The sequence below is a fragment of the Oryzias latipes genome, chromosome 14 (assembly GCF_002234675.1).
Source record: "Oryzias latipes chromosome 14, ASM223467v1".
In the NCBI taxonomy this organism is placed as follows: Eukaryota; Metazoa; Chordata; class Actinopteri; order Beloniformes; family Adrianichthyidae; genus Oryzias; species Oryzias latipes.
In genome coordinates, this window is record NC_019872.2 from 3,006,976 (window position 1) to 3,074,633 (window position 67,658).

Below are 67,658 nucleotides of genomic sequence, written 5' to 3' on the forward strand. Positions count from 1 at the left end.
TTTCTGATGTGGGTTTTCGTTTCGCCGCGTCTGCTCTCCTTTTGCGGCGATCAGCAGGCGGCTGACGGCGCACAGCGCGTTCATTTCGCAACTGTCGCGTGCATCTGCAGGGGGTGTGCTTCCGCGGTGTCCGTGGCCCCCGATCAGGAACAGTCCGGGTCTTCTCGTCTGCCGTGGTCAGCCGAATTTCTACGGTGAGCGGCAAGCGGTTATTTTCCCGTGTTGCTTTTTCTAAAGCTTCGCCCTTGCTTCCTGTTTACTTCGGTGACGTCACGCCCCTAGGGTCCCTGGGAATTGTAGTTTTGTCTCATGGTCCTTTATAATGCACTTCTGATTCTTATTCTGCTGCGGTTCTGCGTCGTTCGGTTGTTGTTTCAGGGGTTGTGGGGTATTTTTTGTGGTTGTGAAGCCTGGTAGTCCTCGTTTGGGCATGTTTCTCATGCTGGCTGAATTTGTTGTAGCTTTTAGCATTTTTTCTGTTGCTGTTTTGTTCGTTGGGAGCTGAGTGTAAATCTTGATTATCTTTAATTTGATGCTGGCTTTATTATTATGGCGGTTCTTCTGTTTATTTTCTTCGTTGTTGTAGCTGCTGGTTAGTCAGAATGTGAATTAGTCTCTCTTGGACCCGTCTCTGCTCTGTGGACATTTTTCCTATGATTGGTCTCTCTTATACAGCGTCTATGGCTCATTTTATTCACTCGGCGATCCTCGTTCGTTGCCCCTGCACGTTCTGCATCTGGTTCTGCTCCGCCTGTTTTTCCCTTCTCTGTGTACCCCAGTGGGTCCTGCCCTGTTCTCAGGGACTTGCGTTGGCTGCATTGGTGAGTGTGTCAGTCTCATCGCGGCCTTGTTTTCTCGGCTGGACAGTTAATTTGTTATTCTCTCTGGTTTAGTTTGGAGTTTTGTGGGGGCTATGTGATGGATTCTTCCGGGGCATCGTTTTCAAAGCCGCCACTGAGGGTGGCCCCTAGGAAGTGTTCAGGTTGATGTGACTTGATCTGGACCTGTTAGCGCCTCGCAGTTCATCTTTCTGGGCATCAGTGGCCTAGTTCCCCATGCGCCTTCAGGATTAGTATATATTTTCTTCAGCTGCCTATGCTGTCTCCACGATTTTCCTCCGAACGCGATATAAGGCTGAGGATGACTGATTATCACTGATGGTCTCACTGTTCTGCCTCTATGCCTCTCAGTGGTGTCCCTTGGCATTCAGTTGGCGCTCGACGTGTTTGTCGGTTTACCTTTCAGCTGTCGTGGCAGTCTTAGTAATATCAACTTTATTATCAGAAGCCCTGCAATGGATATTTATAGGCGATGGGTCCCTTTCATTTTGCGAGTTATTGATGATTTCTCGGTGGCCAAATTTCCTCTGTATCCCTGGTCTTTTGAATCTTTGTGGAAACATTTATCTGGGTTTCCACGTTGTCTATACTGTATGGTCCTCCACCAATCCGGATTTATTTTTCTTCTATGGATCCGGATGGTTCAATGATGCTTGCCGCTCCCTATTATGTCATCTCTAGCTTTGTGCAGTGTATTGTTTATTCATTCTTTGTGTCACGGTGCCTCTGTCAGCTACCTTCCCCCTCCCCTCTCTGCCCTGATCGCGACCAGCTGGTTCCACTCACCTCATCAACCTGCAGCATTCTTAAGGAGCCCTCGGATCATCATTCGACGCCAGTTCGTTGTTCCTCTACGGTGCTTAGTCTGGTCGACTCATGTTCTTGCTCTTGTCTGCCTTCGCCTCGCTAATTGCTTCTGTGCTGCTCACCCACAGGAAAAAACCTCCACGGGTGCTCCTCTGGTCGCAGTCTGCTGTTCATGCTCCTCGTCTGTTCCTGGGATCCAGCTTCATCCAAGCTCACTGGTTTCTGCCTCAATACCCTCCAGCCTGCCGCGCCCATGCATCAAGATCCTTCTTACCTCAAGTCTGCTCATTCACTGGCTGTGAATTAAATCCCTCATACTTACCAGACGATTCTTTGAGTTTTCTTCCGGGTTTTCAGCATTTGGGTCTGCTAAGTCTCACGAGATCATGACAGAACGAACTGGCCAAACACCCGACCCAGCTGACCCGGAAGGACTCCGCCACGCCATATCCCAGCAAGGAAACCTCCTAAGCCGCCAAGCCGACGCGCTCACCCAGATGTCTTCAGCGCAACAAGACCTGTTTCGCCGCCTTGACGGTATCACACAAACACTCATGGAATTAACTGGACAAACTGCTAACCCCACTGTTTCTGCTCAATTCACCGCTTCCGGCAACAGTCTGACTACTTCCGGCGCAATACCGGAAAACTTCCGCCTACAGCCTGAACCTTTTGACGGAGATGTTAAAGCCTGCGGGGGATTTCTGCTCCAATGTCAGCTCATTTTTCAACAAGCACCCAGGTACTACCAAACTAACCACAGTAAAATTTCATTAATCGTTAACTCTCTCCGGAACAAAGCATTACAGTGGGCCCAAGCTTTTCTAGCGTCTGATCCCATTACTCATCTCCCGTTTGACCGCTTCATTGGTGAATTTCGCCTAGTGTTTGACCAGCCGCACAAACAGGAAGAAGCCATCCGACGGTTGTTGAGTCTCAAACAACGCGACCGTTCGGTGAGTGACCACGTAATAGACTTTCGTATTTTGGCGGTCGAGGCTGGCTGGCTTGATCCCGCTCTCAAGGGAATATTCTATCAATCATTAAATGAAAATATCAAGGATCATCTATGTTCACAACCGGAAGCTAACTCGTTTGAAGAACTCGTCTCCGCAGCGCTCCGCTCGGACGTCCGGCTACGTGAACGTCAATCTGAGCGTTACCGTAAGCAAACTACCAACACTTCTCGTAACGCCTCAATGAATGTTTTTTCCCAAACTAGTCATGAATCTGTTGGACCCACCACGGAGGAACCCATGCAAGTGGGTCATTCTAAACTCACAGCAGAGGAGAGACAGAAACGAAGGAATGAGGGGTTATGTTTTTATTGTGGTAACTCCGGACACTTAGTTTCTCAGTGTGACCTTCGTTTAAACTCCAGAGCCCCCCGTTAGATGACAGGCCACGGGGGAATAATTCCAAAGAAAAAACATTTTTGTACGTTCCTGTCAAAATCTCCCATCAGACCCGCGTGTATGAATACAAAGCCCTCATCGATTCAGGGGCTGAACATAGTCTCATCGATCAGCAACTTATTACTGAGCTAATGTTACCCACCGAGCCTCTCGATTCTCCTATCAATGCCGCCGGCTTGGGTGGTCAACAGCTTTCTAGGATCACTAAACGTACTAAATCTATTCTCATTCTCACCTCTGGAAATCATAGGGAATATCATAGATTCTTCGTTACCCAGTGCCCCCAGACCCCCATTATTCTGGGGTTCTCCTGGCTTCAAACTCACAATCCACATATTGACTGGACCACTCCTCGTATTTCCAACTGGAGTACCTTTTGTATGGCTAATTGCCTCCATTCTGCCATTCCACCTACCAATACCTCGGTGTCTGATTCTAACTCCAGCATAGACCTGTCTAAAGTACCTTCGTGCTACCATGACCTTAGTTCGGTGTTTTGTAAAGCCAAGGCCAGTGCTTTGCCGCCCCATAGACCCTATGACTGCGCTATCGAACTACTTAACGGCGCGCCACTTCCCAAGGGGAGATTATTTAATCTCTCAGGCCCTGAAAAAAGTTCCATGGAAAATTACATTCAAGAAGTCCTCTCATTAGGTCACATCCGCCCGTCGTCCTCTCCAGTTGGCGCAGGGTTTTTTTTTGTTGAAAAAAAGGACAAAACACTTCGACCCTGTATTGATTATCGTGAGTTAAACCACATTACGATAAAAGACAAATATTCGCTCCCTCTTATCGACTCTGTTTTTGATTCTGTTCAAGAAGCACGCATTTTCACCAAGTTGGATTTGCGTAACGCCTACCATCTGGTTCGTATCCGTGAAGGCGACGAATGGAAAACAGCATTCAATACTCCCTGGGGGCACTATGAATATCTAGTCATGCCGTTCGGCCTCACTAACGCTCCTGCTGTATTTCAAAGGCTTGTTAATGATGTGCTCCGTGACTTCCTTAACAGATTTGTGTTCGTCTATTTAGATGACATTCTCATTTATTCTCCTAATCTGTCTCAACATGAACATCATGTCCGTCTCGTCCTGGAAAGGTTGTTAGAAAACCAATTATTTGTTAAAACTGAAAAGTGTGAGTTTCATGTTTCCACCGTTCCTTTTTTGGGTTACATCATTGAGCCCGGCAACATCAGACCTGACCCAGCCAAGATTGAAGCTGTTACCAACTGGCAGGTTCCAGAGACACGCAAAAAATTACAACAATTTCTGGGCTTCGCCAATTTTTATAGGCGATTTATTCGCAATTTCAGCAGCGTAGCGGCACCCCTGACTCAACTCACCTCTGTCAATAGACCTTACGTTTGGACACCAGCTGCTGACATGGCCTTCTCCAAACTTAAAAAACTCTTTGTCACCGCTACCATACTTATTCAACCAGATGTCAAGAAACAATTTATCGTCAAGGTTGACGCCTCTGATTGTGGTGTTGGAGCTGTCCTTTCCCAACGTGAAGATGGTTCCGGAAAACTAAAACCATGCGCCTTCTATTCACGCAAACTCAACCCCGCGGAAAAGAACTATGATGTTGGTAACCGCGAATTATTAGCCATCAAACTTGCGCTGGAGGAATGGTGCCACTGGCTGGAGGGGGCAGAACAACCGTTCATTGTTTGGACAGACCACAAAAATCTCACCTATCTACGCTCTGCCAAACGGTTGAACTCTCGCCAGGCTCGTTGGTGTCTGTTTTTTGATCGCTTTAATTTTCAAATCACTTACCGCCCAGGGAGCCGCAACGCCAAACCTGATGCTCTCTCAAGAATGTTTAACACCGCTGAAACCACCTCCGAGTCGACCATTATGCCCACCTCCTGCTTTGTTGGCAGTCTTACCTGGGACATAGAATCCAAGGTCCAGCAGGCCCAAGGTGAGGTTCAAGATCATGCACCATGTCCACCTGGAACTTTATTTGTACCTGACTCCCTTAGGTCCGACGTAATCACCTGGGGGCATACTTCCCGGATTGCCTGTCACGGAGGAGTCCATAGAACCATTAACCTCATCAAAAGACGTTTTTTCTGGCCCACCTTGGAGAGGGACGTTCGAGAATATGTTGCAGCCTGTTCCACCTGTGCTCGCTCTAAAACTTCCAATTCTCCGCCCTCTGGACATCTATTGCCACTGCCTACGCCCAGTCGTCCCTGGTCCCACATTGCCTTGGACTTTGTGACTGGACTGCCTCCTTCCCAGGGTAACACAGTTATACTCACCATAATCGACCGTTTTTCCAAGGCAGCCCACTTCATCCCCCTTTCTCAGCTCCCCTCTGCCACAGAAACGGCTGAGATCCTGGTTAATCAGGTGTTCCGTTATCATGGGATTCCCTGCGACATTGTGTCTGACCGTGGACCACAGTTTATTTACCAAGTTTGGAAAACCTTTTGCTCCACCCTCGGAGCCACAGTCAGTCTCTCTTCAGGGTATCATCCTCAGTCGAACGGACAGGCGGAAAGGGCTAATCAGGAGTTGGAGGCAGCACTCAGGTGTCTGGCAGCACAGAATAACTCCGACTGGTCCAAATTCCTGGTGTGGGTAGAGTATGCCCACAACACTCACCACTCCACGGCCACGGGAATGTCTCCTTTTGAGGCCTCGTTAGGGTACTCACCACCTCTGTTTCCTTCTCAGGAGCTCGATCTGGCAGTGCCCTCGGTTCAACTCCATCTCCAACGGTGCCAAGAGGTTTGGCACCAAGCCAGGGCGGCTCTCCTCCGCACCAAGGAGAGCAACTGTCAGATCGCTAATCGTCACAGGGTGGTGGGGCCCGACTATCAACCCGGCCAAAAGGTTTGGCTTTCATCCAGGAACATTCCCATCCAGGCATCTTCCCGTAAGTTAGCTCCTCGTTTTATTGGCCCTTACGTCATTGACCGTGTTATCAATCCCTCCTGTGTCCGCCTGCGGCTGCCTGCTGCTCTCAAGGTTCATCCATCCTTTCACATTTCACAAATTAAGCCTGTTAATGAGAGCCCCTTGTGCCCGCCGTCCGCTTCCCCACCACCCGCCCGGGTCATTGACGGCGCGCCTGCCTTTACCGTCAGTCGGATTTTGGACGTCCGGCGCCGCGGTCGTGGATTGCAGTTCTTGTGGACTGGGAGGGTTATGGTCCAGAGGAACGTTCCTGGATCTCCCGCTCCCTCATCTTGGACCATACCCTCATCGATGATTTCTTCCGTGCCCACCCGGACCGGCGTCCTGGACCGCCTGGAGGCGGTCGTTGAGGGGGGGGTTCTGTCAGCTACCTTCCCCCTCCCCTCTCTGCCCTGATCGCGACCAGCTGGTTCCACTCACCTCATCAACCTGCAGCATTCTTAAGGAGCCCTCGGATCATCATTCGACGCCAGTTCGTTGTTCCTCTACGGTGCTTAGTCTGGTCGACTCATGTTCTTGCTCTTGTCTGCCTTCGCCTCGCTAATTGCTTCTGTGCTGCTCACCCACAGGAAAAAACCTCCACGGGTGCTCCTCTGGTCGCAGTCTGCTGTTCATGCTCCTCGTCTGTTCTTGGGATCCAGCTTCATCCAAGCTCACTGGTTTCTGCCTCAATACCCTCCAGCCTACGCATCAAGATCCTTCTTACCTCAAGTCTGCTCATTCACTGGCTGTGAATTAAATCCCTCATACTTACCAGACGATTCTTTGAGTTTTTCTCCGGGTTTTCAGCATTTGGGTCTGCTAAGTCTCACGAGATCATGACACTTTGGTTGAATATGATTTGTCAATGATTGGGCCACCTGAAATTTGCTTTGGCTTTGGTCCCACGGTAATCTGTTCATCTTGTGTTCTTGTTCTGGGTAGCTCGATCCTGGGCCACATGTTCCAGTTCTGGATTTTCGTGTTTTGCGTTTGATCTTTCCCTCTCTATGCTTGGAGTGGTTTTGTTATGGTAATGACTGTCGTGTCTTCAGGCTCCCCCACTTGTTGTTCTGAGGCTGCGCCTTCTGGTTTTGGGGGGAAAGATTTATGAAGAGTGGTTTGTGTTTGTCTGGCTGCCTGAATTCACAGCTCTAATGGTTCGTAAGGGATCGTGTGGTTAGATGAGATTTTATTTATTTATTTTTTGCATAGTACAATTTATGAGAGAATTCAGCCATGGAGATTATATTGAGGCTGTTTCTATGTGAAATGATAATCTTATGTGTCATCGGTTGACTGGGTAGTGTTTAATAACACCATGAGCAATTTTAACCCTGACCGGAGGAATTATCACTTACACTCTCTCAAGCTTAGTTCAAGAGTTAAATCTTGTGTCCATTAGTCTTCTATCTGCCCTGTTTAAGCAGATGACACTCAGCTAGAGGCATCTCCTTTAGAGGCTTGTTATTTGTCCGCCTCTAAATGCTAAGGTTCAGTCTAGCTAAAATACTTAAACTTACGATCCCTCGTGGATCGGAAGCTCTTCTTTTTTTTTTTTGTTTTTTTTTTTTTGCAGTATCCAGACGCCCTTGGCTAATTAAAACTTCAATAGTCTGTGCTTCGTTGTCCATCTATTTGAGTACCACTGATGTCATAACCGGCCGAGCTGCGATCCATTGCTACGTGGGATGTTGACCTTCCTCATCTACAAATATTCTTGGTCCTTGGTTACCCTTCCATCGCCTGCTCCTCGAGGACCTTCTGAAGGTGCGTCCCTCTGGAATTGTCAAAGGTTACTTCTCTTACATTAGTGTACATTAAATTGGTGTTAAGATTTCTTGCAGGTTCTATATTTCTCTATCAATTCTTTGCTGGAATTTGTGATTCTGGCGGTTTTATGGTGCGATGAATCCATAAAGGGACTTTTACTTAATTACCTACTAAATTTCACTTCTCAGAACTGTTTTTTAAAAGCACTGTTATTCCATTTATATCAAGAATTTAAAACTAAGCGGTTTCTGGGTTATTTCTATATTCTTTGCCGAGACTAATTATGCTTTGTCTTTATCTATGCATTGCATCCTGAGCCTACGAACCCCTACTTCCCTGTCTGCTCTCCGTTTCCGGCGAATGATGTCACCCCTGCATTCCTTGATCTGGTGCTGCAAAGACGTCTGCTTGTCCTGCGGTCTTCCGTCAGACCTTTACACCCTGCACTCCCTGAGAATAGGCGCCGCTACAACTGCTGCTCTTCATGTGCCATCATCTCCGCTAAAAGCAATGGGAAGGTGGTCCTCTTCCCAGAGATATGTTAGATTAAATTCTGATGAAATATTAGCGGTTTAAAGAAAAAATAAGTCTGGTTGAATGATGAATATGTTAAGTCAGGTGGAAACCGCGAATGAGAAGGATTAACTGCATTGGTGTTAAAATTGAATCAGGTTGTGTAATCTTGTTGGCTCCCCTTCATTCTTCACTCTCTCTTCAGATAGTATGTTCCCCTGGTGAAGGGGAGCGGCCAAACGGTCAATGGTGCCGGGTAAACACATAGCAGATCCACTAGATAGCATGTTCCCTTCGTAGAGTGGTTCTCGAAGGGAGCGGCCCAACGGTCAATGGTACCGGGTAAACACATAGCAGTCATACTGGAAAATGAAATGAAATGAAGTGAAAATGGAATGCCGCCGAAAACACACCTCATCTTATTTACACACTGATTATACATTCACATTTTCTTCTTCTGGATGATCTTGGTGTTGGGGGTTGTTACCCGAAAGTGTATGGAAAAAATAATTGTCTCAAGGAATTGAACGGAGCCTTATGCCAAAACGAAGTTGTGAATCAAATTGTGAATGTCAACCTAAAGATGTTGTGAAAACCTAAAGATGTTGCGAAATAAATATTCTTCTGCAAGAGTTGTCTGACTGAAATAGCGACTCGTCGCAATTCGGGCAGACAGTCGGCAGAATTACAGGTTACTCCCCTAGGGCGGGTCAGTTAATTAACCCACCTGCTTAGCGTCCTATTTAAGTCAGGTGTACAATTGTTCATTCTCTCTTACCTTCAGCGCTCATTCTTTGCCCCTCCCTCCTCCCCGGCTTCCACCTGTGGGCTCCGTTACGGGGGTTGTTACCCGAAAGTGTATGGAAAAAATAATTGTCTCAAGGAATTGAACAGAGCCTTATGCCAAAACGAAGTTGTGAATCAAATTGTGAATGTCAACCTAAAGATGTTGTGAAATAAATATTCTTCTGCAAGCGTTGTCTGACTGAAATACATTTATTTATTTATTTAGTTATTTGTACTTATTTAATTATTTTTGATTTCTTTTTTTTTTTTTTTTTTGTCACACTAAATTTCTATTCTAATTTAATTCCTTTTACATTTTAGTTGTAACTCCAGTGTTTTCTTCTACATCGGTGACTGGCCCTTCTCAGTGATTGGGGTCGCTGCAGTGGGATCTCCGGGGTCTGACTCTTTGGACCAGATCTGGGGGGTCCTGTGGTAGTGTACTCCGTGAACTTGGGTGGGGGGTCACTGATATATTGTTGAAATATTGTTTCCCCAGTTCAGGACAAAGCCAGGTTTCTACATTCCATCATTGTATCACTCTTTTTATCATTGTGTGTGTATGTGTGTTGAAAAAGTGTTATATACATAAAGGTAGATTTGATTTGATTTGAACACAACTGTGGTTTTGAGTTCTGAAGGAAATTAAAGTTCACAGGTAGCTTTTCAGTCCAGCCTCACTAAGTTTTTAATCTCATGATGGTGAGAGGAAGAGGAGGTGTGGTTCTGCCTCTGAGTCTGCTGGTACTCTGTGGTTTCCTCTTGAAAGTTTCCATTTTTGTGAGTGACTCAGTGTTTCTCTGTACTGCAGTGTGTGTGTTTGAGTGATAGCTGTCGGTCATGAAGATCCTGGTGCTGCTGCTGGTGCTCCTCACAGGTATGTGAAACAAACCAACATTCAGCTTCAGCTGCACTTCAGTGGGTCAGGTCTTTATTTAGCATAAACTTCCTCAGCTCTGTGGGCAGCAGCATCTTCTTCTCTATTTTCTGCAGTGCACTTTACATAACTATAAGCCAAAAGACTAAACAGAGTGGGCACAAAACTACGAAATACAAAGAACTAATACAGTATACTTAACCACAACACAAAAGTGCAGTACACAAGTAAACAGGGGGTAAAGTACAAAACAAAATGGAGAAGAGGGCCAAGCTGCAGTGGAGACTGTTGCAGCAAGGCACCCTTTTCATGGTGTGGAGGTCCATGTGGTGGTTTTAAGGCTGCCTCCTCCAGCCCTGGTCTAATGAGAGGCCACCCCTTTTCCACCACACTTGAAAATAATCAGACAAAGACATCCAAAGATCCATAAAACACAGAAGTCCCACTCTGATACAAAAATACACAAAACTCAGAACAAACATAACCAAACAAAACCAAATATGGCAACAGCCGTAACATGCATGAATTCAGATGTTTGATGTTTTACTGCTCAGAACAAAGTGGAGGCTGGTCTAAGATTTGAACCACCATTAAGTTTCACTCATTTTTTGTGAGTTTCAGTTGTTAAGATGTTGTTCTTTTTTACAAGTAGATGTTTGCAGAGTGTGACCAAGACTTTGTGGTTGGAGGGGCTGAAGTTTCAAAAGATGTTTATCTGTTTATGTTCTTAGTACTTGAACGTGAGAAGAATGTCACTGGACAAACGGGTCAGAGCATCACTCTGCCCTGTAAATATGATATAAACTTCATTCTGGGGCCTGGGGGTCAGCTGCTCTCAGGCGGTGTTTTTCCTGTGGCCGGTTGCTTGGCGCTTGGCCTGGCTCCCGGGGTCAACGATGCATCCACAGCAGAGGGGTAAAGGGGTTAATTTATTGCATGTATTTTTGGGTGTCTCTGGACAAAAGGCATTATTTATTTTCGCTTTATAATTACTTTAATTTTTTTAATTTTTTTATTTACTTTTTCTCTTAATTGTCATTTTTTTCTGGGAGGGGGGGGGGGGCTGTGTGTGTGTGTGGGGGGGTAATGCTAGTTCCTCAGGAAGGTCAGGGGCATGGTGGTGCTGGACCTCCTCCCCCTAGGGTGCGGCGCTGGGCCCCTTCCTTGCTGACTGCCTCTCTGTGCTAACGCTGTCCCGGTCTCTGTCTGCGGCTGGCTGGCCGCCCTCTGGTTTCCCAGTCGCCCTGGGAGGTGAGGCGCCTACTGCGGCTGGCTGGGGGGCCAGTGGCTCGGGGGGAGCCTTCTTCCACCGGTTGTGCCCATCCGCCTGCTCCTTCCCGCTCCCACCCAAACTAATTTTGCTCACATGCACACTGTAATAAATCCAACTTAAATTTTTTGACTTAACAAAATCTTTTATGTTTTAATAACTCTATAATCTAAGTTCTACTAATCAATCCAACAATTTAAGTCAGTTCAGCAAGTTAAGGTAGTTGTACAGTTCAACATCATTTATTGAGTTGTCTGTACTTATATATCTAAGTTGCAGTTAAATACTGTGTGATAAAGTTCTGTGAACTTATCTTTTTTAATTGTGAAATGCGGGAATGCCAACTTTTGGAGTTGGCATTGTCCACTGATGAGTGGTTTGTCAAGAAGTTTTAACTCTTATTTAATGACATAAGTATTAGAATCAGTTATACATATGTGTGTTTGTTACAGACACGAACCAGGGGGTATTCCAGGAAGCATGTTTAAACTACCCTGACTTTAACTCTGAACTCTGGCTGAAATCCTATGTTGGTTCCTAAAGATCTGATATGAGTTAGAGTAATTACGCTTGACTTGGTAACCCTGGGTTAATGCACGTGCACAGCAAGTACATAAAGTACGTTGTATCCCACAATTCCTTGCGGTGCAGATCTAACAGCAGCATCAAAGTTACACCTACTTAATTGATTTAATCAACTTCCTTAGCCTCAAACTTACCATGGGAGCTAGCATAACCTGCTTTCTGGAATACCCCCCAGGGGCCTGTTTCAGAAAGGAGGTTAAGTGTAAACTCTGAGTGCGTTAACCCTGAAATCAGGGAAACCCTGGGTTTTCCGTTTCAGAATGGGAGGTTTGTTAAACCAGAGTAAACAGAGTAAGTCAAACCCGTTTCTGAAAGAGAGGTAACTTATACTCGGAGTCAGTGTCCATGGTTACTTATGCTGTGAACCTAACCTGGTCGGGAGCAGGTTTTATCCTCTAAACTCAAGGTTTCTGCCGGTCCCCTCCCCTATTTAAAGACGAAGCGGTATTTTTCGCTTTAACCTTCATTGCCCAAATTTCCGTCACACAGAGACAAGCTAAGTGACAAGAATGGCTTGTCCTCTTTCAAACTAATCCATAAATTCTATCCAACCAAACTATATCTGCAAAGGTTCAAGGAAGATATTGATGTTAGCTGCTCTTTTTGTCAAGAACACCCAGAAGATGCTGTACATTTATTTTGGTCATGTCCCTTTTCCACTACTTTTTGGTCTAAAGTTTGTCATTTCATTTCCGCCCACATTGACCCTGACTTCCGCCTGTACTTAAAAAATATTATGTTTGGCATCACCCACTGTCCATCTCATAAAAAAGAACAGTTGTACTTCATTAACCTTTTGTTGTTTTTATGCAAATGGCACATTCATAAATCAAAAGTAACGAATCTTACCCCTCATTTCTAAATCTTTATCAACGAGTTCAAACAATACATTAAGACAATAAGAAACTCTGATAATAAGAACGCCATCAAAACATAAGATCTTTGTGTTAGTTTCAATATATATGCATAAAATGTAAAAAACCCCTGGCTTGTTCCTTCGTTGTTGTTGTTCACTGTTTAACGTTGTTTTGTATTGAATTTTTACATTCAATAAAGTTTGGGGAAAAAAGAAAAAAAAGAATGGCTTGTCCTTTTTTGGAGGACCCAATAGAGGAGGCTGCATTAATTCGTAGAGAATTACATTTACGTCGTGCGAGGATTTTGAGACCTAGACTCGATTTTTTGTCATTTCCCCATACGTTTTTGTTTGAGCGTTACCGTTTTTCGTTGCAGTCAATTACATATATACAATGAAAACAACATTAGGTATTGCTATTGAAGGAATTTATTTTTTGTGGTTCTCATTTCTCCTAGGCTTTTATCTTATCTTTATTTCATTGAAGGTTTCCTTCAGGTTTACTGTGTGTGGTTCCTTTGAAATTTCAAAGGGGCTTCCTAAACATTGCATATGTAAAGAGGTTGTGATGCTGGAGCTCCAATCTCAACCCCCTGCAGGAGAAAACGGTCTTTGATCTTCTGAGGCCATTTGGTTGTAGGTCTGACTTGGATCATAAATCAATCATCTCTGAGACTGATTTCCATCCCTGGGAATCGCCACAGGCATCTGCTCACGTGTGAAGAACAAAGCTCTACGATCGACTTCCTGCGGTGACAGTTCCTGCCACCCATGGGGATTCCGTACCGTGTCTATCTGTGAGGTTCCCCCCAGAGACCAGATGCTGTGATTCTAAGGATGGGCTGAAGGAAGTAGGCGGGCTCCTCTGTCAGCCAATCTCTAGCGACCAGAGGCGGAGATTCGGCGGCCATCTTGCTCCCGGGGGAGGATGTTCTGACCACATGCTTAAAGGTCTGAACTCAAGGAACTTTTCTGTGTCTCCAGACAAGCTGCATGTGAATTCGGAATGTAACCTCTTGCGTATTGCAGGCCTTGATTTTGGGCACCCAGATCGATCTGTTTTATTTTGTTTTACTCTGTTTTTAGAAATATTTTTAGGGAATAAATTTGTTAAACTTAATCCGGTCGAATCCCGTGGTTTTCTCCTTCTCGGCTTTATTGAACATGCAACAAGGAAAGTAATCTCAAAGCGACAGATTATATTTTCCAACACTATGTAGATGTTTCATATGTCAAATATGGTCAACAAAGCCTACATCCATGACATGCTCAAATCTTACCTGATTGAATTATGTTTTTATACGTAATTTTTAGTTGCTGCCATGTTCTTTTAATTCCTGCAGGATTGCATCTACATGAAAATGAAATCAGGGACATTGGATTAGATTAATGTAACAATTACTTTTTGGAAACACAATTTGCTAGTACTGCTTACTTTCTTAAACCCATATAAACCTATACCACTTGATCAATACAAGGGTAGACAAAAGTTCATTTAGAAAAAAAAAAACACAATTGCATGTATTAATATTAAACTTACCAACCTTTGCAAGAGGGGAAGGTTAACAAAAAAGTCCTCTAAACATTACCGACGTTAAATGCATTATCCCCCAGATTGGTTCTGTACACTATGCAGCATTTCATGCAATTACACCAGGAATAACACTTCAAAAGTACACCTAAATATCGCCATTTTTTAAGTTATTACAGCCAATATTTTATAACAATGATTTATTTATTTATTTATTTATTTATTTTCTTCAACTTGTCCTGTCCAACAGATGGGCAGACAGATGAGAACTGAGGGCCTCTTGTGTTGGACATATTTTACTTTAACAATAGGGGTTATTAATCTTCAGACAAACCAAAGGTATGTCTGAATAAACCCCTTTTGTAATTGAGGCCAAACTTTATTAATTTCAATCATGTTTGAAAATCTTTGGTGTTGGACCGGACGGAAAAGGAAAGAGGGGAAGAAGAGAGAGGGACGTTAGAGAGAGGGGGGGGTAGGATGGTGATGAAAGGAGGGGAAGGGGGATAAGACCACGAAGCAGCATAAAGCAACAAGTTTACTGGTTGTTAATCATTATGGTAAGGTTCAAATGTAGTACAAAAAGGGCGGGGCCTGTCCACACACACACTCAACTGTTATTAACACACCTGCTAGCTGCAAAAATGTCCACCTGTCGACATGTACACAAAACAGATAGTGTTCACACGCATACTTATGCCTTAAAACCAACTAGTGTGAAATATTTCAGTCATTCAATCATGCAAACTGTTAGTGCAAAGGTGAGCTAACACCTGTGCTCAGGTGAATGTTTATGTTCTTCCATAATAGATGGTTGAACGTGAAAAGGCCATCGGCGGGGGGAAACCGCCGATGGCCTCAGCGGAGACCCCGACCTGTCAACCCCCCCTGCCCCGTACCGAAAGTGGCCCCCCCCTCCCCCAGAATGCCCCCCCACAGGACAGGGCCGACAAGACCCCCCACACCACCACACCCCAGACCCCGCAGCCGAAGCGGATGACACCCAGAGCGACCGGGGGCCCCAAGAGGGTTGTCCCGTCCCGCCCCAGAGCCAGGGAAGGGTCAATCCCAGCCACAGGTGCAGATGGGCAGCCCATCCAGCGCCGCTGCCCCCCCCCCCGAGCAGGGCCCCCCGCCAACCCCCCCCAGCACAGGCAAAGGGACCACCCCCCCAAGCCAAGCCAGACCACCCCCCCACCACGCACCCCCCACACCCAAGCCCAGAGGACCACGCAGCGCCCCAGCCCACCCCAACCAGGCGCCGGACCCGACCCCCGACCAACGGAGCCCCCACCACCCCCCGACAGGCACCGGAGGCCCCGACCCCCACCCCAAACCACGGCAGAAGGGCAAGGAGCAGCGACGACCCAGCCCCCCCACCCCCTAAGTCATGGAGTTAGCTATGGGAGACTGTCACCGGCTGACCTTTGAGCAGTGGGAGTGTAGGAAGTTCTCAGAGGATGGGTTAAATTAGTAAAGATATTTATTTGTCCAACACATTCACAAACGCAAGGGGCTTCGCCACTAAAATTACAGGTGGTTTAAATACTAATTAAGCATACCATCTCCTCCTTCCTGGAGGGAGGTTTACCTTTACTGAAATCTACAATTCATATAAAAACGGCTAAATTCTTTATTCTAAATTCCTTAAACAACTTCTAAAATCCAATTCATTTTTATTACTCTAATTTAAAGCATCAGGTAGAAACATTAAAACAACAAATATCTCCCAAATACAATGACTCCCCCCTCAGGCCTCTGAATAGATTCTCCCGGAACCTTAAATATAGATCTGTTCCTAGGGGAAGGGTTTTGCTGGAGCACACTGGAAAAGACAAACACAGGTGAGTCCATCTTGCAGTCACATCTTAACCTAATTATAATGAAACTAACATTCCTTTCTTCCAGGTAGCTGCCAATTCATCTACACACCACACAGGAAACTAAAATCATGCAGACCCCAATAAACCCTTATTCAAACCTATAAAATGTGACAATTATTTCTGTTTTTAAATGTTACCTTTTACAATGTTGTGTGCCCACGTACCATACCTATAACTTTACTAAAGTAACGAAGGAGATCTTTGTTACAGAGACCAGAGAGACCGAATTCTTTCAAAGTTACTTGAACCTTGGGCTGACATTTTTTCCAAGCTGATATGATCAAGCAGCAGATTTCTGTGTTGACTTATATTAATATTTTTCTTACTTTTCCAATTTATTAAAATAGTTTTTTTAGCAATGCAAAGAGTTATGAAAATGATAGAGCCTAATCCTCCTTCTACATCGATGGCACTCATGTCACCAAGCACACAAAGTGACGGTGAAGCCGTGATTGAAACCTTAAGCCAGACTGATAAATCGGCACATACCTGCTGCCAGAGAGCCTGGACAGGTGTGCAGAACCATAGTGCATGCATGTAATTGTCGGGTAGATTACCGTCACAGTGCTGACAAATGTCTGAGTTGCTGAGACCCATCTTGAACATCCTCTGTCCAGTGTAGTAAATTCTGTGTAGAGTTTTGAGATGGATTAGCTGCAGATTTGGACTTTTTGTCAGTTTAAAGGTGTTTAGAAAAAGTTCTGACCAGAAGCTTTCATCTGTGCTGATGCTCAAATCCGCATCCCATTTTGTTGTCCGTAGTGACATATTATTATCTAAATTACATAAAAGTTTGTATATTTTGGAGAGAGTTTTATTCATTGAGAAATTGATCAGAGTGGTAACTACATCTGGTAGCTTTAAATCGTTGTCTCTGTATTTAAACTTTTTAGTAATAATTGATTTAAGTTGCTGATATTCCAAGAAGTTATTTATTCCATGTTTGTCTTGAAGTTCCTGGGGAGTTATGAATCTTCTATCAATAATTATGTGCTCTAGTTGTTTATGCCCCCTGCTTGCCAAGCTGGGAAGTGTATCATTTTTTTGTTTATGAGGATGTCTGGGTTGTTCCAGATGGGTGTCATTTTGCACGGTTGAATTGATGATTTTGATATTTTGAGAAATTCCCACCAGGCTGTTAAAGTGGCATTTATATTAATACTTTTGAAACAATCCTGTTTTTTGACTGTTTGGCTAATAAATGGAAGATCTGACAGGTTGATCTTTCCACATAACGCCTGTTCCAAGTCGAACCATGAGTTGGTTTCTGGATTATTTTTTAACCATTTTAAGATTTATTGTAATGTATTTGCAAGAAAGTAATTGTGGAAGTTAGGTAATTCTAATCCTCCACAGCTTTTTGCAGATTTTAAAGTTTTTAGACTAATTCTTGCAGGTTTATTGTTCCATAGAAAGCTTGATATGGATGAGTCTAATGTTTTGAACCATTTTAATGGCGGTTGTGTGGGAATCATTGAGAAGAGATAATTAACTTTGGGTAAGATTTTCATTTTTACCGTGGCTACCTTGCCCATAAGGGACAGAGGCAGGTTGGTCCAGCGTGTTAGATCGTCCTGTATGTTTTTCAGTAATGGGGTGTAGTTTAGCTGCACCAGTTCTGATAGTTTGGGGGAAAAATTGATACCTAGATATTTGATATTTCCTGATTTAACTGGTATTGTGAGTCTTTGCTCCGCATTATTGTTCAGTAGTAATAAAACAGACTTATTCCAATTAATGGAATAGTCTGATATAGAGGAGAATTCATTAATGATTGTTGCCGTTTCATTTACAAAATGTAAATTACTTAAAAACAGTAATATGTCATCTGCATAGAGACTAATTTTATGATGGCTGTGTTTGGTTTTAATTCCTTTACTGCTCTCATTCTGTCTTATTGCTGCAGCTAGAGGCTCAATAAATATAGCAAAAAGAGAAGGAGAGAGTGGGCAACCCTGTCTGGTTCCTCTTCCAAGAAAAAACCTGTTGGAAGTCTGTTTATTAGTTCTAACTGATGCATTGGGGTTGTGATATAATATTTTGATCCAATTGATGAATGATTCTCCAAACCCAAACTTATGGAGGGCAGCAATGAGGAACTTCCAATTTACTCTATCAAAGGCTTTTTCAGCATCCAGTGATAGTATAGTCATTTCCTGGTTTTTGATGGTGGCAAAGTCTATTATGTTAACGAGTCTGCGGACATTGTCATCCGAGTGTCTGCCTTTGATGAATCCAGTTTGATCAAAGTGAATTATGTGAGGAGTGACTTTTTCTATTCTCTGTGCTAGTGCTTTGCAGATAATTTTTACATCTGCATTAATTAAAGAAATGGGGGCGATAGCTTGAAGGACTCGTGGGGTCTTTGTCTGGTTTTAGAAGAAGGATAATGTTGGCGGAGTTCATGTTAGGTGGTAGAGATTGGCTTTCATTGATAAATTTTACCGTTTTATAAAACGTTGGTGCCAGTTGTTCCCAGAATTCCTTATAAAACTCTGCAGGAAAGCCGTCGGGTCCTGGTGCTTTGCTGTTAGGCATAAGTAACAGAGCTTCATGAAGCTCAGACAACGAGAGCGGAGAGTCTAAATTTGTGATTTGATCTTCGTTTAACTTGGGCAGGTTTACATTGTTGAGAAATGAGTTGATGCTTTTTTCTGATGGATTGATCTGTGGAGTGTATAAGTTTTGATAAAAGTCTTTAAACGCATTATTAATTTTTACCGGGTCATGGGTGACATTCCCTGTTTGGTCCATAATAGAAGTGATTGTTGATTTTTCTTTATTAATTTTAAGCTGATTAGCTAGAAATTTGCCAGATTTATTTGAGTTTTCATATCTTTCCAGTCGAAGCCTTTGTATCTGGAATTGTGTTTGTTTATTGATGATGTCATTTAACTGCAGCTTTAAATTTTTCAGGTCGCCCAGTATGTGTTCCTGTGCAGAGGCAGCATAAGCAGTCTCCAGGGTTTTGATTTTATTTTCTAGTTCTAATAAATCTGCTTTCTCTTAGCGTTTTTTATGCGTTGAACAAGAGATGATTTTCCCTCTCATGACTGCTTTTGCTGTTTCCCAAAGAATACTTGGTGATATTTCAGAAGTATTGTTGAATTCTAAGAAGGTTTCCCACTCTTTTTTAAAGAATTCAATAAATTCCTGGTCTTTTAACAGAGATGTATTAAACCTCCGGGTTGAACCCGAGGGTGTGGGTACTTCCCTTGAAATAGCGACTCGTCGCATTTCGGGCAGACACTCGGCAGAATTGCAGGTTACTCCCCTAGGCGGGTCAGTTAATTAACCCACCTGCTTAGCGTCCTATTTAAGTCAGGTGTACAATTGTTCATTCTCTCTTACCTTCAGCGCTCATTCTTTGCCGGTCTCCGAGCCCGCGGGTCTCCTTCTCTTTCGGCGTCTTGCCGTGTTCCCCCGTCCTTGGGAAGGATGATCCCCATCTTTCTGATGTGGGGTTTTGGTTTCGCCGCATCTGCTCTCCTTAATTTCTCCTCCGATCCGCGGGCGGCTGACGGCGCACAGCGCGTTCGTTTCGCCGCGGTCGCGTGCGTCTGCAGGGGGTGTGCTTTCCGCAATGTTCGGGATGTCCGTGCCCCCCGATCAGGAGTAGTCGGGTCTTCTCGTCTGCCGTGGTCACCCCAATTATCCGCGGTGGGCTTCGTGCGGTACTTTTCCCGTGTAGTTTTCTATGGCTGCGTCTCACTTCCTGTTTACTTCGGTGACGTCACGCCCCTAAGGACCCTGGGAATTGTAGTTTTTGTCCGGGTCCTTTATGATGCGCTTCTGATTCTTTTTCTGCTGCGTTGTTCTGCGTCGTCCGGTTGTTTTATTTTTTTGCAGGGGTTGTGGGGTCCTTTCTGTGGTTGTGAAGGCTCGCAGACCTCGTTTGGACAGGTTTCTCATGCTGGCTGAATTTATCGTGGCTTTTAGCATTTGTTTTCTATTGCTGTTTTGTTCTTTGGGAGCTGTGTGTAAATCTTGATTGTCTTTAATTTGATGCTGGCTTTATTATTGTGGCGGTTCTTCTGTTTGTTTTCTTCGTTGTTGTAGCTGCTGGTTAGTTGGAATGTGATTCAGTGTCTCTTGGACCCGTCTCTGCTCTATGGACATTTTCCCTTATGATTGGTCTCTCTTATGCAGCGTCTATGGCTCATTTTATTCACTCAGCGATCCTCATTCATTGCCCCCGCACGTTCTGCTCCGCCTGTTTTTTCCCTGCTCTGTGTACCCCAGTGGGTCCTGCCCTGTCCTCAGGGACTTGCGTCGGCCGCATTAGTGAGTGTGTCGGTCTCGTCGCGGCCTTGTTTTCTCGGCGGGGGGTAGTTCGATCCTGGGCCGCGTGTTCCTGTTCTGGATTTTCGTGTTTTGCGTTTGATCTTTCCCTCTCTATGCCTGGAGTGGTTTTGTGATACCTGTTGTGTCTTCAGGCTTCCTCCACTTTTTCTCCTGTGTCTGCGCCTTCTGGTTTGGGGGAAAAGGATTTAAGAAGAGTGGTTTGTGTTTGACCGGCCGCCAGAATCTACAGCTCTGATGGTTCTTAAGGGGTCGTCCGGTTATTTCATCCTTGGAGATTATATTAAGGCTGTTTCAATATTGAATGATAGTATTGTGTCATCGGTTGACTTGGTTAATTAACACTTTGAGCAACTTCTACCCTGACCATAGAAAAAATATATCACTTGCGCTCTCAAGCTTAGTTCATGAGTTAAATCTTGTGTCCGCAAGTCAGTCTTCGGTCTGCCTTTTCTAAGCAGATGGCACTCTGCTAGATGCATCCCCATTTAGAGGCTTGTTATACTCCGCCTCTGACTGCTTAAGGTTCAGTCTAGAAAAAATAATATCAAAACCTATGATCCCTCATGGCTCTCAAGTTCTCTTTTGCAGTATCCAGTCGCCCTTGGCTAAATAAAAAATTTTGAGAACCATTAATATCATATACAAGGCATCAAATCCAGCCGAGCTGTAATCCTCTGCTACGTGGGATGTTGACCTTCCTCATCTACAAATCTCCTTGGCTACTCTTCCCATCTACTACTTCTACTCCTCGATGGCCTCCTGAAGAACCTCTATTATCAGATGCAAGAATCAAATCCGGCCGAGCCGCGTCCGTTGCTACGTGCGATGTTGACCTTCCTCATCTACAATCTCCTTGGTCCTCGGTTATACTTCCCAGTGCCTGCTCCTCAGTGACCTTCCGAAGGTGCGTCCCTTTGGAACTTTTGAAGGTTACTTCTCTTATCACTGGTTTACATAAAAATTGGTGTTAAGATTTCGTGCAGGTTCTGTATTTCACTGTCACTTCTCTGTTGGAATTTGTGATTCTCGTGGTTTCTATTGTGCGATGACTCCACAATGGGATTTTTCCTTAACTCCTACCGAATTTCACTTCTCAGAATTGTTCTTTTAAAAGCAGTGTTATTCCATTTATCTCAAGCATTTAAAAACTATTTATATGTTCTTTGCCAAGACTAATACTGGTTTTGTCTTTATCTATGCATCGCATCCTGAGCCTGCGAACGCCTACTCCCCGGTCAACTGCTCCATTTCTGGCGATTGTCACCCCTGCATTCCCTGATCTGGTGCTGCAACGATGACTGCTCAACGTACCTATTGCTGCACTGAAAGTGAAGGGGTGGTGGACCTCCTCTGCGTTCCAAGGACACTTCTGGCTTGAATCAATCTATGTCAGCTGCAGAATGAGTGTGAAATTCTTGGATTATAAATGTTGAAAGAAAATTATTTGTCAGGTGGAAGCCTAAATAACTAAGGATGTTCTGGGGTTGTATTGGTATGCGATGGAGCTACAAAATTGGTTCGTAAATTCATTTATATGTTAGTGTATCAATGACGCATAGTAATTCTAGCCGTTGAGCTCGTTCCTAACATTAGATGGAACCCGATTTGGTATGCCAAATGGGAGAAAACTTCGTGGCCGTTAAGCTCGTTGTGGTATTGTCGTTGGAGTTCGTAATAATGGAAGTTACTAAGCCTGCGTGAGTAGCATGCATAATGTATATAATGGCGTCGAGTCCGTCATAGTGTGATGGCAGCTTAGAATAATGGATGTTACTAAGCTTGTGTGAATATTATGCCAAATGAAATGTTTATGGCCGTTAACCCCGTCATAGTATGTGATGGAAGCTTCAAATATGGGGTTATTCATTCATGGCATAGGATGTCATCGGGAGCATTGTATTGGATGTAAGTTTGTGTCATCCTAGGGTCGTCCATGGCGGCTAGAATTATAGTTCCGCACAGCGTTTTGCGGACGTGGGCTTTACGTTCTAAGATCAGGTATGAGTACTTCTTATGTCGGCTCCCATTTCATTTCTTTCCCTCTCTCTTTGAGGTAGTATGCTCCCCTGGTGAACGGGAGCGGCCCAACGGTCAATGGTGCCGGGTAAACACATAGCAGATACACTAGATAGCATGTTCCCTTCGTAGAGTGGTTCTCGAAGGGAGCGGCCAAACGGTCAATGGTGCCGGGTAAACACATAGCAGATACACTAGATAGAATGTTCCCTTCGTAGAGTGGTTCTCGAAGGGAGCGGCCAAACGGTCAATGGTGCCGGGTAAACACATAGCAGATACACTAGATAGAATGTTCCCTTCGTAGAGTGGTTCTCGAAGGGAGCGGCCAAACGGTCAATGGTGCCGGGTAAACACATAGCAGATACACTAGATAGAATGTTCCCTTCGTAGAGTGGTTCTCGAAGGGAGCGGCCAAACGGTCAATGGTGCCGGGTAAACACATAGCAGATACACTAGATAGAATGTTCCCTTCGTAGAGTGGTTCTCGAAGGGAGCGGCCAAACGGTCAATGGTGCCGGGTAAACACATAGCAGATACACTAGATAGAATGTTCCCTTCGTAGAGTGGTTCTCGAAGGGAGCGGCCAAACGGTCAATGGTGCCGGGTAAACACATAGCAGATACACTAGATAGAATGTTCCCTTCGTAGAGTGGTTCTCGAAGGGAGCGGCCAAACGGTCAATGGTGCCGGGTAAACACATAGCAGTCATACTGGAAAATGAAATGAAATGAAATGAAGTGAAAATGGAATGACGCCGAAAACACACCTCATCTTATTTACACACTGATTATACATTCACATTTACATTTTCTTCTTCTGGATGATCTTGGTGTTGGGGGTTGTTACCCGAAAGTGTATGGAAAAAAATAAGTGTCTCAAGGAATTGAACGGAGCCTTATGCCAAAACGAAGTTGTGAATCAAATTGTGAATGTCAACCTAAAGATGTTGTGAAATAAATATTCTTCTGCAAGAGTTGTCTGACTGAAATAGCGACTCGTCGCATTTCGGGCAGACACTCGGCAGAATTGCAGGTTACTCCCCTAGGCGGGTCAGTTAATTAACCCACCTGCTTAGCGTCCTATTTAAGTCAGGTGTACAATTGTTCATTCTCTCTTACCTTCAGCGCTCATTCTTTGCCCCTCCCTCCTCCCCGGCTTCCACCTGTGGGCTCCGTTACGGGGGTTGTTACCCGAAAGTGTATGGAAAAAAATAAGTGTCTCAAGGAATTGAACGGAGCCTTATGCCAAAACGAAGTTGTGAATCAAATTGTGAATGTCAACCTAAAGATGTTGTGAAATAAATATTCTTCTGCAAGAGTTGTCTGACTGAAATAGTAACAGAAACTGGTGCATGGTCACTGATAATAATTGGATGAATGTTGGAACTTTTAATTTCTTTCAAAAGGGAGATACTGACTAATAAATAATCTAAACGAGAGTGTGAATGGTGAACTGGAGAAAAAAGGTGAACCCCTTAGCGTTTGGATGACATGAGCGCCAAGCGTCGCAGAGACCCAGATCATTCATGTACTGCTGTAGGATACATGCAGAGCGCCATGTACGCTGGTTTGCTGCTGTGCTGAGTCTGTCAACAACAATGATTTGTAACAATGATTTAAATGCAAACTTAGGCATTAACTTGAGCAGCTATGTTTTCCCACGCTAACTGTCTCTGTTTTGCAGATGCAGCGGTGTTGCTTTTCTTCCGGAATATGTGCTCATATTCACTGTAACTCTGCAGCAGCACGTCAAGTTCAGCTGGCGAAAAATATGCAGACCTCTTTGTTTTCACGGTTGCCATGGTGACTCGTAATATCTGCGCTCCATTGATAATGGCTTCTTATAGTCGCGGTGCGCACGCTTACCTCTGAATCAGTCCACTCAGAATTGATTGACCTAACTCGGATCAGCTTCTCTGAAACAGAAAACTCAGAGTTGTCAGTCTCTCGATTGACCAACTCAGAGTTCAAGTTTAACCTCAGAGTTGGTTGAACCTCCTTTCTGATACAGGCCCCAGGCTTCAGCCATTTTGTAAACAATGTTTTGGTGAACTGGGCCTTAGCCCCGCCCATGGCAACTAAGACTCAATGGAGGTGTTGATTCCCAAACCTTGAGTTAGGGAGCTGTGAAAATAATTGACTTTCATGTTGTTGCTGTTATGGAGTATGGTCAAATTTAAATACTTGTCCTTCTGCACACATGCAGGTAAGCTGTGGCTGCTAACCTGTGACTCTTTGATCTTGAAAAGATCTGGCTGCATGTGGAAATAAAAAAGAAAAAGTGGAAAGGTATAAAGTATGTATGATTGCTAAACTGTAATAAAAGTATAAAGCAGAGATGCTCTTAATACTCAATTATTTCAACCTCTGGTGAAGTCAGCAATAATTGGAATCTACAGTTGTTACAGCATAAAAAATTAGGTTTGTACATCTAAGCCTGAGTTGTGAAAAACTCCAACACAAAACTTAAAATATTGAGTTTAGGTCCATAACTCAGAATTTTACCGAAGTTTGTTACCTTACAAATTTAAGTTCTACGAACTTTTCTTTTTTTGCAGTGCACATAGGGGAACTAGACGAGTGGGGTATGCTGGCAGGGCTGACCGGGGTGACTCTTTTTGGGGCCTCATCGGCACCCGCCCTCCATTCCACTTTTACTCTCATATTAGACACCTTGATTCATCTAGGGCAGGGGTGGCGAACAAGTTTGACACCAAGAGCCGAATTTTTTCACTGTGAGAGTCAAAGAGCCACACCACACACTGACCTGCTAAGACGCACACACACACACGCAATTAAAGCCGTATTATTGTCCATAACACACTCCTCTCCCTACAACAGAACAGGGGCCTGTTTCAGAAAGGAGGTTCGACCAACTCTGAGGTTGAACTTGAACTCTGAGATGGTCAATCGGGAGATTAACAACTCTGAGTTTTCTGTTTCAGAGAAGCTGATCCGAGTTAGATCAATCAACTCTGAGTGGACTGATTCAGAGGTAAGCGTGCGCACCGCGACTATAAGAAGCCATTATCAATGGAGCGCAGATATCACGAGTCACCATGGCAACCGTGAAAACAAAGAGGTCTGCGTATTTTTCGCCAGCTGAACTTAACGTGCTGCTGCAGAGTTACAGTGAATATGAGCAGATATTCCAGAAGAAAAGCAACACCGCTGCATCTGCAAAACAGAGACAGTTAGCGTGGAAAACATAGCTGCTCAAGTTAATGCCTAAGTTTGCATTTAAATCATTGTTATAAAATATTGGCTGTAATAACTTTTTAAATAGCGTAAGGTGTGAAATAAAAAATAAGGAGATCGAATAGGGGTTGTCCGACCGTTGCTAGCGAAGGGATGTACTTGCCCAAGTAGTTCACCATGCCTAGCACCCGTTTCAGTTCCTGAACGTTTTGAGGTGGGGTTAGCTGGTTAATTGCCTCCACCTTCTCAGGGTCTGGCCTTACTCCTGACTTATCGATCAGGTGACCCAGAAATCTTAACTGGTTCTGCCTCAAGGAGCATTTCTCTTTGTTGAGTTTAAGGCCTGCTGAATCAATTCGACGTAGGACCCTTTCCAAACGCGCGTCATGTTCTTCCATGGTGGCTCCATGCACCAAGATGTCGTCCATGAAGACTTCGACACCCTCCAAACCTTCCAGAGTTTCCAGCATTTTACGTTGGAAAATTTCTGGCGCACTGGTGATGCCAAATGGCAGTCTTTTGAAGCAGTACCTGCCAAATGGTGTTATAAAGGTTGTCAACTCGCAGCTATCTGGGTGCAGGGGAATCTGCCAGAACCCGCTTGCAGCATCTAGAGATGAAAACACCGTGGCACCACTCAACTTAGATGTTATTTCATCTGATGTTGGAAGAATGTACCGCTCTCTTTTTACCGACTTATTGAGTTTTGTTAGATCAACACAGATCCTGGCTTTGCCTGTATGTTTCTTTAAGACTGGCACCATTGGAGCGCACCATTCTGTCGGTTTTGTTACGCGTTTAATAATGTCATTTTGCTCCATCCTTACCAGCTCCTCTTTCACTTTCTGTAGCATGGGGAATGGTACACGCCTTGCTGTGTGAACTGCATGTGGCACAGCACCTTCTTTTAATTCAATTTTAACTGGAGCCGTTTTTAAAATACCGTGTTCCCCAAAGGGCTGACTTCCGGTCGTTTGTTCATTTGTATAGTTTGCGATCTCATCTACTCTTCTCACGAGGTTCATTTCTACAGACAGAGAGCGGCTGAGCAGATTGTTGACTCTATGCCCATGCACTACATATATTTTTGATGTGTAGCTCTTGTTTTTGTAGCTTACTGCAGCATCAAAGCAACCAAGGCAGGACAGTTCTCCTCCGGGACTGTCTAGTGGGAGGTCAGGTGGATGTAACACCTTTCCTGTGTCGAGGGCTTGAAATGTGTCCTCATTTATAATATTGACATCAGCCCCTGTGTCAATCTTAAATTGGACAGGAACAGATTCAACTTGGAGCAACACCGTCCATGCTTCAGACTTTTTTTCTTTTGCATCGCATATGGAGCCGAGAAAGTAGGAGGTCTGCTCCCCTTCCTGTGCTTCAGTGACCTCATTCACTGACCTGCTGCTGCGACATGCTCTGGCCCAATGCCCCATCTTGTGGCAGTTATGGCATTTAGCTTTTGAAGCTGGACATTTCTCCTCCCCTCTGTGTGGCAGCTTTCCACATCTTCCGCATTTCTTCACAGGTTCCCCCCATTTACTGTGTGCATTTGACTTGCCTGGTTTATGCTGTTGTCTCCAGTTTGGGTTTTTATTTCTGTGCCGCACCTCTTGAACCGCCGCCGCGTCCCCTTGCAGACTCACTTGTGCTGCGACCTCTTCTGCTTGCCGTACAGTCTGAACTGTGAGCGCCAAAGTTAAATCCGACATCAACTGTAGCCTGCGTGAGAGCTCTTTATCCTGGATCCCCACCACGATCCGGTCACGGATGTGCTCCTCTCTGGCCGCTCCGAAATCACAGTGCTCTGACAGTTCATAGAGTGCTCGGATAAAGCTCTCTGCTTTCTCCCCTGTCCGCTGCACGCGCTGGTGAAAACACGCTCTTTCGTGGATCACATTCCGCCGCGGGAAAAAATAGTCGTCGAACTTTGCTAGGACGACCTCGATTTTGTCTCTGTCGCCCTCCTCGTTAAATGTAAACGACTTAAAAATATTCTCCGCTTCAGCGCCCATTGCATAGATGAGGCAGCTCACCTGCACCGTCCCCTCATCCTTGTTGAGTTTCGTGGCGATTCTGTATCGCTCAAAGCGCTGTCTCCAGTCCGGCCATTCAGTCGGCTTATCAAAGGGAAAGTTGGCGGGCGGATTAAATTTAGCCATTTCACTCAGTTCTTTGTCTTCTTACTCCGTATTCGACGATGGTTCTGACCTGGTCACTTCTGACACCATGTGGAATGACGAGTGGCAATAGTTCGGTAGTTGGCAGCAGACACTTTTATTAACACTCCCCAGACACGCACATCAAACTCGACTGCCGTAGATCGCACTGTCGTAAATCGCACTGTCGCACAGTGTCGTGAACAAGCAATTCTGAGCTGCATCATTCATTACATGACAGGAGGATTGCCGTTTTGAATGAGCACTTTGAAAAGCTTCAACTTGTTAACAAAGGAGACAATTTGTGTCAGATCAGGAAGTTTTTCATTTTCTCCGGGATACGTTTTGTTCTTTTCTGCCATGACCAATGTTACTGCTTCCAAAAGCTCATAATAATAAACATCGTGACTTGCCATTCTGTTCAGTAAAAAGTAAGAATCTTCCCGTTCTTCCAGAAACATCCTGTGTTTATCTGTATACTCTGAATTTCACCATTTTGACCATGAGGGTAACGGTCAGCACGCACATAAATCTTTATCTATTTGTTCAAGCATTGGGCGTAACCCGCGCAAATGACTGGCGGTCACGTATGTGTCGGGAGCAGAATCAAACACACACACTGCCACATTACTTTTATTATTATTTATTTTTAATACCCTCTGATGGTTTGAGTGTGGTTTAAGAGGGAAAAATTTAGGAAATGAGGCACAGTATATGGAAAATATGACGAGACGCAAAGAGCCGCACGCTCATTGTCCAAGAGCCGCATGCGGCTTGAGAGCCGCGTGTTCGCCACCCCTGCACTACGGTCTTGTGGGGATGGTCTGAAGGAGGGGGGCATGGTGAAACATCCGGGCTCATCTCTCACCGGTCCGCCCCCCAATTTTTACTTCCACTTTAGACACCACACACTGCATGTTAGCACCACACACGCAGCAAACACACACTTACACAGAGGGACCCCGGGGTGAAGTACATCTTTATTTAAACTGCTAACAAATAAAAGCTGTGGATAGAGAGCTATGGTTTTGAGTTCTGAAGGAAATTAAAGTTCACAGGTGGCTTTTGAGTCAAGCTTCAAGCAGTTTTTGATCTCATGAAGATGGTGAGAGGAAGAGGAGGTGTGGTTCTGCCCCTGGGTCTGCTGGTGCTCTGTGGTTTCCTCTTGAAAGTTTCCATTTTTGTGAGTGACTCAGTGTGTTTCTGTACTGCAGCGTGTCAGTGTGTGTGTTTGTGCGATAACTGTCAGTCATGAAGATCCTGGTGCTGCTGCTGGTGCTCCTCACAGGTATGTGAAACAAACCAACATTCAGCTTCAGCTGGACTTCAGTCGGTCAGGTCTTTATTTAGCATCAACTTCCTCAGCTCTGTGGGCAGCAGCATCTTCTTCTCTATTTTCTGCAGAAACTTCTTGTATGAATTCAGATGTTTGATGTTTTACTGCAGTTTCTCTTTCCTCCTCATCACAACTGCTCAGAACAAAGTGGAGGCTGGACTGGGATTTGAACCCAGGATCTGTAATGTTTGCTCATTTGTTGTGAGTTTGAGTTGTTGAGATGCTGTTCTTTTTCACAAGTAGATGTTTGCAGAGTGTGAAGAAGACTTTGTGGTTAGAGGGGCTGAAGTTTCAAAAGCTGTTTATCTGTTTCTGTCTTCAGTCTCTGAATGTGAGAAGAATGTCACTGGAAGAACGGGTCAGAGCATCACTCTGCCCTGTAAATATGACATAAAAATCAACGGACCTACAGAGGTGTGTTGGGGTCGAGGTCCTCTTCCTAGCAGTGGCTGCACAAACCAGCTCCTCGCCACAGACGGACATAAAGTGATCAAAGAAAGCAGAGCTTCCAGCAGGTATCAGCTGCAGGGACGACTGGATGAAGGAGACGTTTCTCTGACCATCATGAACGTCACAGAGGAAGATACTGGACTATACGGATGCAAAGTGGAGATTGTTGGATGGTTCAATGATGAGAAACATCCTGTCCACTTAACTGTTAACAGAGGTGAGAAAATGATCAAAGAATCACCAGCAGTTTGAATTTGAAATAACTACTTTCAAGCATCCATGATCTGTTTCAGCACCACGTTTGATCTCTACACCTTCATCAGGAACAACATCTTCATCATCAGACATTCATCAGACCACAGCAGCCACTCCAACTTCAGGTAACCTGATGAGGATTAGGAGGGATGAAGGATTTAACTACATCTTTAGAGTCCCACTCTGATCATCTGATCTATTTTCAAAGTGTTCCCAGTGGACTTTCAATTATAATGATGTCGTTTTTAGCTAAAATCAAGAAGCCTGTGTTGTTTTCTAGGACATAGTTTCTGTAGAGCAGCAGGAGTTTATTAGAAATTCACCTCTGAGTTATGGGTGGGATTGTTGGTGTGGAGCATGCTGTCTCTAATTCCTATCATCTTTTTGTTCACACTCTCTCTACCACTGCCTCACAACACCATCCTAATGTTAACAGTGCAACAATATAGTGATCAATATCAGATCCATCCAGTCATACAGTTTAGATCCAGATTCCAGCTCAGACGAGGAAAACAAAGACGTTCGTGGATCTATATTTTTGACAGTGGATGACCAGAATGAAGCTGCGCTTCATTTCTGGAAACAACTTCTAAATGTGGAACAAAGAACTCAGCAGGTTGTGTCACAGAGGTGCTGCTGAGAGAAAACTTGTCCTGATGTGTTTTGTTGTGTCTGCTTTGAGTCAGATCATCAGGACTGTTCTACTGGTGTGAAGGCTGTAAAGCAGGGGTGTCAAACTAATTTTGGTTCGGGGGCCAAATTCAGCCTGTCTGATCTCAAGTGGGAAAAGCAAAATAACGGCTTTGTTTTCGTTTTTTTTTACTCAATTTGAAAAAATGCCTCAACCAACATAGTGCCCTAATCACTTGGGACCAATGGATCTCAAATAAAATTAAATTCAATAAAAAAAAGAGTGGGGTATTCAATTTTATACAGACGGAATATTTTACATCTGACACTAAAGCAATCCATAAACTTTTTTTTATATCTCTTAGTGGTGCTGAATGTTATATTCCTTGAGCACTGCAACCTGTTGATGTCTTACATAAAGTATTCGGGTTTGTATTAAGCTTTAAGGAAGCTCCACTTCACATGTAACAACATTTTGGTCATTAAGGCCCGTACACACCGGGACGAATATTCGCCAGGCGTTATTCGCCAGCATTTTTCGCCACGTTTTTTGTGTTCACACCCAGGCGATTTTCGCTGACGATGAGCCGAGCGAACATGCAATTTCATTCCCTGACATTAGATAGCGCTTAATGTAAAACAGAAATACTCCTGTACACAAGGTGGCGCCCTGCAACTTTACGCTTCTTAAAGTCGCTTTTCACTCAGAAGAAGAGAGCAAGTATTTACGCGATTGTCAGAATCAAACAAAGAAAACATGAATATTTCAAGCACCAGTAGCTCCAACTGGTGCTTGGTTCGGGGATATTTTAGAATGTCCGTCATTATTGCTTCGCGGCAGTGTAGACGCTACTTGGCGTCTATCTTCTTCGCTGGTATGTGTGCTCAGCAAGGCAGTTTTGTGTTTGAGCGCCCCCAAGTTGTGTTTTACTGTAACTTCAGAAGCTCCAGACACGTGTGCAAAAGCGGCATTCTCATTGGTCGAGTAGATTTCGACGCGAGGCGTCAAAAAAAAAAAACGAACCCGAGGCGTTTTTTTTTTTGACGCTTTGACGCGTGGCGTTTTTTCGCGTCGGTGTGCACACTCTCATTGGTGCCCTTTGTTTAGTCACGAGGCGTTAAACGTCGGCGAAAATCGCCGGCGAAATTCCTCCCGGTGTGAACAGGCCTTTAGGGTGTTTCTACTGATCATCCTCATAGCAAGATAACAGTGGTGAGGCTCATAGGGAACCAAAGTGCATCTTACCCAGACACAGAGCTGTTAGGTTTCACTTATGGCACGTGCAGAGATATGCCGTTTCACCTGTTTTGATTTTCCTTTACTCCCCCTAGTGGCGGAATTGCGCATTTCGGTTATTTCTTTAAAAAATCATAACTCGCAACAGGAATGGACTAGAAACTTGCTTTCTTTTTTTAAACATCCTTATGGTTTTTACTCTTCATATGTGGGCCAGACTAAACCACCTGGCGGGCCGTATCAGGCCCGCGGGCCGTATGTTTGACACCCCTGCTGTAAAGCTTCACACAACAGTTTTCATGATTTTCTCACGTACACGTCTCTAGCTCTTCAACCCATCTATTCAACTCAGTTTCAATTTTATGCCTCTTTAACTTTTTAACTATTTAACTAACTACCACTTTTTAACTCCATTGAAAACAGTTTACAGAATCTTTAAATGCTCCTTTCTCAACTAAAAACTTTTAGCTCTACAAAACAATAGAACTCAAGAAGACTTTTAGTTCCAGAAAGCCTCTCACCTTTTAAATTACTCAGCAGTCTTTGGCCTCTTGGATGTGTATTTTTCTTTTTTAAATACCTTACTTTTTTAATATATGGCAAGTCAAAGGGGACATGTCATCTTTGAGTCAATTTCCAGTTATGAATGAGTCTCCATGTGAAACAGCTTTCAGTTGGTTTTAGACAGGTGAGCCCCCCCCCCCCCCCCCCCCCCCCCCCACACACACACACACACAACAGTATCCAGGTTCAATACTGGCAGCCCTGTGACCCCAGAAGGGAGACGGTGGATTTAAGTAATCTAATGCAGTATAAGTAATTGATATATCTATAGGTGACTTCATGGTACCAACAGGAAGTGATGTCACAGACGGCAACAACACAGACCTGGTGATAACTCCGGTTCAGGTATTACATGACATCAGTATCTAAAGATAAAAGTGTTGTTGTTTTTTTGGAAAGGGGGGAGGGGTCATTATTTCCCTGTTGGTTTGTTTGTTGACTGTTTCAATTTCAGCAGGAAAATTCTCTGCACTTTTTCATTGGAAACACTCTGCGATTCTCCTTCATCATCTTCATCCCTCTTTTGGTCTCAGCTTTGTTTTACCGTCAGTAAACACACATTTAGCTTTTCAAGTATTTTCAGTTCTAACTATGCAATAGTGGTGTCAGAACTACAGGCTGCACTTGTGTTTGTTGCAGGAGTTTGGAGATCTAACCTGAGATTTCCAACAAATACGAGACCAGACCAACCAGAAGACGAGGATGATGATTCTGTGTGAGGAGGAGACAATCACTGTTGTCTTCTCCAGGTTACACCATGTGAAGGAAATTGTTTTGTTATCATCATTGTTTAAATGTATGCTTAAATGTTAACTCAGATTGACCTTTTCACTTTGTGTGTGTGTTCATTCTCTTTCCCAGCTAGGATAAGGGGGTTTTACGACACACTGTCCTGAGTTTATAAGGGATACTGTTTGAACTTAACCCACCGAATGGGTCACTATACGACACCCCCTAATGAACCTTTCTCTTTGTCTTGATTTTGTGACCTTCCACCTAAGTCCTTAATAAAAGGAGCACTGGGAGAGGCAGAACCTTTGAGAAGGGAAGCATGGTGGTTGTTTTCTGTCACACTGGCTTCTTCTTCCTCGTGCATGACAAACTTGATTCTTGTTGTGGTTTGTTGTTTATAATTGTGTTTTTCTTTAATGTCTAGATGCATTTATCTGACACACCACAAGGCTCTACATTCAGACTTGTGGTGTTTTTCTTTGGATTCCACTGTAATTTCTTTCTAAAAGGTTTTTTTTTAATGCTGTCATGCAAGTTTGTTCCATGAATCGGGATTGCTTTCAAGAAAAAATAACCTGTCAAGTTCTGCAGGTCTGTGTTTTACACTGGAGATAAAATACGCAGTTATCTGAAGTGTTTTGTTGCCATTATGACCACACAATAAAAATGGAAATCAGTGTCACTGTTTTTAATTACTAACCACAATAATGTTCCTATGAATAGAATATACTTTTAGCACAAGAGAGCAATGCTGTCTGTTGATACAGAGAAGAACTCAAACCTTTGAACCTTTGTTCATGAACCTCATACATCTGAACACTCTGGATTATTTTAAATTTGAGAGAAATTCAAGTAATATCAAAAGCTGCATTTTTTAAAGATGAAAAGCTGCATAGAAAACACTGTGCTTGTTTAAAATGAACAGTGTAGCGGATTTTGTTAAGTTGAACAAAAATAGGTTTTCTGTTCTTTGCAAAAAAAAAATTATATATATATATATATATATATATATATATATATATATATATATATATATATATATATATATATATATATATATACACATTATAAATTTTTCAGTTTGGTGGTCTTCTTTTTTTTTTTACTTTAAACTTTAATTTATGTACCATGAAATAAAGGTACCCTTACTTTGTAAGCTAGGAGGTTGTACACTTGAGTGTTGCTATGACATCGTCAGTGCATGGCTCCGCCCACAAGGGATTTCTGTTATTTTGTGTCAGAACATCTGAGATTTGCGTCCCTGTACGTTAGCATTTATGATTATTGCTTCTATTTTATCATTTGTTAAAGCTAAGCATTGAACTGTTTGTTCTGTTTAGTTTTTTTTTTTTTTTCTGTCAGGTTGGGTTAAGGGTGACAACAGTGGGACAGCTATAAGCCCCTTTCGCTGCGGGGAAGCTGCAGAGAAGCTGCACAGCGAAAGGGCCCCGGCTTGAATCCCAGCTGGGCCCTTTTTGTTTGCATGTTCTTCTTTTGCATGTGTGAGTTTTCACCAAACACTCCAGCTTCCTCCAAAAAACGTGGTGACTCTAAAAGTCTGCTTTTGTGCCCTGTGACGGACAGGCAACCTGTCCGGGGTTTACCCTCCCTTGCCCAACAGTGACCAGGATAGTAGGCTCTGACAACCCTGTGGCCCCAAAAGGGGTAAGCTGGATGGATGAAGGTGAGTAGGATTTATTAAAAAGTTTGAGACAGTCTGATGCCGACTATCCAGCTGCAGTTCTCCTTCTCATCAGCAGGTGGAGCTGTATGCCAGGAACTCCTCTGCCAAGAAGGAGATGAGCGAGGAATAAAAAGAAATGAAGGATAAATAAAAAGAGAAAACTGAAGGGAGAAAAAAGAGAAACAAAAGCAGATGAGTGGTGGTGGTTTTAATAAAATCCTAAAGGCATCACTGTAGGCCACCTGCAGCTTCTGCATGCTCGCTGTTTCATAGTTAGACCACAGATGGACAGAGTAGAGAGGAGTACAGTGGGACCTGAAGAAGAGTTTTTTTGTGGCGACTGAACATAAAATAATATTAGCCTGAGTGTACAGTAAACAGTGCTGTCAGTGGATCATCATCATCAGTCCATATGTCACAAATCACATGACCAAGATATTTCATTTTTCCAACAGGCAGGAAGTTTATGGAGTGATATTTCTGCCACCACGTTGCACACAAAACTTTCTAAGTTGAACACCAAACTTTCTAAGTGTTTTGCTCAAAAATTGTTTTTTTTTTGCTTTCAAAAACTTTTTTTTGCTTTCAAAACCGTTTTTTGCGTCACTGGCATCGCCAAAAAGAAATTCGCATGCGTTGTGTGTCATCTCACTTTTTTCCTATCTTTGCTGAGTTAAGTTTCGGTTTGACGTCACCAAGATGCCATCAAACAGCTACCGATTGGTCCAGATTCTAAATCAATCAAGTGTCTCTGTCTCATATTGACGGTACGCCGAGGCAGACATGGACTTTGGACTTTGTGTCGGTTCTGTTTGTACGGGGTTCTGCCGTTTTCAACCATTCTGGCCCGTTTCTCTCAGAGTAAAACCCAGAAGGAGCAGCAAAGCAGCTAAAATCAAACAGAGTTTAGTATTTATTCATGTCAGTTTAGTGATAAACGTGTTAAAAACGTCTGCAGCAGAAAAAAACATGTCCAAACTCCGACTCCGTCTAGCAGGGAAGCAACACTTTTTAAGATTTGTATCTGAACTATTGTTTTATTTTAGTCAAAAATTGTTGAAATATTAAGAGAAAATAGCATTTTTTATGACTAATATTATTTAACTTTGGACAAACGCTTACAAGTTCTGAAACATAAATGATAATAAAAGTTAAAAAATGCCTCTTCTGTGCTATACATTGAGTTTACTGTGGTGAGCCATTATTCTTCTGCTTATTATTGCTGTTCATCTGATCCCAAACACAGGTGCAGCATTAAATAATATGTGCTTTGAATCTTTTATTGTTTTGTTTTAACAAACAGACCTTAAAGAAAATCATATAAACTAATATTTTGCTCTGCAGGATTCACAGATCACACAGGCCTGTTGATTTAATGTCAGCAGATAAACTTTACAGTTTTAGGAGATCCTCAGCCATAAATTAAAAAATCTGACTTAATAAAAATGAACTAATGCTGAAAAAAGAAAGTATGAATTATTGTTAAAATTATATTTAAAAAAATGAAAACGTCTTCATCCAAAAATACAGAGGCTGGTTCAGCCTCAGCAGCAGACACCATGTTAGATTCATATGGCAATTTGATTGGTTAGAATCTGGACCAATCAGCAGCTGTTTGATGGCAGCTTGGTCACGTCAAACCGAAACTCAACACAGCAAAGATAGGAAAAAAGTGAGATGACACACAACGCATGCGAATTTCCCTTTGGCGATGTCAGTGGCAGTCATGTCACGCTAAGTCAAAGTAGTCAGCAAAATCAAAGATAGGACAAAAGCGAGATTTGACACAACGCACACAAAAAAATGTGTTTTGCAAACGCAAAAAACGTTTTTGAAAGCAAAAAAAAGTTTTTGAAAGCAAAAAAAAGTTTTTGAAAGCAAAAAAAACAATTTTTGAGCAAAACACTTAGAAAGTTTTGTGTGCAATGTGGTGGCAGAAATATCACTCCATAGAAGTTCAGCATGAGAAAGTGTAAAGGCAGGAAGATTAAGTGTCACAAAGGAAAATAATTGCAACACAGAAAAAGAGAAGAAAATGAAGGTAAAGCACCAAAGAACCACAAATCAACAGTTTGTGTTTTTCTGTTGTGTGTCTGATTTTATTCTGGGTTTTGCTTAAATCAATTTCAATCTTGGGTGAATTTTCCCTTGAGGGATTAATAAAGTTGTTCAATTCTATTCAGTAACAACAGTTATTTATGTGTTTGTTTGTTTGTTTATTTTTATTTAATCAAATCAAAGTTTATTTGTAAAGCACTTTTACAACACAAGGTAGTGCTTTACATAATGAAATTTAAAAACATGATGTCGACCTCTGGACCATCTTTCCTCATGCAACATGAAAGGGAATGGCCAGTGAATCCTGAAGATATCAACCAACTTCCCTTACATGAATGACCCTGAGGTCAAGAAAATGGTTGCAAATCCACTTCAAGCTAGAGAAGAGGTTGATCCAGTTATGACCATTATTCATTATTTCTTCTCATGGACCAAGTTAAAGACTGCTGTTGCTTGGCTTCTGAAGTTCAAAAGGTGAATCATGGTGTTCCACCGAGAGAAAGCTCTTTCAATCGCAAAAACTACAAAGACAAATGAAAAGCAACAACCAATCTCTAAGAAATATGGAAAGGCCCTAAGTAAACAAGAATATGTTGAAAGATGTCTAACTGTGGAGGATGTAGAAGAAGCTGAAGAGGAGATAATCAAGTACAGTGATCCCTCGCTATAACACGGTTTGCTTTTCACGGTTTCGCTACTTCACGGATTTGCATCATGCATTGTGTTCTGCATTCTGATTGGCTAAAAAGTCACTCCACTTCTTCTCTACCTGCGCATCAATAACGTTGCAGTTTAATATGTACACGTACTTAAAACAGCTTGCCAAATTTACAACAGGTACGTGCAAATTCTCTTGAAATTTCGCGTTTCGCCAAAACCCATAGAAAAAAGAACGACAACAACTGCCAATCACTATGTTCTTCTCCAGAACAAACACAGCTGCACCGCGGGCTTCAAAGGGAGACTGCAGAGCGGAGTCAGGATGCAGCGGCTCAGTCTGAAGAGCAGTGAAATACACCTGAGTCATTATTTGTCCCACTGTACTTTGTATTTTATTCATAATCACTGTAAAATTTCTCCCGTTTAATCCAATTACTCGGGTCGCGGTGGGCGGGGCTAATCTCCGCGATTTGAAGCCTTCTGTTCACATTGACGATGGAAATTATTTTTATTAGACAGTACAGTACAGAAGTTATTTGTTAAAAAAACGTTTCTAAAGTACTTTTATTTGTGAAGAAAATGCTTAAGCCTGTAAAATGGTTAGTTCTTTCTTTTCAATGTATAATAGAGTATTTCATTGTATATTAATTGTAAGAAAAAACAAAGGTTTTTACTTAACGGATTTTGCCTATCACGGGTTCTTTTTGGAACGTAACCCCCTCGAAAAACAAGGGTTTACTGTACTCCCAAAAAATAAGATTTAAAGAGGAATTCTCCTGTTTACAAAGTGGAGCCGCGGTGAATAGATCCAGCCATGCCTACAAACTCTGTCCAATCATAACAAATGGTGTACTACGAGTTGGTGGACGGCTTAGTGGATCTTCAATGCCACTTGAGACTTAACATCCAGTTATACTGGCTAAGGACTTGGATATTTCCAACCTTATACTACAACACGTCCATCATCAAGTGGGGCATAGTGGTCGTAATCACATGCTCTTTAAGCCTCAGCCAGAGGCTCCATAGCAAGTGCAAATAATAGGGGAGCGAGGGGGCAACCCTGGTGAGTTCCTCTGCCCAGAGGGAAACCATCAGATATTGACCTGTTCACCAAGATCCTTGCAGCAGGGGCATTTTATAATAATTTAACCCACCTAGAAAATTCAGGGCCCACCCCAAACCTATGCATTACACTGAATAGGCACCCTTACTCCACCCGATCAAATGCCTTCTCAGCATCTAATGAGATTGTAAGGGCTTTGAAGTTACTACTTTGTGAAAATTGAATAATATTTAAGAGTCGACGTACAAAATTGAATAATATTTAAGAGTCGACGTACATTGGAGTGGGAGTACACGCCCTTAACAAAGCCCGTCTGGTCAGGCTTCACCAAAATCGGCAACACCCCCTCCAGTCTCTTAGCCAAAATTTTAGATATCTTACAATCTACTCCAAGTAAGTTGATAGGTCTATAAGATGTACACTCATCAGGAGGCTTGACCTTTTTTAAAGTCAAGAATAAATGTGCCATATTTAAAGTTGGTGGAAGTTCCCCCTGCTCAAATGATTCTCTAAACATATTCAATAAGGGGCTGACAATTTTTTTGCCATTTTTTTTATAAAATCAGGCCCAAACCCATCAGGGCCTGGCGCATTTCCACCTTTCAGGGAATTAATGGCTTTCAGAATTTCTTCTGATGTTATGGGTTCAGCCAGATGTGATCTTTGTTTTTGGGACAATGTGGGTAAATCAATTCCATTGAGAACATTTTCTACAAGATGTGCAGTGTTGTCACACTCTGGGGAATAAAGATGTTGATAAAACTCTTTCATAATTTTACGTATCATTTTGGATTCGAAATGTAAATGACCTCTTTTATCTCTAAGAGAAGGTATTGCATAGGACCCACTTCTCCCCTGAGCAAGTCAGGCTAGGAGGCGTCCAGGTTTGTTTCCAGATTCAAAAAGTCTGTGTTTTGCATAAAACATTGTTTTTTCTGCTTTTTGGGTTAGTAGTTGGTCTAGAGCAGACCTGGCTGCATCTAATTTCTTAAGCACAGATGGCGAGGCGGATTGTTTAAAGTCTCTCTCCAAAGAGCAAATCTGATATTCCAGATCTAATTGTTTGGTGAGACAATTCTTCTTCTGTGCTGCGGTAAAAGAAATCATGGAACCCCTAAAAAACACCTTGCCAGATTCCCACAGAACAGATGCACTAACCTCTGGTGTATCATTTGTGGTGATATATAATTCCCATTGGTCTTCCAAATTTTTTATAAATACAGGGTCACTTAGAAGAGATGGGTTCAAATGCCACTGTCTTGATAAAGGATCATAATAATGTGGTAATAATTCTAAAAAGACAGAGGAGTGATCTGACAAGACACACGGATTAATGGAACATTAGCCGCGTTTACCTGGGCAAAAGTAATCGGAATGAACGCCTGATCGGAAAGAAAATACGTCATGTAAACGCGCCGTTCGGAATACTCTGCCCCGATCAGACTCATTCGGATCAGAATTTCTTTCCGATCGAGATAGGTGGGTTATACCGATCGTTTATCCGATCGTTGTTCATGTAAACGGTCATTCCGATCGTGTGTCACTATTGCTCTGGGTTACGTCACGCATAGACGGTGTTTGGCTGTGAGAAAGCTTTGGAGCGCAGACGGGACCGACTGAATGCTCTGCAGACGCCCCGTGAAAAGTGCCGCTCCGCTCTCGCCCCTCTGGCTCTCCCCTCTCTTTCACCCCTCACGGGGGAGATTCGGAGGAGGAGCGCTTCGTGTCCCCCGACGCTCACTTGGTCCACTGGCACCCGAGTGATTTTTTCACGTGTGCGTTTTGTTGTTTTGTTATGTATGGGAGAATTCAGACTGCGAGCCGTCCCGCCAGTCCTGCAGGACTCAGGAGGAACAGAGCTCGGGCCGCTAGCTCACAGAGTGGCTTTGGGGCGGTCTGTGTGAACTTTTCAGAGCAGAAATAAATGTCGCTCAGTCCCTAGAAACTGTTCAAACAACGTGGATTTGTGTTGCCAGTTCTGTCCCGACAAAATAAAGGCTGCTGTTATTCTCACACATTTAAGTGCAGCTAAGATGCAGATTGCTGCGTTTCTCGCACGGTCCTGGATTTTGTGTCCATCAAGACTAATGATGTTAGCCCGTGTTAGCCTGTCCTAAGCCTTCTACCAGCTTAATTCTTCCACCAAACAGCACTGACCACACAGATTAAATATAACGATGAGCGAACAGGGGCTTCATAATATTCATGACATCAATAAAAGCACGTTTGGAAGATCGTCTCGTATTACCGAGCTGCTGCACATGCTGTCTGTCTGTGGCAGCGGTGTGTTTACAACGGGACCTATTTCCGCATCCGGGTGATTTTACACTACTGCGCATGCCCAGATGATTCATTCCGACCGAAAGTGTGAGCCATGGGAACGTTTGTTCTAATCGGAAAAATGTTTTCTGATCCCATGTGCACGGGTGAATTTTAACCCGACCGATCAAGATATTCTGCCCATGTAACCGCGGCTAGTGATGGGTTTTATCCAGGTTAGATCTGGAGACAAACAGTCAATTCTAGAAAAAGACTGATGAGGCCTAAGAAAAAATGTAAAATCCCTTACATTTGGATTACAAATACTCCAGGCATCAAAGAGACCCAGATCATTACATAGTCCATTTGTTGCTTTTGCCATTTTAGAGAGTGGTTGGGTGATGTTAGCCTTTTTATGATGCCATTTTTGGCAAGTTTAGAGGGTGCACAAGTACTCCTTCTGTCACCTGCTCCAAAAGTGGTCAGCGAGGAACTGAATGTGGTCCCGAGGGTAATTTTTCTTAAGGCAAATTTCAAACATGTCTGAAAATCTTTGGTGTTGGACCGGACGGAAAAGGAAAGAGGGGAAGAAGAGAGAGGGACGTTAGAGAGAGGGGGGGTAGGGGGTGATAATAGGAGGGGAAGGGGGATAAGACCATGAAGCAGCATAAAGCAACAAGTTTACTGGTTGTTAATCATTATGGTAAGGTTTAAATGTAAAAACAAAAAAAACAAAAAAAAAAAAAGGGCGGAGCCTGTCCACACACACACTCAAATGTTATAAACACACCTGTTAGTTGCAAAAATGTCCACCTGTCGACATGTACACAAAACAGATAGTGTTCACACGCATACTTATGCCTTAAAACCAACTAGTGTGAAATATTTCAGTCATTCAGTCTGTTGAGCTAACACCTGTGCTCAGGTGAGTGTTTATGTTCTTCTAAAATGGATGGTGGAACGTGAAAAGATGGAGGGAGAGTGCCCAGCCATCCTCACCCCAAGACCCCCACCGCACCAGCAGCGGCAGCCGGAATCCCCCCAACGCCACACGGGAACCGGCAGGGAACAACCGCCGCCCGGGCGACCAAGCCCGCCACCCAGGCCGGGGCCAGCAGGGCCGCCGCAAGGCCCCCAGAGCCAGAGAGCAGGGAGGCACGGAGGGAAAGAGGGCGCCGCCCCAGCCCAACCAGGAGAGCAGCCCCCCCGCCGCGCCGGGAGAACCCAACGCAGGGCCCCACCGGAGAAGGACGCCCACAACCCCAGACGAGCACCCCACCACCACCCAGGAGTTCCGGGCATCCCCCCGCCCCAACCCCAGGTGCCAGGACCCCCCAAGGGAGACCCACTCCGCACTCCAGGCAGCCATCCGCCCGGCCGACGGTTGGTCCAGGGAGGAGCGAGGCAGGGGCCCGCCGCCCCCGCCCAGGAGGGGGGAACCCCGGGGAAAAAAGAGGGCCCACAAGGGGTGTTGTAAATATGGCCCGACCAGGCTCGGCCACAGTTGGAAATTTGGCGGGGCCCAGCACTCAGGAGCAAGGACCAGAACCCACCCCCCAGGGACACGAACACCCCCGGCTCAGATGTAATGTGAACCCCCCCACCGCGCGGGCCCAGGAAGCCGGCAACCCGGGGACACAGCCGCCGTTGCAAAGGGGCCCGTACCCCCCACCAGGGAAGAGGCAGGGGACAGATGGTCCTAGGTCCCACCTTCCTTGCAAAATGTGTGTGCGTGTATGTGTGTTTGAGAGAGTGTGTGTGTGCATGTGTGTGTGTTTATGTTGGGATGTATATATTGAGGGGGGAGGGGTGTGTGTACTAAGGGGGGTGCGGTTAAAATTGGCGGGTAGGGCACTAAGGGGACATCTCCTGATTACTCACAGTGACGTCCCCTCACCCTCCCCACCAAGGGGCCCTAAATGTCTAAGGTGCGGTTAAAATTGGCGGGTAGGGTGCTAGGAGGACATCCGCTGCTTGCTGGCAGTGATGTCCAAGCACCCCCCCTACCAAGGGCCCTACATGTCTAAGGTGCAAATAAAACCGAAAGAGGGGGGGCCCACTCCATACGGCAACCACAGGAGGGGGGCCACTGCCTAGTAAACCCCCCCCCCAAGGCTCATCGCAGGCTAACCCCCCCACCCCCTCACCCTATTATGAGGGTCTAACACGATTTCTTGCGTAAACGTAGAAGCCCCTTCGACTGGTTATTGATGTAACCCAAAACCACCTTGCTGTCAGTGTAGAAGTGAGTTTGGTGTATTTGGTAATCAGTCTCTTTGATTATTACTTCTGACATTTCCACAGCCATTACTGCTGTGCAGAGTTCGAGCCTAGGAACTGTAGGTTCCGGTCGGGGGGACCTGTCGTGTCTTTCCAAGGACAAAGCCGACCTCATTTCTACAATCAGCAGCAGTAACTTCAAAATAAGTAACTGCACATATGGCTTTCATTGATGCATCTGAAAAGATACACAATTCCACGTTTGGCTTGGGAGAGTGGGATGTTAGTGTACGTATGTGGAATTTGTGGTTCTCTGAGGCACTGAAGAGACTGCTGCCATTCAATCCACTCCCCTCTCATGTCTTCAGGCAGCTCAGCTTTCCACTCAGTAGCGTGCAGTGAAGGTTCTCTGAGGAGGAGCCGGCCTCGAATAATGACTGGAGACAAAAACCCAAGTTGATCAAAAACACTTAACTGTTGACAGAACCCCTCTTTGTGTGTAAGGTATGGAATACCAATGGTATTCTGAGGAATGTGAAAAGTGAAATAGTCAAACATTATGTTCCATTTAATGCCAAGGCTTTACTGGTCGGGAAGTTCATCCTTTAACAGATCCAGAACTTGGAGATCTTTCGCTCTGTTCTCCACTGGAAAAACGCCCATCACTTCAGCTTTGATGGAAGCTATTTTGAGGAGCTTGAGGTTTGGTGCTGCAAGCATATCTTGGGTTCTTTTGACAAGATTAATCGCTTCCAGCTCAGTGGGAAGAGATTTTAAACCATCATCCACGTAAAAGTCTCTATCAATAAAGCGACGCCCACCTGCCCCATATTTTGCTTCACCTTGTTCTGCTTCTTTTATCAGACCATAAGTTGCTACTGTGGGGGAGGGGCTATTTCCAAAAACATGGACACAAATTCTGTAGTTCACTATGTTCTTTTCTAGATCGTTGTCTTTGTGCCACACAAATCTCAAGACATCCCTGCATACTTCTCTTACCAAAAAACAGTAAAACATGTGTTGAATGTCCACAGTTACAGCTACCTCATGCTTTCTAAACCTCACTAGTACACCATGTAGACTGTTGGTTAGATTGGAATCTGCAAGCAGTATGTCATTGAGTTAGGCACCTGCAAACTGGGCACTGGAATCAAATACCACTCTTGTGTGCGACTGCTTCTGGGAATGGTATACAGTGATCCCTTGCTATAACGCGGTTTATTTTTCACGGTTTCGCTACTTCACGGATTTGCATCGTGCATTGTGTTCTGCATTCTTATTGGCTAAAAAAGTAACTCCGCTTCTTCTCTACCTGTGCATCAATAATGTTGCAGTTTAATATGTACACGTACGTAAATCAGCTTTCCAAATTACGTACATGCAAATCATCTTGCAATTTCAAGTTTCTCTAAAACCCATAGAAAAAGAGCGACACCAACTGTCAATCACTATGTTCTTCTCCCGAACAAACAAACACAGCTGCACCGCGGGCTTGAGAAGGAGAAAACACTGCAGCTTCTCAGACTGAAGAGCATTGAAATACACCTGAGCCACTATTTGTCCGTTTGTACTTTGTATTTTTTTCATGATCATTTTAAATTTTCTCCCGTTTAATTCAATTACTCTCGGGTCGTGGTGGGTGGGGCTAATCTCCGCGATTTGAAGCCTTCTGTTTACATCGATGATTCAAATTATTATTTGACAGTACAGTACAGAAGTTATTTGTTGAAAAAAAAAAACGTTTTTAAAGTACTTTGATTTGTGACTCAAATGCTTGAGCCTGTAAAATGGTTTGTTCTTTCTTTTCAATGTATAATAGAGTATTTAATTGTATAATAATTGTAAAAAAAAAATAGAAGTTTCTACTTCACGGATTTTGCCTATCACGGGTTCTTTCTGGAACGTAACCCCCGCGAAAAACAAGGGTTTACTGTATTAAAAAAAAGGGCAAATACTAGTTTTCTTTGCTCTCCTGCAAGCTCAGCATGACCATTATCTAAAATGTTTTGCATAAAATCTATGAAGTGGGACTGCATCTCAGGATTTTTGTTGCTGACCGCAAATTGGCGGTTGTTGAGCAGTATTTTTCCTGGCTGATGAAAAGGTAGTGGGGCTAACCAGCTTTTTGTTTCATTCTGTGGGCATTCTTCATCCATTATTTTGAGAAAAAGCAGGTCCTCCATAGAAGGACCTGTTGTCATTTTTGGTCTGATGGAAAAAAACTTGCTTTCTAAGGTTAGATTGTCTGCACTTCGTTTGTTGTTTATGCTACTCTGAGTTAGCAGTCGATCTGGTAAGCTGGCTCCTGACTTGACAGTGAAGTGGTTCTCACAGGGGGTCAAAGGGGGGTTCTCCCATTTGTCAAGATGTGAGTCTTTAGACTGGTGACTTCTGAAGGCTGATGGATGCTGCCCAAGCATAGATGTCCCACTATCACTCAGCCTAAATCAGGTTTCGCAAATGGTGCATTGTGTGGGCCATTATTCTGACTGCAGACTTTGTGAACCCTTAAAACATCTCTTTCCAGTAATAGACAGATTGCAGCACTGCTATCAAGTGATGGTATTTTGTGTGGATACACACACATATATATTTTTTTTTCATTCATTCATTTTCTGTCCCGTTTTTCCCTTTCGGGGTCACGGGGCTGCCGGAGCCTATCCCGGCCACTTTGTGGGCGAAGGCAGGGGACAACCTGGACAGGTCGCCAGTCTGTGGCAGGGTAGAATGTCCACAAACACACACTCTCACATTCACTCTCACAGTCATACCTATGGTCAATTTAGAGTTGCCAATCAAGCATGTTTTTGGATGGTGGGAGGAAGCCGGAGATCCCGGAGAGAACCCACGCATACACGGGAAGAACATGCAAACTCCACACAGAAAGTGTCCGGAGTGGTCTTCTGCCGGGGACGGGACATGCCGCAGGGCACAAAGCGACTTTCTGATAACAGACAGAATTCACTGCGTGAATTTAAACACGCATGTGCAGTGACGTATGTCACGGATCGGCCGTTCTGCATGTCAATCAAGTCCCATACTTCTCGTGAGGATTTTGATTGGCTGGTGGATTTTTTTTTTGTTGTTGGCCGATCTACCCTCATGTCCTTGAAGATCGACCGGTCGATCGCGATCGATGTAATGAGCACCCCTGCTGTAAGGTGTTGGAACGCTGTTGACTTTTAACATTTAAAAAAACTCAGACCTTGCTAATGACAATTTGGTCTGGTCATCCAACATTGCGTACATTCTTTTGGTATTGCTGGGATCATTAGTCAAGTCAACTTTATTTATAAAGCGCTTTTAAAACAGCAGAAGCTGACCAAAATCCTTACAATGCAGAATAAAAACAAAACAACAAACAAAAACAAACAGAATAAAATCAATAAAAATCAATAAATTAAATAAAAATAAATGAAAGCAATAAAAAACATCAACTCTCACTAAGTTAAAAGCCAGGGAGAAAAGTGAGTTTTTAACTTGGATTTAAAATACAATTCTCTGGCAGGGCATCTTAGAAGCAATTTCTTGTAATTTTTGTTTTTATCTATTTATTTAATTTCATTTTCTTACCTACTGTCTTTTATATTATTAATCTTTTTATCTATTAATCTTTTTAGTCTATTGCTATTTTTACTATTTTTAGGGGGAATGCAGCATTAACAGCTCAGAGAGGTAAGGCAGAGCCAGACCATTTAAAGACATAAAAACAAATAAAAAAAATTTAAAACAAACTCTAAAATGGACAGGCAGCCAGTGGAGAGAAGCCAGAACTGGTGTGATATGCTCTCTCTTCCATGTTCCAGTTAACAAGCGTGCAGCAGCTTTCTGCGCCTGGTGGAGATCACACAAGGATGAGTTAGCTGGGTAAACATCAACCAAGCATGTTTTGGAACATGACCATCCATCCATCCATCCATCCATCTTCCTCCGGGACCGGGTCGCAGGGGCAGCAGTCTAAGCAGAGATGCCCAGACTTCCTTCGGCCCAGCCACTTCCTCCAGCTCCTCTGGGGGAACCCCGAGGCGTTCCCAGGCCAGCCGAGAGACGTAGTCTCTCCAGCATGTCCTGGGTCTTCCCCAGGGCCACCGCCCAGTGGGACATGCCCGGAACACCTCTCCAGGGAGGCGTCCAGGAGGCATCCGGACTAGATGCCCGAGCCACCTCAACTGGCTCCTTTTGATATGGAGGAGAAGCGGTTCTACTCCGAGCTCTCCGCGGGTGGCCGAACATGGAACATGATTTTCCTGAAAATCCTTTCCCGCATACCTCAGTGCAACTTGTAAGAAAGGTTTCCTTTAGCATTTCTTCTCTCTCCCCGCCGTGATCTGCTGTTGTCTGGGAGAAGTTGGGGGAAGTGAAGGGTACAACTGGATGCAAAGCTGTGGGAGTTTTTTCAGAGTCACATTCAGAAAAATTAACTGCTATATCACAGTTAGGGGGCTGCACGGTGGCGCAGTGGTTAGCGCTCTTGCCTCACAGCAAGAAGGCCTCTGGTTCAAGTCCCGGCTGGGAGACATGAAAAACAACATCAACGGGGGACCTTTCTGTGTGGAGTTTGCATGTTCTCCCCGTGCATGCATGGGTTCTCTCCAGGATCTCCGGCTTCCTCCCACCGTCCAAAAACATGCTTCATAGGTTGATTGGCAACTCTAAATTGACCATACGAGTGAGTGTGAGAGTGAATGGGTGTGTGTTTGTGGACATTCTACCCTGCGACAGACTGGCGACCTGTCCAGGTTGTCCCCTGCCTTCGCCCACAAAGTGGCCGGGATAGGCTCCAGCAGCCCTGTGACCCCAAAAGGGAAAAACAGTTAAGAAAATGAATGAATGAATCACAGTTATGGGGCCAGGACGTGCAAAATCATAGATCACTATGCCCCCTTAACTTGTAATTATCCTTTGGACCTATTTTAGGAAACTGGTCAAGTTTGGCAAAGAGAGCGTCCTCTATAGCAGGGATGTCAAACATACGGCCCGCGGGCCTTATCCAGCCCGTCAGGTGGTTTACTCCGGCCCACACATGAAGAGTAAAAATTATAAGGATGATTAAAAAAGAAAGCAAGTTTCTAGTCCATTCCTGTGACGAGTTATGATTTTTATAAAGAAATAACCGAAATGTGCAATTCCGCCACTAGGGGGAGCAAAGGAAAGGAAAAACAGTTGAAACAGCATATCTTTGCACCTGCCAAAAGCGAACCATAACAGCTCTGCGTCTGGGTAGGAGGCACATTGGTTCCCTATGAGCCTGAGATCCATCGGCCCCAAGTGATTAGGCTATTATGTTGATTGAGGCATTTTTTCCAACTGAGTAAAAAACTAAAACAAAGCTGTTATTTTGCTTTTATGTAACTGGTCCGGCCCACTTGAGATCAGACGGGTTAAATGTGGCCCCCGGACCAAAATAAGTTTGACACCCCTACTCTATAGCTTCTGGGGAGCCTTAGGTCTCTTCTACTCTGTCCCAAATATGCTGCAAGGCAACTGATGGTTTCCGTATGTTTACTGCTTTAATGCGACATGCATATTTAGCTGACTCCTGGCCCAATGATTTAATGGGTAGATCTATTTCTTCTCCTGCTCAAAGATCAAGGGTTTCGATATTGTGAATGAATGACGATTTCCATGACATCTTTTTCTGCTTTGTCATGCAATCTGTCAAGCTCAGATGTTAAAAGCTGACTTGTCACTGGAAACTTTGCCAGCTCATTTGTGTCACTGGAGTGGCCAGCAGACGCGTACCATGGCAATCGTTATCATCTGTTTTTCTTGAAACTGGTGGTAAAACGGAAACTCTTCTGTTGCCTTTCTGGGGAATATTGGTGTGTAGTTAAGTCACTGATTTGGGGGGATTGTGAAAACCAATATTCTTTAGAAACTGTGGGCGCATTTTCTTGGGACATAGTGTCTTTGTTTGGTTTAATGTCTTTTGCTATTAAATCACTTAGTTCTTCATTACTGTGTGCAGCGTGATCTTTCACATATCGAGCTGTTCACTCCTGCACATGGATTGCAGGGAAAAGATGACTTGAACGTTCTGCTGCTTCCAAACTAGCAACTACAGCTTCCATTACTTCTGCTTCTGCAGCTGCAGCTTGTGCTTTACCTCCCTTTTCCAAGTGTTGCTTCTGGCTTTTTCCAGTGTAATCTCTATTTATTCCTTTGCAAATGCACGTTTTGGCACGTGCTGCAGCAGCTAGTGCTACACTCGACGCTGGAGATCTGCTCGATCGTAAAGCCACAGATCTTATTACAAGTTCAACTTCCTCCATAGTTTGTGTTGATTTGCTGTGTCTTTGTACCTACTTGATATTGCTGCATGTGTCGAGCTGATCCTGGAACAGGGATTGCAGTCGGGGTTGAGAAGTTAATTAAACGGTCTCCCTGTTCACTGTCCTGGATTCATGGGAGCCTTTCCTTCTGTCCATTCAGTTAAACACCTCCACACGAGGAATCACATACGCCAAGATGAGTTTTCTTCCATTTTATATGGCAGGTTTGAAACTGTAATGAATACAGGACATGTTCAAAGTTTTATAAAAATGTACAACTCCAAAATAATTATGACCACAAAACATGTACCTACTGGGGGGGGTTCCACTATTGTTAAGTGACCTTTTTTTTGGAAGGGGTTTGGGAGGTTGGGGTTTCCACTGAGGCAATCAGTGGTTGCCCCAACTGGTCGGCTGCCTCTGTCCCGTTGAGGCCTGACCAGGGTTCTCCCAGGGGCGGCGCTTGGGGGCGGGGGCCCGGGCTTGGTCCTGGGGGGGCTGGGGGATAGTTGTTTTACCATCTTGGGAGCAGTCTACCAGTCTACCCTCTCCAAAATTCCAACTATAGGTAAGCCTGGTCAGGCCATGTTTACAACACTCTTCGTGGATCCCTAATTTCCTTCGGGCATCCTCCACCTGGGTAGGGGTGGTCGGCCCATGCCTTGCTGTCTCCCGGAACCAACCATGGGCTGGGTGGGTGGCTGCCTATAGTTTGGGGAAGGTCTTCCTTTGGGGGGCTCTGGCTTGTGCCTGGGGTTGGTCAGAACTCCTGGGTGGTGGGACGCCTTTCTCTTTCTAATTAATGAACTGCTTGTTTACAAGAACCGGTTACAGCATTAAACCACGGTGCTACTCGGTTTTGTCTTTGGTTTCAGGGGGCAACAACATTGAGTGTACTCCTAAGGCCTTGAAAGGCATCATTAACTAACAGGTCATTTATACTGGGACTATTGCTATGGGAGCTGGACTCAAAGTATTTGCTCAGCATGTTACTAAGAATTGGTTGAACTGTGAGACGGTGAAATGAAGGCAAACGCTGAGCTGCAGCGAGACTGAAAGAGAACAGGAAGTTGGAGTTGTCTTTAACTTTCAGTTGAGTTTTAATATGCCTCTCCCCCTTAATATGATCTGTGTTATATCTTTTATAATCATTTTAATATTTTGTAATGTATATAGCCTTCTTTTAATCATTAGGTATCTTACATGATTTTAATTTATAGATCAATTTCAAAAACCGTCAGGACTCTGTTTCCCATAATGCATTGTTTTGTAGACAAAGGGCATCTTACAGTCAGTGCAGTACTAAATTTCCAGCGTCCCTTAGGATGGTGCCTTGCTCCCGCCCATTTCTGGTGATATTTTGTGATGATTGACAGGTGATGTTGGAGCAAAAACGTATGTCACACACCAGGTGACCTGGGCAGCGTTATGTCCATCTCAAACACGATTATTGATATAGATATAGAAGACTGAATAAACAGAAATGTATTACTGATTTATTTACATATAGATTATTTTAATTAGGTATTTTATTTTTTTGAATGAGAGTTTTATAAGTAACTTTTGTACAGTAAATAGTTAACAATAGTGTATAGTTAATAATATAGTACCTGCTCCTTACAGATTTACTGACACAGTTGTGCTATGTGCGTGTGTGAGTGCGCTGAATTTGCAACCCAGCCTCAGCTAGACACTACCTTCAGTGGCCCAAAGGTAAACTAAGTTTGAGACCCCTGTTCTAGACAGTCACTGGGGTCATCAACATGAATATTATAATCCCCTATTATTATACATCGATCAGAATTTAAAAGATAGTTGATAAAAACTTGGAAAAAGTTAAAAATTCTGAATACGAGCCAGGAGGACGATTAATAATTGTGACTGAAACTGCTTTTTGAGTCTTCCTTTTTGGGTGATTTATAAACAATATTAGGTTTTCCAAAGAGTCCAGCCTAAGTCAGTTTTTGATCTCATGAAGATGGTGAGCGGAAGAAGAGGTGTGCTTGCCTTTCGGTCTGTGGTTTGTTCTTTAAGGTTTCCTTCTCTATTAGTTAGTGTTTCCTCTTCTGAGTGACTCAGTGTGTCTGTACTGCAGTGTGTGTGTTTGTGCAATAACTGTCAGTCAAGAAGATCCTGGTGCTGCTGCTGGTCCTCCTCACAGGTATGTGAAACAAACCAACATTCAGCTTCAGCTTCAGCTGCACTTCAGTGGGTCAGGTCTTTATTTTTTCTTCTTGTTATTGATTCTTCTGCTTGTTTTTAAATCTTTACACGGTCTTGCCCCGCTGTACCTCTCTGAGCTTCTCACTCCCTATTCGCCGGCACGGTGCCTCAGATCAGCTGATCAGATGCTTCTAGAGGTACCGAGGTCCGGACGGAAGCTCAAAGGGGACAGAGCTTTTGCTGTAGCCGCTCCAAAGCTGTGGAATACTTTGCCGCTGGCCATTAGAGAAGCCCCTTCACTGTCCATTTTTAAAACCCGTTTAAAAACCCATTTTTATGCTCTGGCTTTTAACCCAATATGAGACCACTGTTTTTCTAACTGTTTACTGTTTTCTATAGTTTTATCTCCCTCTGTGTTTTCCCCCCTTAACATGTTTTAAGGTTTTTTACTGTTGTGTTCAGCACTTTGTCTCAACTACTGTTGTATGAAAGTGCTATATAAATAAAGTTGAGTTGAGTTGGGTTTATTTAGCATCAACTTCCTCAGCTCTGTGGGCAGCAGCATCTTCTTCTCCATTTTCTGCAGAAACTTTTTGCATGAATTCAGATGTTTGATGTTTTACTGCAGTTTCTTTCCTCCTCATCACAACTGCTCAGAACAAAGTGGAGGCTGGCCTGGGATTTGAACCCAGGACCTTTAAGTTTCACCCATTTCAGTCAGAAGACTCTTGCAGAAGAATATTTATTTCACAACATCTTTGGGTTGGCATTCACAACTTCGTTTTGGATTCACAACTTTGTTTGGCATAAGGCTCCATTCAATTCCTTAAGATAATTCTTTTTTCCTTAAACTTTCGGGTAACAAAAAAACACCAAGATCATCCAGAAGAAGAAAATTTAAACGTTTAATCAGTGTGTAAATAAGATGAGGTGTGTTTTCGGCGGCATTCCATTTTCACTTCAATTTATTTCATTCCATTTTCCAGTATGACTGCTATGTGTGACCCAGCACCATTGACCGTTTGGGCCACTCCCGTTCACCAGGGGAACATAGTATCTGAAAGAGAGAGGGAAGAATGAAGGGGAGCCAACAAGTTTACACAACTTGATTCAATTTAAACATCAATGCATTTAATTAGTCATTATTCACGGCTTCCACCTGACTTAACATATTCATCATTCAAACCAGACTTATTTATCTTTGAGCTGCTAATATTTCATCAGAATTTAATGTAATATATCTCTTGAAAGCGGAAATTGCTTTTAGCGTAGATGATGGCACGTGAAGAGCTGCAGTCGTTACGGCGCCAATTCTCAGGAAGTGCAGGGTGTAAAGGTCTGACGGAAGACCGCAGGACGAGCAGACGTCGTCGCAGCACCAGATCAGGGAATGCAGGGGTGACATCATTCGCCGGAACGGAGAAGCAGACCGGGAAGTAGGGGTTCGCAGGCTCAGGATGCGATGCATAGATAAAGAGAAAGCATAATTAGTCTTGACAAAGAATATAGAAATAACCCAGAAACTGCTCAGTTTTAAATTCTTGATATAAATGGAATAACAGTGCTTTTAAAGAACAATTCTGAGAAGTGAAATTTAGTAGGCAGTTAAGGAAAAGTCCCTTTATGGATTCATCGCACCACAGAAACCGCCAGAATCACAAATTCCAGCAGCGAATTGATATTGACATATAGAACCTTCACATCATCTTAACACCAATTTTATGTACACTAATGTAAGAGAAGAAACCTTTGACAATTCCAGAGGGACGCACCTTCAGAAGGTCCTCGAGGAGCAGGCGATGGAAGGAAGGGTAACCAAGGACCAAGAATATTTGTAGATGAGGAAGGTCAACATCCCACGTAGCAATGGATTGCAGCTCAGCTGGATACGATATCAGTGGTTCTCAAATAGGTGGACAACAAAGCACATACTACTGAAGTTTTAATTAGCCAAGGGCGTCTGGATACTGCAAGAGAAGAACTTCAGATCCAGGAGGGATCGTAGGTTTTATAGTATATGAGCTAGATTGAACCTTAAGCATTTAAAGGCGGAGTATAACAAGCCTCTAAAGGAGATGCCTCTAGCCGAGTGTCATCTGCTTAAGCAGGGCAGATAGAAGACTGGCTAATGGACACAAGATTTAACTCTTGAACTAAGTTTGAGAGTGTAAGTGATAATTTCTCCGGTCAGGGTTAAAATTGCTCATGGTGTTATTTAAACACTACCAAGTCAACCGCTGACACATAAGATTATCATCTCACTATTGAAACAGCCTCAATATAATCTCCATGGCTGAATTCTCTCTCATAAATTGTACTATGCACAATGACAATAAAGCAAATCTAATCTAACCACATTATCCCTTACAAACCATTAGAGCTGTGAATTCAGGCGGCCGGACATACACAAACCACTCTTCATAAATATTTTCCCCCCAAAACCAGAGGGCGCAGCCTCAGAACAACAAGTGGAGGGAGACTGAAGACACGACAGTCATCAGAACAAAACCACTCCAAGCATTAAGAATGAAAGACCAAAAAAAAAAAAAAACACAAACCAAAAACGCAAGACATGAATATACAGAACAGGAACACTGGGCCCAGTATGGAACTACGAGAACAAGAACACGAGATGAACAGATAACAATGGGACCAAAGACACGCAAATTTCAGGTGGCCCAATCATTGACAAATCATAGTCATTCAACCAAAGAAAGACTAAAAAACACGCTGCACAAAAGTGAGAAATGACATAAAGGCACGGTAAATGAACCATCCAGATCCATAGAAGAAAATAAATCCGGACGGGCGGAGGACCATACTCCAAAGACAACGTGGAAACCCAGATCCAAAAATGAATGTTGTCTTTTTTTTTTTTTTCCCCCACGGAGATGCAACAGACCAGGGATACAGAGGAAATTTGACCACCGAGAAATCATCAAATAACACGGAAAACGAAGGGGATCCCACAGCCCACACAAAGTCCGGTACAGGGCTACTGATAAAAACAGTCGACAAAATGAAAAATAAACCGACAAACACTTCGAGCGCCAACTGAATGCCAAGAGACGCCACTGAGAGGCATAGAGGCAGAACAGTGAAAACATCAGCGATAACAGTCATCCTCAGCCTTATAGCGCGTGCGGAGGAAAATCGTAGAGACAGCATGGGCAGCTGAAGAAAATATATACTAATCCTGAAGGTGCCTGAGGAACTAGGCCACAGATGCCCAGAAAGATGATCTGCGAGGCGCTAACAGGTCCAGATCAAGTCACATCAACCTGAACACTTCCTAGGGGCCACCCACAGTGGCGGCTTTGAAAACGATGCCCCGGAAGAATCCATCACATAGCCCCCACAAACCTCCAAACTAAACCAGAGAGAATAACAAATTAACTGTCCAGTCGAGAAAACAAGGCCGTGACGAGACTGACACACTCATTAATGCGGCTGACACTGGTCCCCGAAGCCAGGGCAGGACCCACTGGGGTACAAAGAGCGGGGAAAAACAGGCGGAGCAGAACCAGATGCAGAACATGCGGGGGCAACGAACGAGGATCGCCGATTGAATCAAAATGAGCCATAGACGCTGCACAAAAGAGAACAAACATAGGGAAAATGTCCACAGAGGAGAGACGGGTCCAAGAGAGACTAAATTAAAATGCTGACTAACCAGCAGCCACAACAACGAAGAAAATAAACAGAAGAACCGCCTTAATAATAAAGCCAGCATCGAATTAAAGTTGGTCAACATTCACATTCAGCTCCCAATGAACAAAACAGCAATAGAGAAAATGCCAAAAGCCACAACCGATTCAGCCCGCATGAGAAACCTGTCCAGACGAGGACCGCCAGCCTTCACAACCACAGAAAAGACCCCACAACCCCTGAAACAATTACCGGATGACGCAGAACCACACAGCAGAAAATGAGTCAGAAGTGCACCATGAAGTAGACCATGGGTCAAACTACAACTCCCAGGGTCCTTAAAGGCGTGACGTCACCGATTACCGAGTAAACAGGAAGCCGGAAGCCTTAGAAAAACAACACAGGAAAAGAACCGCATGCCGCTCACCGTAGAAATTCGGCTGACCACGGCAGACGAGAAGACCCGGACTGCTCCTGATCGGGCGCCACGGAAAACCGAACACCGCGGAAAGCACACCCCCTGCAGATGCACGCGACCGCGGCAACACAAACACCCTGGGCGCCATCAGCCGCTCGCTGATCGCCGCAAAACGAGAGCAGACGCGGCGAAACGAAAACCCCACATCAGAAAAATGGGGATCATCCATCTGTAGGACGGGGGGAATACAGCAAGACGCCGAAAGAGAAGGAGACCCGCGGGCACGGAGAACGGCGAAGAATGAGCGCTGAAGGTAAGAAAGAGAATGAACAACTGCGCACCTGGGCTTAAATAGGACGCTGAGCAGGTGAGTTAATTGACTGACCTGCCCTATGGGAGTAACCTGTACCTCTGCAGAGTATGCCTGCCCGAAAATGCAACGAGTCGCTATTTTTTGTGAGTTTGAGTTGTTGAGATGTTGTTCTTCTCTACATACATCTGCTTGTGGAGAAGAACAACATGAAGAACCAACTTGTTATGATGCTATCTCCTTAAGGGTCATCTGGTCATTTAATGGCTTCACACGCATGGGAGTTTCTGAAACAGGAAACTGCTTGAAGAGAAGCAACTGAAGAAGACTTTGTGGTTAGAGGGGCTGAAGTTTCAAAAGCTGTTTATCTGTTTCTGTCTTCAGTCTCTGAATGTGAGAAGAATGTCACTGGAAGAACGGGTCAGAACATCACTCTGCCCTGTAAATATGACATAAAAACCAACGGACCTACAGAGGTGTGCTGGGGTCGAGGTCCTCTTCCCGACAGCAAATGCAGCATCCAGCTCCTCGCCACAGACGGACATAAAGTGATCAAAGAAAGCAGAGCTTCCAGCAGGTATCAGCTGCAGGGACGACTGGATGAAGGAGACGTTTCTCTGACCATCATGAACGTCACAGAGGAAGATACTGGACTGTACGGATGCAGAGTGGAGATTTTTGGACCATTCAATGATGAGAAACATTATGTCCACTTAACTGTTAACAGAGGTGAGAAAATGATCAAAGAATCACCAGCAGTCTCAATTTTAAATATCTACTTTTAAGCATCCATGGTCTGTTTCTATAGAAGCGATTCTGTAGCATAAATAAAAAGCAAAGTCAAAACCAGAAATGCTTTTTCATTTTCAAAATGAAGCTGCATTTTTTGACTCAAAATTAAAATGAAAAAGCAATACTTCAAAATGCTTTTTCATGTTCTTCCTCAACACAGCTTATTCTGTTACTTAATTAAAATGATAATGAAAATGGTATTTGACATTTCATTTCAAAAAGTTCTCTGGTAAATGTGTAGCAAAATTCATTTAGAAATGTCTAATTTGCCAATTAAAATGGATTAACAGAAATGCTTTTTAATTTTCAAAATATAACTGCATCAAATGACTCGAAATTAAAATGAAAAACCAATATTTCAAAATGCTTTTTCATTTTATACTTAAACCGCATATTCTGTGTCATAATTAAAACGGAAATGCAAAGAGAGGATTGCATTGCATTTTCACATCCACCCTGGGAACCTTGTCTCAATAATCATTTCTTAAAAGCATTTCCAGAGGGAAGGCGGGGCGATGATGTCACTGCTTTATCCTTTTATTTTGGCCGCTGAAGTTGGCTTGTGATTCAAAGCTTTTGATTCGCGAGGGCACTAAAGGAACATTCCGCTGCATTTTTTGCATTAAGATCACCTAAAACCAGGTCCTGTTCACAAACCGCTGGACCTGGACTGCTCAAACCAGGATTCCTGGATCTTAATCCTTTAGTGCCCTCGCGAATCAGAAGCTGTGAATCGCAAGCCAACTTCATGTCGTCTGACCACACGGATTTAAACATATGATCGAGCAGAGCATCCCCTTAAATATAATCATGACAGTAATAAAAGCACATTTAGAAGATAGTCTCCTGCAGCTTTGCGCTGAGTGAGTGTTTTTGGTCCAACCAGCAACATTTAGCATGGAGAAATCTGTTATCTGTTGATGGGGCTCCAGCTGTCATCAAACAGCAAATTCAGCGCGAAGCTGCAAATAAATTTGTAAATATGTGGGAATTACATCAGTCTTTATTTTGTTCTGGACACCACTGAAAACACAAATTCATATGATGGTTTCTCAGATCGCAGCAGCATTTCCGCCTTCAGCGATCATCGGGAGCTTCGCGCTCCGCTATGCGAAGGCAGCTGGCGGTCTGAAGAACAAAAGCTTGTCCGAGGTGCGTCAGGAGGAGGACTGCAGAAGGCGGACATGCTGCTATGTAGTCCTGAGAAGCTGTGGAAACTCATCAGAAGTTCACAGCCAACACAAAGCCGTTTTCCCTGCCGCTAACACAGTCTTCTCCTGGTGTGTTTTGTGTCAGCGGCCGGACACACAGAGAGAGCAGTGAAGTCATCGCCCCGCCTCCCCTCTGCTAATGCTTTTCAGAAATGATTATTGAGACAAGTCTCCCAGGGTGGATTTGAAAATGCAATCCCCTCTTTGCATTTTCGTTTTAATTATGACACAGAATAAGCGGTTTTAAGTATAAAATGGAAAAGCATTTTGAAATATTGATTTTTCATTTTAATTTTGAGTCATTTGATGCAGTTACTTTTTGAAAATTAAAAAGCATTTCTATTAATCATTTTTAATTGTCAAATTGGACATTTCTAAATGAATTTTGCTACACATTTACCAGGGACCTTTTTTAAAATGAAGTGTCAAATACCATTTTCATTTTCATTTTAATTAAGAGACGGAATAAGCTGTGTTGAGGAAGGAAATGAAAAACTTTTTAAAGGATTGCTTTTTCATTTTATTTTTGAGTCAAAAAATGCAGCTTCATTTTGAAAATGAAAAAGCATTTCTGGTTTTGACTTTGCTTTTTATTTATGCAACAGAATCGCTTCCATATGTTTCAGCGCCACATTTGACCTTCACACCTTCATCAGGAACATCTTCATCATCAGACATTCATCAGACCACAGCAGCCACTCCAACTTCAGGTAACCTGATGAGGATGAGGAGGGATGAAGGGTTTTAACTACATTTTTAGAGTCACACTCTGATCATCTGATCTATTTTCAAAGTGTTCAGTGGTCTTTAATTATGATTACCCCATTTTCACGACCATCAGGCGTACTGGATTAAGGGATGCAGGTTCCGGTTATGGGGGATTTTTCTTAATTTAACACAGGTTTTATGGTCTGGGCGCATTAACACATATTGGTAAAACATGCATGCTGTCTGGGTTTTAAAAAAAGGCATAAGGAGCAAAACTGAGTTAGTTGTGATTTATTTTTTTATTTTTTCATCAATCAGCATCCAAAAATCCATCAAAGTCCTCATCTTCTGCATCTGAAATGAACCGCTGGGCTAAATTTCTATCAAACATGCCAACTTCCCCTCCGTCATTGTCAGAGTTTGTCTCGTTTACGTGCGGCTCCTTATGAATGAAACTGGCTTTTACAAAAGCTTGAAGAACAGTTCAAGCAGACACGTTAGCCCAAGATTCTGCAATCCATTCACAAACTGGTGTAATTCGCCCAGCGCTGCCTCCCAGTCTTGTTGTAATGCACATATTTGCACTTTTGTACTGTTCGGGGGTGTGTCTTCTTTCATGTCCTCACTTCCCTCCGTACCGTTCTCATGCTGCCCTCTCCTACATCCTCTTTACCGAAGTTACGCAACAACACATTAGGCGCATCGCACCATAGGACGCACTGTACATTTTGTAGAACATTTGTGACTTTTAAGTGCGCCTTATGGTCATGAAAATACAGTATACGGTTTTTAGCCAAAATAAAAAAAAAACTGTGTTGTTTTCTAGGACATAGCTTCAGCAGAGCGGCAGGAATTCATCAGAAAATCACCTCTGAGTTTATGGGTGAGACTATTGGCGTGGAGCATGCTGTCTCTATTCCTATCATCACTTTGTTTAAACTGTCTCCTGCTGCCTCACAACCCCAACCTAACATCAGCAGTGCAACAAAAATGGTAAGCAATATCAGATCTATCCAGTTGCACAGTTTAGGTCCAGATACCTGCTCAGACTCTGAAAACAAAGACGTTCATGGATCTATTTGTCTGCAAGTGGATGTATCTGAATGCAGCAGAACAGGTAGACTGTGGCTTGCTGTAGTAGCTTCTACATCATCCTCCTGCTTTGACAGCATCAGTTCTGAAAACAACTTCAGGACTGTTCTTCTTGTGTGATTGCTGTAAAGCGCTCTGCGATTCTCCTTCGTCATCTTCATCCCTCTTTTGGTCTCAGCTTTGTTTTACTGTCAATAAACACACATTTAGCTTTTCAAGTATTTTCAGCTCTAAATATGCAATAGCGGTGTCAGAACTACAGGCTGCACTTGTGTTTGTTGCAGGAGTTTGGAGATCTAACCTGAGATTTCCAACAAACACGAGACCAGACCAACCAGAAGAGGGGATGATGATTCTGTGTGAAGAGGAGTAAATCACTGTTTTTTTATTTTCTGATGTATACATGTTTTCTCATCTGCTTTTGACCTCAAGTTGACCACGCAGATGGAAAAAATACACACATTTGTTACACAAAACCAAACCTGTCTGTCTTCTGATTTTCAATGCTTAGTTTTCTCCATTTTCTCCGACTACATAGGTCAGGTTGCACCACAAGGCTGTTTATTCAAACTTGTGTATTGCTTTGGAATCCACTGTCATTTCTTTCTAAACTGTCTTTTGAATGTTTTCTTGCAAGTTTGTTCCATGAATCAGAAGAAAAAATAATCTGTGAATTCTTCATTTTCATAACACATTTTGTATTTTCACTCAGATGAGAAGAGTTTTACATATTAATTATAGTTTTGAAATCATCACAGTCGTCTTGTTCTGTCTTTGAAAACAAGTTATAATCCTTACTTGTTGGTTGTTTTTCTTGTAAGCGGATAAGGATTCCAAAAGAGCCAAATCCATGTGATGGCTCCTACCAGGAGGAGCAGGAACAGTAGACAACAGAAGCTGTTTCTTAGCCCAGATGAACATGCCATGGTGGATATGTACCTATCTTTAGGTGGGAGAGGTTTCTAGCACATCATCCTAAAGTCCTCTAACACAGTGTTTTCAACCGGTGTGCTGTGGGAAATGATCAGGTGTACCGTGGGAAATTACCCATTCTCAATGATCAAGAATGACGATACGCTATTTATTCATAGCTTCAGCTCTGTTTTTGGAAAAGTCCTGCTCCTTCAACTGTCTCTGCCAACCCTTCTTGGATGCCTCATCATTCAACATCAGTCTGACCAATCAGAAGTGTTTAACATCCTCACTTCCTTGTTTCAACTTGGCTCATAAAGTAAATAAAATAAGTAAGCTCAGAGAACCGAGTCTGTCTGGCATCTGCGTCAGTTTTCGCACTACTTCTCCCATGATGCATTGGGTTAAAGTGACAGCAACTCTGTGCTAAAATGAGTCTTTCTTGTTAACTGTCTTGAAACCACAACAAACACACAGTTTTTAAATCATCTTGATGAAATCAGAGGTCAACAGTTTAATTCTCCTTTAAGGTTTGTGTTTTTATCAAGACTTCATATTTTATTAAGACAATAGAAAAACTAACAAAACTTCAACAGGTTCACTTTTTGTGTAGTTACAATAAACAAATGTAAAGTTAATTTTTTATGTGTAAAATTGATCAAACATATTCTGATCATAATTGTTCAAAAATTAGAGTATCCTTTGCACCAACATTGAAAAAAATATATAAAAATATAAATAAAAAACTATTTAGAAAGAATATATTAAGACTTTTGTGAGGTTTTATAAAATTGCGTGTTAATAAACTGGAGGGGAAAAACGACTACCAGGGTAAAATTTCAAATAATTTAGTTGAAAAATATTACTGAAAACAAACTTATTTTTTATTACAACTTTTAGTAAAAACAGCTGCAACTTCCGGCTTTTTTTGCCACAAGTATCTCAAAAATGCACGTGAGATTGCGGAGGGACTGTAGATCAATACAGACTATAGAGTTTCACCTTTTTCAAAATTTTTGGATGCTGGATTGGCGCTTGATTTTTGTCATGGATAAAGTGTGCCTTGGCTCAAAAAAGTCTGAAAAAACCTGTTCTAACAGCACGATCACTTTTGTGCAAAATAGACTTGGTGGGCTTTCTTCCCTAAAACTAGGTGAATCTCTTGTTTCACTGACATTGAGACAAACAGCTTATTCAGCTGCCTCTCTTTGTAGACAGACTTCCCCACCACTTAATTGAAATGATAATGAAAATGGTATTTGACATTTCAATTTTCAAAAGGTTCTCTAGTAAATGTGTAGCAAAATTCATTTAGAAATGTCTAATTTGACAATTAAAATGGAATAACAGAAATGCTTTTTCCTTTTCAAATGTAGCTGCATCAAATGACTCAAAATTAAAATGAAAAATCAATACTTCAAAATGCTTTTTCATTTTATACTTAAAAACCACTTATTCTGTGTCATAATTAAAATGAAAATGTAAAGAGGGGATTGAATTTTCATTTTAAGCAGTTGGAATTAGCCTTGCCCAGATGCTTTTTCTTGCAGTGTGATAGGTGGATCCAAGATGTCATTTCAGCAATTTTTACAACTGTTGGTGGAGTCAGCAGGACTTGGTATGGTACTTGGTCTTCCTGTGGGCTAGACCAACACTTCCTTTTTATGGCCTTCGCAAACACCCAGTCACTGACTGGTGAGGTTCCTGTGGAGATAAAAAGAAATCTGGCACTTTATTTGTCTTTTGCACATCTTTATTAGTAAACATTTTTCTCTAATCAACTAAATTTGCATCTTTATCTAGAGAATGTTGCTGTGTAGGATCAAGGTCTGGTAATCTATAAGAACATCCATACAATATTTCAAAAGGCGTTAAAGGTTGACCTGCTGTGCGTGTGATACGTGTTATTTCCAGACAAAATAAAGGCTAATGTTATTTCCACATATTTACATCCAAGTTTCTCATTGCTGTATTGGCTGCCTGGAGTTCTGTTCCTCCATGGCTAATGTTTTTAGCATGCATTAGCCTAATGGTAACACTTGTTTTGGGGTCTTTGATCCCAAGAAAAAAGTACTGACCGCACGGATTTCAAACATTATGAGCGAGCAGGCCCCTAATAATCATAACAGTAATAAGCACATTTAGAAGATAGTCTCCTGCATCGTGTTGCTGATTTTGCCGTTGGACAGCTGGAGCCCCACAGCTGAAGCAGATTTCGCCATGCTAATCGTTCGCTGGTTGCACCAACACGCATATTTTGGAGCAACACAGCCACAGAGCAGTCTTTATTTCGACTGAACACCACTGGAAACACAAATTCTTATGGTTTAGTTTCTCAGGTCTGCGTAGCACTAGCAGCACTTCCGCCTTCGGCGGTCCGGGGGAAAGTGGAATTGAATTATGAGACTTTTCGCAGGGTGGATGTGACAACACAAATGCAATCCCCTCCTTGCAGTTTTCGTTTAATTGTGACACAGGATAAGCGGTTTTTAAGTATAAAATGAAAAAACATTTTGAAGTTTTGATGCAGTTACATTTTGAAAAGGAAAAAGCATTTCTGTTAATCCATTTTAATTGTCAAATTAGACATTTCTAAATGAATTTTGCTACACATTTACCAGATAACTTCTTGAAAATGAAATGTCAAATACCATTTTAATTTTAATGAAGTGACAGAATAAGCAGTGTTGAAGAAAATGAAAAAAATTTGTTGGATAGCTTTTTCATTTTAAGTTTTAGTAAAAAATAATAAAAAAAAAATGCAGCTTCATTTTGAAAATGAAAAAGCACTTCTAGTTTGGACTTTTATTTATGCTACACAATCGCTTCCATACCTTACCCTACACAAGCTCTAAAGACACAGCACACCGACAGACTTGGGCCAGTCTGTTCCTGCGTCATGATGTCGATGACTAGGCAGACCAGTTGCTGAAACCCGGAAGAAGACTCAGACTCAGGGAGTAAGTTGATAATATAATAATAAGAATAGAGTCCAAGAGCTGAAGTTCCGTGGCTGATTGCAGGTGAGAATGAGACGTAGATTCGGTGGAAGTCTGGATGAGCGTCTTGGGAATACACCGAGCTGCCAAGGAGCGAGGGAGGACACTGCAGCGAGCGATCCAGAAACCAGCAAGGAGAACTGCGTGGCCTGAGCAGCGAGAGGCGTGGAGGAACCAGCGGCACCCGTTGATGAGAGGACCGGAGAGTGTAACGGACTGGCGTAGAATGCTGGAGTGGATCTCCTTATGAAGGTTTGCAGGTGACGAGGTGATGAAGGGCAGCTGGTTCCAATCAGCAGAGCAGGGAGGAGGGGGGAGGTAGGCTGACAGAGGCACCGTGACAGAAAACAGCAACTTTTCAAGGAGAAGTTTTGTTTTTGGTCTAGATTTAATTTCCTTGGTTATCCCTTGTGCTATCCTAAGGCACTTTTACGTTGGCAGTTGGGTCATCTAGACCCACTAGACAGTGCTCTGAACCTGTTTTCTTCAATGATTTGTGATCTTCACTGGTGTCCATGGATTACATGAAATCTTTCTACCTTTATCCACCTTTTTCATGGTAGGGAGAACACGTCAATGTAAGGTGGGGTCATCTTAGATAGCACAAGGGTTAAAGCAGTGGGCAAGCTGATTTTCTGCTTACTCCTCCCATATTGAAATAGTTGAGGGTTATGAGGTAGAAGGAGCCTAGAAGGCTTTAAAATGCAGATAGTTGCACTGCAGTTTGGTTCCACTTGGCCTTGACGTCTCTCTCCCTTCCTCACTTCATCGTCCTCTACGACCCACAACTACACATTGGGCGCACCGGTTCATAGGGCGCCCCTGCTGGGAAAATTTATAATTTTTAAGTGCGCCTTATAGTCACGAAAATACGATAAGTCTATGCAGTCAGGCCACTGTCTGTTTGTTCCTTTGATGCATAAACAAACAATCCAACAATAACTAAAAGTGAAGCTAAAAGGCTTCAGGGTGAACCCAGGCCAAAACAACAAACAAAACCCCAACTAACTGCAACATGTAATCTTACCTGCAACAAAAGAAAAGGGAAATCAAAGACAGAACGCTAACCTCCCTAACCTAACAAAACCAGGAGAAAACATGTACTAAACAAAATGGCGGTTCACCCCTACAGCTTCACTTAAACAAAATCATAAACCAAAAGACTAAACCGAGTGAGCACAGACAAAACTACAAACTACAAAGAACTACAAAGTGCAACACAAACTAAAACAAGTGGAGAAGACATAATTGTCTGTGCCCACTCTGTTTAGTCCTTTGGTTTATGATTTTGTTTAAGTGAAGCTGTAGGGGTGAACCCCCATTTTGTTTAGTACATGTTTTCTCCTGGTTTTGTTAGGTTAGGGAGGTTAGCGTTCTGTCTTTGATTTCCCTTTTCTTTCTTTGCAGGTAAGATTACATGTTGCAGTTAGTTGGGGTTTTGTTTGTTGTTTTGGCCTGGGTTCACCCTGAAGCCTTTTAGCTTCACTTTTAGTTATTGTTGGATTGTTTATTTGTAAATAAATTGGGTTATTTTATGGAGACATTCGTTTGGTGTTTTTTGTTACAGTCAACTTCAGTAGCCAAAACTTTACTTTTTTTATGTTATGCCACCAGTCACCCCTAGACACAGAAGGGGGCGTAACATAATTGGCGTCCTGAGTTTCTGTAATGCGTTTTGTGTGGCCTGTTAGCTTTGTGTGGTGTCCTGTGTTTGTGTGCTTCGTCTTCTGAGGCCATCTGAGTTTGTGTGGTGTGCTGTGAGAGCCACCTTTTTTTTTTTTTTTTCTTTTTTTTTTTTTTGTGTGCTCCACTTAGGGTAAAAACTTCTTTTTGAAGAAGTTTTATCTTGGGTAGGGGGGTGTTACAGCTGGGGCTGTATTTGATTTTGTTTTGTTTGTTTGTTCTGTGTTTTGTGTGTTATTTTTGTATCAGAGTGGGACTTCTGTGTTTTTTGTGGATCTTTGTTTGTATGTCTGTGATTATTTTCAGGTGTGCTGGCAAGGGTGTGGCCTCCATTTGGACAAGCTGGTGGAGGCAGCCTTTAAAAGCCACCACTTGGACCTCCAGCCGGGGAGAAGGGTGCCTTGCAGCAAAAGCCTCCACTGCAGCTTGGCCCTCTTCTCCATTTTGTTTTGTTCTCCATTTTGTTTATGTCTTCTCCACTTGTTTTAGTTTGTGTTGCACTTTGTAGTTCTTTGTAGTTTGTAGTTTTGTCTGTGCCCACTCTGTTTAGTCCTTTGGTTTATGATTTTAAGTGAAGCTGTAGGGGTGAACCGCCATTTTGTTTAGTACATGTTTTCTCCTGGTTTTGTTAGGTTAGGGAGGTTAGCGTTCTGTCTTTGATTTCCCTTTTCTTTCTTTGCAGGTAAGATTACATGTTGCAGTTAGTTGGGGTTTTGTTTGTTGTTTTGGCCTGGGTTCACCCTGAAGCCTTTTAGCTTCACTTTTAGTTATTGTTGGATTGTTTTATTTGTAAATAAATAGGGTTATTTTATGGAGACATTCGTTTGGTGTTTTTTGTTACAGTTAAATTATTAGTCAAAACGTTACTTTTTTTTATGTTATGCCGCCTCGGTGCCCCTAGACACAAAGGGGGCGTAACACATGCATTTCTTTAACTTTGTTAAAGAAAAAGATAGTGCCATTAGTTCTCTCAACTAATCCTGCACTTTGTGGATGGTAACTACAATATCTTTATAAATCTATATTAGTGTTGAGCCATTTTTCCATCTCTTGATTGATAAAATTAGTACCATTATCACTTCTTATCACTTGTGGTATGTCAAAAATTGGGATTATTCTTTTATAAATAGCTTTAGCCACTGTGATAGCATCCTGTGTTGCATGTGGAAAAAAGTTTTACCCATTTAAAAAAAAGTCAATAATTACTAAACAATTTTTTAGTCCTTTACTTCTATTTAATAATAAAATCAATTTGGAATGTATGGAAAGGAAAAGGCGGTTCAGGAAATGTTCGTCTTTTAGGTCTAACATTGTCTTGGGGATTATAGCGCATACATACAAACATGGTTTACAAGAATATTTTGAATAGAGAATAAATCCATAAGTTATATAATATTTCTCCACAAATCCACTAACCCCCTTTTTTGAGACATGGCAAGGCCAATGATTTAAAATTGCTGCCCTTTTTTACATAGTTTTTGGCAAAATAGGTTTTTCTTTCAATGTTGAAACCAATATGTTCTGGTTTTACTTTCTTCTTTAACCATAGATCTTATTCTTGTTGTGGTGCACTGTGTTGCTTTTCTTTTAACACATCAGCGGTTACAATAGCAGTCACATCCTCATAAATGCATACTTATGCATTTTTTGTTGCAGCTTGTTTTGCTGTTGTATCTGCAAAGGCATTTCCTTTAGAAGTAGGATCTGTTTTTCGTGTGTGCCTATAATTTACATATTGCCACTTTGGTAACACTACAGCCGTCAATAATTCTTTCAGTAATTCTACGTGCATTACTGGTTTTACTGTTGATGTTTTAAATGCTCTGTTTTTCCACTGTTCAAAATAAATGTGCTGTAGCAAATGCATATTGGCTGTCAATGTAGATTGTAACTGGCTTATCTTTTTTTTTTGTCCTGTCCAACAGCTGGGCAGACAGATGAGAGCTGAAAGCCTCTTGGGTTGGACATATTTTACTTTAACAATAGGGGTTATTAATCTTCAGACAAACCAGAGTTATGTCTGAAGATTAATAACCCCTATTGTAATTGAGGCCAAACTTTATTCATTTTATTCACATTTGAAAATCTTTGTGTTGGACCGGACGGAAAAGGAAAGAAGGGAAGAAGAGAGAGGGATGTTAGAAAGAGGGGGTGAGAGGAGGGTGATAATAGGAGGGGGGGGGGGGGGGGGACCATGAAGCAGCATAAAGCAACAAGTTACTGGTTGTTTATCATTACGGTAAGGTTCAAATGTAGTACAAAAAGGGTGGGGCCTGTCCACACACACACTCCAATGTTATCAACACACCTGCCAGCTGTAAAAATATCCACAGGTCAACATGTACACAAAACAGATAGTGTTCACACATGCATACTTATGCCTTAAAACCAACTACTGTGAAATTTTTCATTCATTCGATCACGCAAACTATTAGTGCAAAGGTGAGCTAACACCTGTGCTCAGGTGAGTGTTCATGTTCTTCTAAAATGGATGGTGGAATGTGAAAAGAAGGAGGGAGAGTTCCCAGCCATCCCCACACCAAGACCCCCGCCGCAGCAGGTGCGGCAGCCAGAA

The 67,658-nt window shown here is 43.1% G+C and overlaps 1 protein-coding gene across 4 annotated transcripts; it reads left to right on the plus strand.

Moving 5' to 3' along the window:
• Window positions 1–28,536: 28,536 nt before the first annotated feature.
• On the plus strand, window positions 28,537–60,729 carry LOC105355559 (T-cell immunoglobulin and mucin domain-containing protein 4-like). 4 transcript variants are annotated; one of them, XM_020708637.1, is made up of 6 exons: window positions 28,537–29,015; window positions 29,386–29,730; window positions 29,807–29,893; window positions 32,471–32,544; window positions 32,654–32,744; window positions 59,774–60,729. In XM_020708637.1, the coding sequence occupies exons 1-6, from the start codon at window positions 28,979–28,981 to the stop codon at window positions 59,860–59,862; spliced, it is 723 nt and encodes a 240-aa protein (XP_020564296.1). In that variant the 5' UTR covers window positions 28,537–28,978; the 3' UTR covers window positions 59,863–60,729. The 4 variants fall into 4 exon arrangements, with proteins under 4 accessions (XP_020564296.1, XP_020564298.1, XP_020564299.1 ...); XM_020708639.1 differs by having other exon boundaries at window positions 32,657–32,744; XM_020708640.2 differs by lacking the exon at window positions 59,774–60,729 and adding an exon at window positions 32,839–33,700 and having other exon boundaries at window positions 32,657–32,744.
• The last annotated feature ends 6,929 nt before the right edge of the window (window positions 60,730–67,658 follow it).

Bases quoted from the DNA above. Each gene is read 5' to 3' on its own strand.
- LOC105355559 (XM_020708637.1), top strand. From the start codon at position 28,979: ATGAAGATCCTGGTGCTGCTGCTGGTGCTCCTCACAG. The intron at 29,731-29,806 runs GTGAGAAAATGA...GATCTGTTTCAG, and splicing joins CCACTTAACTGTTAACAGAG to CACCACGTTTGATCTCTACA. The intron at 32,545-32,653 runs GTATTACATGAC...TTTCAATTTCAG, and splicing joins TGGTGATAACTCCGGTTCAG to CAGGAAAATTCTCTGCACTT.